The 72,089-nt window shown below is 34.0% G+C and overlaps 1 protein-coding gene across 1 annotated transcript; it reads left to right on the plus strand.

Moving 5' to 3' along the window:
* The first annotated feature begins 4,930 nt into the window (after positions 1-4,930).
* Positions 4,931-50,773, plus strand: kn (EBF transcription factor knot). Its single transcript, XM_090109347.1, has 14 exons — positions 4,931-5,058; positions 8,872-9,028; positions 10,904-10,967; positions 12,924-12,979; positions 17,727-17,800; positions 18,687-18,755; positions 38,051-38,132; positions 44,635-44,779; positions 46,227-46,384; positions 46,576-46,702; positions 47,090-47,181; positions 47,625-47,796; positions 48,859-48,987; positions 50,626-50,773. The coding sequence occupies exons 1-14, from the start codon at positions 4,931-4,933 to the stop codon at positions 50,727-50,729; spliced, it is 1,557 nt and encodes a 518-aa protein (XP_089965473.1). The 3' UTR covers positions 50,730-50,773.
* The last annotated feature ends 21,316 nt before the right edge of the window (positions 50,774-72,089 follow it).

The following is a 72,089-nucleotide window of genomic DNA, read 5'->3' on the forward strand; positions in this document are numbered from 1 at the left end:
AGGTTTATTTTATTGTAATTGATAGTAAGTACTAAGATAATTATCTGGGTATAGATTTATATTTAAGATTAATACCTATATTATAACAGAAAGATATTTCACGCAAAGGAAGGATATTAATAAGCCTGCTTCATTGTCCATTGAATTATAGTGCCACAAACTTATCTGACCCGGTGACAAAAACTGGAACTACGTGCCGCCATTTTGAAATGTCACATTTTCACAGACTTTTCATACGGAATATTTTGTTTTAATAAAAAGAAAGCGACATCAGTGACACTGTCACCGGGTCAGATAAGTTTGTGGCACTATACTTAATTAATGTTGAGTGTTGACGTTTTTACCTATATGAAATTAAATTCACAAAAATGTCAATATGCAGTCAGTTTTCAGGTATGGAGGTACAGATATCAGTTTTAAAAATTTGGAGAAAAACAAATATGATTTTGATTTTTTTTATCGTTGACATTGACAAGATGCCAGTTATTTTTATTGTTGTTTTATTGCTCTACCAAAATAAAACATAAACTTAAAATTAAATCATCGTTCTTATTTAACTATTTCTTCCCAATTTTAAGTTACCTACCTATTGTAGTACAAAATTAATGTTATCTAGGTATTTAGTACACAGTTTTCCGAAAACAATCATATTAATTATTCCTTAGTACCTAAGTGAGGACTAATGAATATTCAATGAGTCGGTTTCGTTTTATGGAAAGAAGTGCTCTATTTAAATAATTGGTAAAAAACCATGCATTTATACCTATTAGTTAATTAGCTGTAGGCACCTACAGGCTAATTATTATTTTTTTCTTTACATTGCAACATTGATGTGATATTATATCTACTCAGGTGGCAATACCTAGACACAAAATATGACTAGATATAGGAAAATGAAACAAATGCAACTAAGAAAACAGTTATGCACAGTCTATTTTTAAAGATAAATGCATGAAAAATGAATGCGTGCTAGATTCTTAAATTTAGGTAGGTAGGTACATAATTTATTTAAATTTAATGTCAATCTGAGTAAACGGCCCTGGCAGCTCATTTCAATGAAGACTAGCCAACTGCGCAGGAGATATTAATTGTAGAGCACAATCTACGTACATTTTACTAATGGACTGATAGATACAAAGTTATATTATCTTTTTTTATTTAACTAATTTATAGGTACTTAACTAAGAAATGATTGGAGATTACGTAAATTACTTACCTATACCTAACACTGTAGGTACAAATTTATAACTGAATTCTAAAATCAATATTTTTGTAGACTTTGTAATCATTAAAACTTAGCTACAGAAAATATTTCTATCTTGTAGGTAAACTCTATTGGTAATTTCGGAAAAATTAGGCTTTATCGGTCAAATTGTTCTTTTTCTAAACGAGTTTAGGTACCTACCTATGTATCTAATTGATAAGTAATATAAAACTGTGGGGGCGTAAATCAGCTTTCAAATCATAGGATCTAAACTTAGATGTACAATATTCTCGAACACAGCCCGTTGATTAGCTTCTAAAGTTTGATATTTACCATTCTTATCCATTCGATTTTAATACAACAAAGAAAAAGTTGACCACCACATGGAGACGAGGCATTCTTCCACCAAAGATTATATCCAACATCCCATGTACACTTCTACCAAATTCGCATTTATCGATCATACATCTTGAGTCAAAAAACAATATTTCACGTCTCTCGACGGTAGGCGTGGCGGAGAGGCGTGGCGGAGGCGGCCCTCAGAGACCTCCCAAAGCACTGGACTCATAGCTTGTTGACGGTTCGTTGTTTTTCTTTTTTCTTGTGTGATGATTTTTGTGTTATTAAATTTTGAATGTTTAATGGCTTGCTAATAATTAATGTAACAAGGAAAATGTTATTTGATATTTTTTATGTTTTTTATTATTAGTTTGATAAGGCAATCGCAAATGTAGCAACAGATATTCAATAAATAAATACCTAAATAATTTAGTTTTAAGTATTTTATCTACCTAGTCTAGGTTGATATAGGTACCTACCTACATAACTGAAATAATCTGCTTCTGTTTAATTATATAAAGTCATAATTGATAGTGTTAAAATTTAGCAAGTAGGTTATAATATAGTGGAGGTAGGTAAGAAGTACCTAGTAAGTAGTTACATTAAAAATAAATTAAACACCCTACTCCATGACGTAACGGTATTGCCATGACGCAACCTTGAAATTTTACTCTGAACGCGGTCAAAGTTTCACTTCAAAAAAAAATATTTTAAGTCGTTTTTCATTTACGAATACCTAATTCGACTTACCTACTGAGAATTAATAGGTTTCTTTGTTAATACCATGGTAAAAGTGACAGAAAAGTAGTAGGTACGTAGGTAGTAGTAGGTAGAGCGTGTTTTTCTAACTAATAATTATTAGTTAAAACACGCTCTCGAATATGTACCTACCCTCTTTGCAGTAGGTAGAGTTACAGTAGTAGGTAGGTAGGTTCATGTTGAATCCTTATTAAAAAATTCACATATATTTTGCATATCATAGACACATTTAAAATAATATCAGAAATATGAAAAATGGGTTAACAAAAGATAAGCTGATATATGAAAAATGGGTTAACAAAAGATAAGCTGATATATGAAAAATGGGTTAACAAAAGATAAGCTGATATATGAAAAATGGGTTAACAAAAGATGTTCTTAATACCTACAAGAGCTTCGGCGGCACCAAATTGAGTAAGCGTTAAATCAAACAAAGGGAGCAATTTAAACACGTACCTACCTAACTAACCAAATCTTCGCGAAACTTACGCCTTCAATAATTAATGTAGCGACAAAACCTCATCTCGCAAGTAGTTAAAGTCAATTCCCACTGAAATTTCATCATCGTCATTGTAACTCGGTTTAATAAGTAATACTTATGCTATGGGCCGTCCCCGAGCTGGCTCCAGCGAGACTCTGTTCGTCTCATCTCCCGCCATCCCTTACCCTCCCGTTCCAACTGCGGTCTCAACGGGAAACCTCCGCACCGACCCGCCATTACTTCACAATTCGATACTACAAGCGCACGTGTGCCGGTCAAAACACGTTTAAAAATCGGACGTTATTTTTTTTAATTTAATCTGTGGTTAAGAACGGTGTATTGTTCGAAATTTGACACATAAAACAGGCATGGATTCAGAATTAAGTGGCGCCACCTGCGTGAATGTCGTCGTCCCGCTCTCGAGGCGAGGGCGTGTCCCAAGGGCGCCTCCCACAGTCCGCGGGGACGGACGGGGGCTCCGAAGCCCGAGCACTCGGCGGCGCGCTCCCGCGACGCTTGTTAGTGTTCCGCAAATCCACAACGGGATCGCCCGTACAACCGGGACTCTATCCCATAACGATAACACAGAGCCGCCTATCGGATACTCGTAAAATTACTTTCGAGAATTAACTTTGAATTTTTTCTATTCTATTATTGGTTATTACAGATTAAGTTAAACGTTAGTGTTCTATTTGTGTAAAATGCAAAGGATATAAACTTTCGGGTTGGAAAAGTGCGCGCGGTTTCGAAGTTTGTCAGAGCGTAATTTGTTCGTAATTCGCGGGTGTCTGTGCGCTCTCGGGCGCCCGCGCGGGTGTCCGGTCGGTCGCGATTCGGTCGGACGAGCTAAACGCGGCGGCGGGCGGGTACACCGGCTCGCCGTGGCCGCCGCTCGAGCTGGACCCCGTGGGATGGGGCCGCAAGCTGTACCCCTCAGGAGCGCCAAGGTCGTCAGGTATGTACAGTTATTTTTTTTACTCTGAGGCTCGAAAGTTTTGACAGTTTTGAAATAATAGGTTGTTGTTTTTGCATGTTATCACAATAATTATAGAGTTCAGTTTCAGGGTCGTTAACTTTTTATAAAAATTAACAAAACGGTGGATTAACGAAATATTAAACTTTGTACTGCTTGCAAAAAATAATAGATTTTTATTTATGTTACTTGTTATGTTTATTGAAATATAGAGATGTAGAGTTTTAATAAAGGTTTGTTTTTGTATGATTTATTTGCCATATAATTGTAATAAAAATTAAAATAACACTTTTAAGCTTATCTGTAAATATGACAGATGAAAACAAATGTAATTTGTACCCATAAAATAATAATGTTGTAGTTTAGAAAAAAATGTGAAATAATAATTAATAACTTGGTTTTTTAGATAGTTACTTTTAATGCCAATTTTTTAGAAATTGTCACTCAATACTCTTAAAGTTAAGAATCATTTACTTAAAAACTACTTTATTTGATAGAAAAAGTTGTCATATATAGTAGCTAATTCATAAATAATGTTTATCTTCTGCCAAAGTTTAAGAATAGAAAAACCTTATGAATCTTTTTAACTATGTATTTTTATTTTACCAAGTGGACTCATAAATTTCAAGTCTCATTAGTCATACAAATTAATTTAAGTTTTAATTTTAAATCTTAATTTATTTGCCTTTTAACAATAATAATAATTATTATTTAAATTGCAATTTAATATTATAAATAAAACTTTCAACTTTTATTTCGATAAGATTATTAGACAAAACTATAAAATTCTAGAACTAGATGTTACTAAAAAATTGCCATTGCTTTCCTTACCGATCATAGCAATTTTAATTTAATACGGATGGTTCTAAATTCTAATAATTAAATTTTCATAATCGTATAGGTATTATAGGTAAACGTCTACTCTATGCGGTTCGTTCACGAAAAAAAATTTTTTAATTTTGCGATGATGAAAGACGAAAGCCAATGACAAAAAATAAATAATATTTTTATTTTTACTCTTATAACTAGCTTATAATGCTTTTTATGAATATATGAGAAATTTTAAATTTTTAAGATTACATTTAATAAAAAGAAAAATTAATTAAAAATCAAATTAAACCATAAATTGAATATAGAATGCAGATAAATAATTAAAATCTGTTTAGGCGGACTTATGTTCGGCCTGCACCACCAAGAGGCGGCGGGTGTCCACGCACAGCCCCGCGGGCCCGTCACATCGCTCAAGGAAGAACCGCTCACCCGTGCTTGGATGACACCGACCTCCTTAGTTGACAATACGAAGTAAGTTTTATTTTAAAAAATAACATTTATTGTTCATGGCCACTTATTTTTGCGTTTAAGAAAAATAAATGTTCCCTAATATCGCGCGTTCGATATTTAAATTTTTTATTCGCGGTCTTTCTACTCATAATATTGTGATGTTAGGAACATTGAAATTGTTATTTTATTTATGAAACTTGTTTATATTATGGTTATAAAATGTTCTGTAAGTGTTGTGTGTTAAATATTAATTAAAAAAAAGTGATTTAAAAATAAACTCGGAAACAATGTCCATAAATCAATAAGAATTAATTAAACGATCGCACTCGTATTTATCAAGCTACCATATCGCCAAAGCAGCGAAGTCCAATAATCCAATTCATTCGAATTTAATTTACAACGTGAAAACAAGATACCGAACCCTTATTTACAGAAGTAATAAGCCTATTAGTGGGTGGAAAGAGCAACCAAAATTCGATCACTTGTATTAGGAATTCCACAAAATGAGTCACAAGTGCACAATACTAAATCCACAGGATTATGAATATAGGGGCGAATACGAATTTGTTTTGGTTGTCGCTGCTCCATGTATGGACAACGGTGACTATTTTCATGTATGTATTTCTCTCCGTTCTTTTCTTTTTAAGTGAACGAATAAAATATAATAGATTTATCTACATTGTTTACAATTAAAAATATTTAAAATTAAATTTATATCAAGCTGAACACTTGGTCTATTGTTACCGATACAAAATACTCTTATAATAATAGTTTACATTTCCAAAATAATTAGGTACGTGAATGAAATAGTAATTTCTCTTATCATAACATACCGCGTAGATGTTAAACATATCGACTAAAGTTATATTATATGTACATATTACCTTTCCACTAAAAATTTCAACAGCAACTTTGGCCATAAGCGTTAAAAAATCGAAGCACAGATAATACAAGAGCAGCACGTACAAGTAAATTCTAAAAGCACGATGATTTATGACCATACGCACACAATACAATAACTAGTACACGATGCCCAATCAGGGGTGCGCAAATTTCGCCGGCCATAATGAAGCTACCGTAACAAGTGTATTCATGAACGAAAAGGGCGTGATAAATCATAACCGGGTTTACAGACTCCAGATAATGAACGGTCTATAAATTAACATTTCAATGGCTATATATAATTATCGCGAATGATATGAGGTGTGAAATGTTGTGTGGTACTTTTTTACTGTTTAAAATCGTCTTCTAGTTCTACGTGTATTCTACGGGTACAAACAGTCATGTCTGGTGTAAATGAAAATGTTTTGAGAGTCTAGTATTTTCTTAAATTCAAACAATAGGTAATTTAAAAACATTAAACACAAATTACATTTTAATTGTTCTTTGTAATAACGATATTTAGAAAATTCTATCTGTAGGTATTATTTTTGGTTATAATTTTTCTAAATGTTTGCTTTAGGTATAACATATTGTATTAACATTAAAAAATTAAAACACTATTTGATTTTAAGAATGCTGCCTATAGAGATGCTGCTTTAAATTTATACAAACTTGATAAAGACTATAATCACCTCACAGTAATTTAAACTCAAATCACCCGAATGATAAACGAAGTACGTAAAAGTAACCCCAAGTGTTCAGTAATGAAGTTGTGCAACAATATGCAGCATTTGGTTTATAATATGACGTATTGGTACCTACACTCGATTCCCGAATTAGTAAGTATTGTTTGCGGAGGGCTCCCGACATCTGTCGTGTTTTAGCTTACATCAAATGTTTATTTTACTCACTGACGCAACTCTTGAGTAAACAGTTTATAGTGGATGTTTGTTTTTACGAATTTTTGTATTGAAATTCATTCATTGTCTGTGAGGGTTTGCATTTTGGAATTGTAGAGAGGTTTTGGTTATGTGCTACGATGCACTACAAAATATTGAGTGGGGTGATGTTTAATTAAAAGGCAAACCCAATTACTTATTTTTATTTTAGGTATAGAATTTTAAATTAAAATGTGTATAAGAAATTATGTAGATATTATTGTTGCAGCAGGTACTATCTATTTAGATAGGTACATTTTAAGGGTATGGTTCCTAATAATAATTATATTTTTAAGGTACCTATTTGCATTCGCCGAACTTCCAAATTATTCGGGCGAAGAGAAAATTAATTAGAGTTAATAATTAATCAAATAATTTTCAACGGGTCATGATAAATAGCAGTAGATAGCCAACAGGCAGTGATGACAGCCTCATTTGTTTAGCGGATTCCAGTCATTAAGTCCCACCCCAAACCGATTAGATGGTTTTTGTCAAATTGCACTTGCATTACATTAATAAATAATGATGCACATCAATCCTATCATGCAACTCATTAATTATTAAAAAAAAACACGTTATGTGTCTATAACTATAGTAAAAAAGTATCTCTAACTATTCAAGTATCTATCTATGATAAAGTAAAACTAATAATGTGGCAATCTGTTCAAATAGTTACACAATCTCTGCGTATCAAATTTTCAAAACTCGAACGGCAGCTGAAAAATTGTTTCGGCGGCGAAAAAACAAAATCGCATCGAAGATTGACAAATCTACCGTGATCTGTAAGCGAAAAAAGCGCTACAACCTAATCGCGAGTACGCTGCCGAAACTGGTAGCGATAAATAAAACAATGGAGCGTCGCGTGCGAGGGTATAAAATGGCAATCGCGAAACCAATTTGTTTACGCAAATTCTGCAGCGGGGAGATGAATGGGCTACCATACCGTAATACGATCCTGGCGGGTAATGCTGTATTGATAGTGTTGTCACGTATACTATGCTATATCGATGATAAATTGGTCAATATTTACAAGTTTCATATTTAAATGCAATATATTTCATGTATGGGAGTTGTCTGAACATTTTGAAATACCTAAATAGAATGCACAACGGTGGTTTATATTATGTAGAGCTGGGTATGGACATATATATTATAAATATCTTTTAAATAATTTTAGAAAGAATAAACTTATTTCACGAAACACTACTTATTTTCTTTATATTCGTCTACCCAAAAAAAATGCATTCAACCGATCACACGTGTTAGTTTCGAAGTGTGTGGCTCTATTCATATTTCATCACTTTATTATAAATGTGGACTAGTCACATATCTTACAAATGTTATTAGAGATATTTCTAATGAATTTCATACCGAGTGAAGCTATTCAGAGGAATGTTGTGAAAAAAATTTAAGCCGAGCGTTTTAGGGTGGAATTGAATGTGAAAGAAAAAAACGAACGTTGTTGGCAATTTGCAAATAGTCATATCTTTCCGGCCGCAACATAGACCATAAATCATTTTTAAAGGGATTTTTAATCTGTTCTATTGTTTTCGTTTATGGCTCTTTGAATAAGACAGTAAAATGTTTAACTATTTGGATGTGCTTATTTGTGAATAACTGACTGGTAACAAGAATTTATGACATCTTAAATTTGGAGATTATTTTGTTGAGATATTATTCCGACGTGCGTCGTGAGATACCGATTAGTTAATAATTTATATTTTTTCTTACCGTAATCACGTTTTTCCTAAAATATTTAAATAATTGACCATTAATTATAAAGTTTCATTTAGTAATTTGAAGAATAATTATTTGATTAGTTGCAACTTCCAAACTCATATTATGGAAATTAAAGTGCAAGTTTAAACAACTCCCTATTGTTTTTATTTGACTTTAATGACGTACTATAAAATAATAGAAGACATTAATTAAAAGGGAATTAAATATTATTTTATATGTGTCCATTCTTTTTATTTGAGCGGTATTATAAATAATTTCTTTTTTGTCTAAACAGTAGCGTGGGTGTCGGTCGAGCGCACTTCGAGAAGCAGCCGCCCAGCAACTTGCGCAAGAGCAACTTTTTTCATTTCGTCGTAGCTTTGTACGATCGAGCGGGACAACCTATTGAAATTGAACGCACCGCTTTTATAGGATTTATTGAAAAGGATCAGGTAAGAAAGATTCAAATATGTATCTATTTTGAGTTACATGTGTTAAGACTTTTATGTAGGTAGGATAATATTTACATTCTATATGGTAAAAAACTTTATAAATGTATATGTAAGTAAGTATGCAGGTAGGTACTCTACATTTTTAACAGCTTTAAAATACTCTTTAATACGAATTAAAGGTACGTATTAACGTACGTATATAATTTAAAAATATATAAGTAGGCAACATATAGACAAAAAATTAAGTGTTATGCTTATAAAAATCTTCGCTATTTAAAACAAGACTTGTCGAGTATATTCTAATCCTAAGCTCAGCAAAAACAGTAGTTTGGTACTAGGCTCTTAACATTATTTATTTGAAATAACAAAAAATAAACTTGCCAGTGGATTCAGAAATGCGTTATAAAATTAATACCGATTTTAAATTAGTAAACAATCAAAATTCACATTCCAAAAAAATAGGTAGAGTCCATTGAGATAATATTAATAGGAGACGACACCGCCTACATCACTTATGTTCCACTCAACATACGTCATGTGACGTATGTTGAGCGGTATTTTTTAATGGTTTTAAAGTGAAACGCATCAAACATGCCTTCGTGTGTGTTACGATATTGCACAAATAATACAAATAATACGGAAAAGTGCAAAGGAATAACTTTCATCGTTAAGTACCTAACTAAATAATAATTTTTAAAACTTAGTTAGAGCAAAAAAATGGCGCACAGATTTTGTTCGTGGTGTCTCCTCCATACGTAGTAATATTATCTCAATGGTAGAGTCCCGTTTTCTGTCACAACCAAACAAAAAATGCGTTACGTAATATATCTCATACAATGTATTAATGATACGTTTATCAATAAATCCATTTGATAAGTATCGTGAATCAGCCCGGTCATCAATCAGGATCGCTGTACAATGGTGCACGGTGCATTTAAATAATTTAGCTGCGTTGGTGGTACAGAGATTATTCGTATTGGTGTAGATATTGTTTTAGTGTTTAACACTATGTGTTGTGTAAGCTTCTTGTTGTATTGGATAGATTTTCAAGTCACGGTCTAGAATGTTATTTTTTTAATTGTGCATTTTCAGTAACAATAAAAACTACTAATACGAGAAACAAATTAACATTTAAACATTTTAGGTTTATAAACTGTCGAATAAAATGTCTACTGAAAAATGGTGAGAATATACATTTTAGATTTATTTTCCTAGATTATAACAAATTTATAAGAATCAAATGAACTGGAAAGTGATTACAATTAATATTTTGTTCGATTTCATACATTGTAACAAAGTATCAAGTATCTATTGAATTGGAAAGTGATTACAATTAATATTTTGTTCCATTTCTTCCTATATGAATAACATTGTATAACAACTTACACGTATATCGAAAAATCCAAAAAAGAAACAGTTATAGAGTCTCAACAACATCCTAAGTAAAAGTCAGTAGGTATCGTATAAAATATGTGTACAATTTTGTAGGCCGCGCTCGGGTCGCGCATTCACACGTCTAGTTTGTTTGTCCAACGTTCATTATTTAGCAGCAAACATCGTGCAAGCCATGCTCACATCAATGACATCCTATTTCATGATTCAAGACGCTTTTTATTTTGCGTAGCATGTACAATTTCACGTTAAAAATGTGGCACACACGCCACGGTTTTTCGAAATACAAATATTCAATTTGATCGTCAGTTTTATTATTACTGGCCAGGAGTACCTAAAACTTACGTAGTGTTTATTTAGTAATCTGTGGTAAAATGTTTATTGTTTGTATTTAAAATTAAAAATAAAGGAACCAAATTAACTCCCATATTTGTAATGAACTAATGATATGCTAAGGTAAGTCAATAATTGCTTTTGTTGCAGGAAGCAGAAGGACAAAAAACAAATAATGGCATCCAATACAGACTTCAGTTACTTTATGCAAACGGTAAGTAATCAATAACAACTCTACAAACATTATTCTCACTTTAGTTTTTAACTGTATTGTTTAAAAATTTTCATGACCTTATATATTTTCACGTAGAAGGCCATTCAAACAATGCATACGAGCTACCTTACCTTAATTTCATCTATTATTATGAACCTTATTGCTTTGTAATAGGGTGAGTACATAGTGCTATCATCCCATATTCAATAGATGTCGGGGACAATGCATACGACAGACGCATTGTAAATATTTGTCGTCTTGGCCGTTAGACCGAGATAATGGAAAATTGGCACCGAATAGCTCTTAGACTATGGATGATGATTGTTTTGGCTCTTACACTATCTATGCATAAAGTGGCAGGGACATAGTACTATAATATATTATGTGTTGCGTAAATTTTATTGTAGGTAGATCGTAAAGGCCTTAAATGTACCTATATTTTATAACATTTAAATGGATGTTAGATGATATCCTATTTTATTCAGATAATATATTTTTAATTAATTTCGATGATTGATTCTTACATAATTTTGTAGTTTTAATTAATCGAATGAATCGTCGTCGAATTTTCCAACGTCATTTACAAAGAATATAAGTAAATGTTGTAGCTCTATCTATAGGCATTTTGTGTTTCAAATTTCCCTATTGCCTCGTACGAATTTGATAATCTCAATTAACTGAATCTAATCTTAACCAAAAATTGCGTTCCACATTTTCACAAATATTACCTACATAACAGGCCCCTTGCAATTACATACGAATTAAGTATATGAGGGTGCTTTTAATTTTCCAATGTTTTCTTGAAGATGTTATGAGAAGTAAAGTTGTATAGAAATTTCCTGAATGTGAATTCATTGCCAAAAAGTTATTCAAAAAACGAATGAGAGATACATCCGAAATTATTGATTAGTTATTAATTATTATATAGGTGCCTAAGCTTTTTGTGGCAGTTACGATGTTACTTATTTTCGTAGCACTTCCCACTTAATACTTGTAAGAGGAAAATCTATATTATGATATTAACAGAGTCCTCTAGTGGGTTATTAAGAATATTTCAATTAATTTTTTTTCCCGTAATTTTTCCGTTAATTTAATATGTGCAATGTATGATAGATAGAGATATTATTTTTTAGCAATTGTAGAGTTGTTTGAATTTTGACATCACAGTATATCAGCAAATAATTATAATAAGCTATATGATTCGATTTAAATTAGATAATATTTATAAGAAAACTTAAAAAAGGGAAAGGTAATTCGAGTGTTAACAAATTGTGCAATGTCTACGGTGTTCCCGTAGCTCGCTTGCTCTTTATTGCTACTATGTGTAAACGTTACTGTTTAGGCTGTGTACACATGATGTATAATGTATTTATCGGTGTTTTCGTAGTTTTTAGGAGTGATGGTATGTTGTTGTTAAACTTGAAATAATTTTATTTTAAATGTGTTTTGTTCTATTTCAAAAATGTAGAAGTCGCGTTTAATTAAATGTAAGTACCGGGTATAAAAAGGTTCCACTTTTCTTAATAGTAAATAACATATTATGTAGATACTTTTTCATAAATTATAGGTACCTTATTATTAAACCTTATTAACATTTCATGGATAGCATTTCATTTCTTAAAGCATGATGTAACAGAAATTTAGACGAGTTGTTTGTATTATTTCTTAAATGTAGCCTCTGTTCATGCTAAGTGCAAATGTAATAAAGTTGTTGAATGAGTAATAATAATTAAGCGGTGAACATAAATTGTATAAACTTATAAATGCATTCATTAATCCGAAGCTTGATATCTGGCTAATTTTTTTGTTCTAGGTATAAAAAAAAGTTTAAAATTTAGAACAAGTGTAAACTTGGCTTAAGAGTTCACAGAGTACAAATGACTTGTGAAAACATTTCTGTCTCAAATGATGATTTACGTAATGTCTACTGGCACTGTAGTGGCGCGTTTGTTCCAGGTATCAGACAAGAGCAGGATATATTCGTTCGACTAATAGACTCCGTTACGAAACAGGTGAGTTTTATTTTAATTTTAGTTTAAAATTGGACAATATTTCTGAAAATTGATAATGTATGTATTTGCATAATAAATATGTTTATCGATAGATATTTGTTATTACCCAATTTACTTTTTTGGTACCGAAAAACAAGATATATAGATTTTAAGATTCAGTAATTCAAAGCATATAAAAAGTAAAAACTCTACATCGACATCGACGGTTTACTTGAGGTTAGGAACATCGTCTCACATTATAATTGCACGATACATTTCAAAACACTAAAATATGCGACACCATAATTAAAGTACCGTGCACAAAAAAATATTCAAAGTGACCTCAATCTAAGGGTGCGTATACACGTGCGACTCACGCGACTGGCACGCGCGCGATCCCATCGCAGGCCGATTAGGGCCCATCCACACGCCCATCCGCCCTCTGGTCAACTTAAATTGCCTGTGTTACCATTATGCATTTGCAATTTGACAAGGTTTTGCTTGAATAATCGCAGTAGGTTATGATAATCGGAAAATAATATTTTGAGTTATCCTATAATGATAAGATAAGATTTGACAATATTACATTTTTGCCTTGTTTTTTAAATATTTGAAAATTTTAAGATAACGATATTTTGTTCCTGTAGCAGGAACAATAAAAAATTTAGGTCAGGAAGAAATCGTGTAGAGTTGAATTTATACCATAAACATTATTTATACTACTAAGTACTATGTATATAATATAAGATAAAACGCTTTTAATACTGGAAGCTCTAATCAAATAAGCATATTGAAAAAACAATTTCAATAACAAGCAAGTAAAAAACTATTCACAATAAAGCGAAAGATTGCAGCGAACAGCAGCAAACGGGATACAATTCGCGTAATTCTTAGTTAACAACGTTCGGCCTAAGTTAATTATGTTCATGGCATAAATCTTTCGTAATTGGCCTCTTGTTACACAACACTAAGAGGCTGGGACGTGTTGAAATTATATATGTGAAGTACACGGCGAAGTTTCATGATGGCTTCCTAAGCTAAAATTGTTATTTATGTAATAAACGCGAACGTGATAATTGCGAAACCCGTAAGACCCTTTCAGGCGTTTGTATCACTGATTGTATCGCTTTGTATATGTGAGTAAATATCAGCTAAACAAAGGAAATGGGGAAATAAAACTATTATGCTAGGTATGTGCTGCGAATATTCTTATGTAAGAGTGCTTTCAAAGATAGTGTGACGGTGATAATAATATACTAAAATATTGTTTGAATTTTTAACAATGGGATGTGGTTTTTTCGTTCCAAATCGTTAAATGTCAATATCTGAGGGCTTCTCATCGAATTTTTATATGCTTTGCATTAAAGTTAGCTTTCAAGATGAAAATAGCATCCAATAATTTTCTTACCATAACTAATAAATATTGTTGCTCTAAAAATATTGCTTCAAGACAATCTTTTAGTTATATAATTGACGACACGAGAGTGACACGCAAAACAGTCGTTCAACGAAAAATGTCCTCAAAGATGGCGTCCGGATAATAGCGAATTGCGGTTGATTTAATTGTATTAAAACGTTAGGCTGAGGGTACACTAGCAATCAGCTAATGTGGAAACCGTGCATGCGAACCCGGCACGCAACTATAGTACCAAAAAAATAGACGTCTAGACGTTAGATGTAAGGGTTAGTACTCTGTGGCATTAATTACTTGTATAGATGTAGATCTCTATCATTTACAGGCTTGTCCGACAGTTATATTTAATATTTCGTATATATATTAAAATGATTAACAGCCGTCCCATTCTTTTTCATAAATATTTTATCCACTCTTTTCGTGGCGTTGCAGTTTTTGAAATATAGTACCTACAAAACCCAAAAGAAAAGTTAAGCTATGTAAAAGTATTTAGAAAAGTTTTTCGTTTTATACATACGACAAAGATATTCGCAATTGTAGCACCTAAAAATAAATACCCGCCAAAATTCACATAAATTTTCTCTCTAATAGCTTGAACATACAGGCACAGCGGATTATTTATATTCTCACACTAAATCACTATCATATCAATATCTAACGCAACCCTCTGTTTGAATATAGTCTTAAGAACGCGAAATGAGATTCGTCCAAATCCCATAGAGTTAGGAAGTCCTGAATAGAGGTCGCGCGCTTAGCACGTGACCGCGTGATTGTGTTTACTTTACAATGTTCAAACAACATATTAATTTGGATCTTTTTGTTGGTGAAATGACTTTCGGAAGCCATTGTGATAATAGTCGATTATTGCAGAGTAAAGCTTGTAATACTTTTAGCCATACACGTTCAAATGTGTTCAAATATAAATTGAGTTTGTAGAGTGAATAGAGATTTCGATTAATGAAGATAAAGAGGCTGATTAGTTCAAGTTTCAGTATAGTCAGTCTCAATATTAAAACACCTTGTAAAAATACTATTTTCATTACGTTAATACTATGTATAAATAAAAAAATGGTGGAGTGCCTTATTTATGACCCATAAAAAATAGCCAGTAAAGCAAATATAGGTATATTTGCTTTACTGGCTATTTTTAGCCATAGACCGGTCAATTTATCTTAAAAACTAATGTGCAATATAAAAAGTCGGCCAGCAGCAACAAATTCCGAGTCTCGCAACGTTGTCGCTCATGTAAATCACAGCGAGCGTTGTTTGCAGCGCACTACGTCTTGTCGTTTTCTTTCTGAAGCCATTTTTATTTCCTCTTGTTTACTTCATACATTATACCAGTCTCAGTGATAACAATTTTTTGTTAGAAATAAATAAAAAATAATGACAAAATGTCGCGTCAAAAACATTTTAAATATACCTACGCATCCATCATTATTGATCATATTTTTTTTTGTATTGTTTGGATTTGTGTTGTTTTACTTAAATATACGTTGCAATTTAGAATTTAATTCTAAAACCTTATGAAAATCTGTTAACCGTCAAATTATAATCTTTATTCCCTTCTTGACTGATAACAGGAAAATAACTTTGCACAATGCAATTTCATAGCTTCGACCTATCCAGGAACCAATTTATTTAAAGTCAACACTAATTACACCAGTACTAAGCAAAAATATGTTTTTTTAAGTCCCCACAAATTCCCCAGAGATTGAATCCCATGCGGCGCTGATGGGCAATAGCTCCCGCCCCGGCCTCCGTGGGGAACATTCCAGTTCAGGGAACAAACTAGAAAAATGTCCACTATTATATTGTACCTAGTTACTTGGTAATAATGGCTCCCTTATGTTGCGTCTGCCTGGGTCGGTGGTGTATCTTTAGGGACGTGGCTGGGGTATTTATAGAGAAAATGATTGTCTATTTATAGGTTTTATTCTATTTAAAGGCAGGTACAACAATAGTTAAGAGGAAAAGGGTTTTAGCAATCAAACATTTAATATCATGTTTTTTATGGATGTAGCTCCCGCACACAAGACGAAAGCATTATACGAAGAAAATCATTCATGAATCGCAGTTGGCTTACAGCGAATGTAGTTTTGTATCGGTTTACACCTGATGCCCAGTTTTTATGCAATCACTACCGAACCCTCTAGCTATTTAGCTGCCCTTAAATACTTTCATATTACCCTTGAATACCTTACAAAACGCCCTATCTCCACAAATCCGACTAAATCCTACGCACAAAAGATGATAATGCCTCACTCTTTCATATTCAATTAAATATTTTGTTGGGGAAAATCTATCTTTCAAGCTTAAGAGATTTTGGAAGCTAATTTTATGTTTTGATTGTGTAACGGGTATTTGATATAACTTACATTACAAGGGCACTACCATATCCCCTTTTTGTAACTACTGTTTCATAAAACTTTGTCCTTAGTTTTCGTGGAAATAATTTTGATAAGATGTTGACCAGTAAGACTAATAAATTAAAACAGAACTAATTCAAATGAACATTAATTAAACTAAAGCAAAAGTCTTGAAACATAATTACAATACAAACTAAGATGTTTAAAGGTCTAATGCTTTGCTTCAACAAAGATTGCAGTTAGGGCTGAAATAGAAAATTTTGTGAACGGCAAAAATCGATGGTTTGAACATTTGGCAAAGCTTCCAATGTATGATCAGGATTAGCTCCCTCAGCCTAAGGGCCACCATAATTAGATATTAATAGATAAACGTACAGGCACGTGTGAGGGCGGCTAGTTATTGGAAGGGAGTTTTAAACAGTTAAAGAAATTATTTTAATGTGTTCTGTGATGATCGAATCTGCGGCGTATAAGTTTATCTTGCTCTTAAATTACTTAATTAAAATTAGTTTCATTACATAGTTTCCGTATCAAATCGACTTGTAGATGTTACATATTTCTATTAAAAACGAAACATCAGACGAAAGTAATATCGTAATCGCACCATTCACAGATGTATTAAGAGACAACTCTACAATTATGTGTTCTACGACTGATTCTCTATTCGATTTAATTGAAATATTTATATCATTCATTTTAAACTTAAAATTATTTTGAAAATTTGTAACAAAACGTTCTATCAATTCGGTTCACGATATGCAAATGACCTTTGACTTAGATAATGAAATGTGATTATGTATTAAAGGGTGCATAAATTAGCAAAAAGTAATAACTTGATGAAGACGAAAAATTATCTTATCTACGAGCCGATTTTTAATTAATTTAATATGCGTAATCTTGTCTCGCAGTCTAAATTATGATGCGTCATAACTTTAATTGTCTAGTTTTTATAGTTTGATAAAATTGTATTTATTTTTTGTTTTAGCCCATTGTATACGAAGGTCAGGACAAGAATCCAGAAATGTGCAGGGTTTTGTTAACACACGAAGTTATGTGCAGGTATGTGTATTTTTATTTGTCATGTGACTTTTGAATTGTTGTGCTTGTCACTTCAGAAAATTATTCTTAATGCGAAGTTTCTTGGAACTCTGTTCTTGTATTATTATTCTGATAATAATCTTACGTTAACTTCTCAAGTAGGTATACAATTGTTATATCTATGAATTCAGTCTCATATTTGTAAACATTCTGCTACAATAGTCAACTACAACTAAACATTTCATTTCACATGAACACGAATATCCTTATTAATTTAACAGCTTGTTTGGGGTGGTTTTTCCGCTCGTAACAGTAACGCGTCTCGCCGGTATATCCATGTATTGCGTGAAGATACTGAGCGTCTATGTGTGAGCAATTAAAATTTTATTCCACCTTAGACGCAATAGTGTCGTCTCGTGTGGCGCGATATGTGTGTCCCTGTCGCACGTCTTCAGGGGAGGAGTCTCTGGGGAGTCTGTCCTTTCAATGTCTTTGCCCTTTGCGTCAAGGAGCCACGGTAGGGCGCTGAACACGTTCGCTTTGTGTGGATAAGGCTTCCTGTTTCGTTTATTAATTTTTTAGTTTCTAGAAAATTGGGAGTAATTACTTATTGCGTTATTAGCGACAATTATTTTTAAGAGAAGATAGTGTTATAAAATATTTTATGTACTTGTATAAAATTAATTGAAAATAAAGATTTTTATTTCCCACACAAGTAACACACTCTTGAAGCAATAAACAGCTTTGTTTTTTTCCGAATTATAGATACGTATACTATCGGATAAGTATTTTAATAATCTATTTAAATGATTGAAGATTCTTTAATTCATTTAACTAATTGAAATAAAGCTGACTGAAATAATTGTAATATAAAAATCACCCTACTAATTGTTCTATTCTTTTTCAGTCGATGTTGTGACAAAAAAAGCTGCGGAAATAGGAACGAAACTCCATCAGATCCTGTCATCATAGATCGGTAAGTATGTCATTAAATCTGTACAGCAATTTAAAATGTGTTTTTCCATAATATTTCACATAAAAATTAAAACAAAATAAGTTTTTACAGTATTTAAGTAAAATATATGATCTGGGGGCACGGTAGTGCCCCCGCCAAGACGAGCCAAGCGAAACGCACGGGCACTACCTACCTTTTCTCGAAGCGCTTCGACGTTTTTTTGAACCCTCATAACTTGGGATTGGATTAATATGCTAGATCAACAAAATTTTCGGGATATATTGTCAATAGCGGACTTATTGAACATATTAAGTTTTAATTACATTAGCATTTATACTTCAGATTTTATTTATATCTAAAAAACGCTAATTTCGTCACTGACTCACTGATGATCATCAAAATTCTTAAGGTATTTCCTAATGTCCTAGAAAGCTGAAATTTTGTATGTAAGCTAGTATTAGCACACAAACAACAAAAAAATTATAAAACTTGTAACTTTCATCCCCCAACCCCTTAAACTAGGGGATGGGAGTTTGTATGAGACCTGTAATTTTAAATTAAATTTTGATGACGCTAGAGGTCTAATCTAATAATCTAAAACTTGGTTCCCCTAGATATATATATGTATAGGTACTCCTTGTTAAAAAAAAAATTTAAAAATTTTATCGACATAATATATTGAGACATATACTTCAGATCAGATCATATAAATATGAATGAATAGAAGTGTTGCGAACGTCTCCTGCCTCTTACGTCCACACAGTAACTAAAAATAAAAAAAAAATTGTTACAAACAACTTACAAAAAGAAATGAAATCCCACCAAAAACATTTTCATGTAAAATGTTGCCAAGGCGAGCCCATATGACTCGCACTGTCAAAAAGTTATCAGATCTCATGTAGAGCCAAGCTTCTAACACTACACGCCCTAACTCTACAAGGCCTAACTTCACAAACTCTACACCTTAGTCAAAATATGTGGCTTGGCCGTTCGTTACTACAAGAACTATTGTATAACACAAAAGTAATGAATAGTGAATTAATTTTTCACCTTACGCCGATGTGAATGTAGCGAAATGGCCAAGCCACATATTTTGACTAAGGTGTAGAGTTTGTGAAGTTAGGCCTTGTAGAGTTAGGGCGTGTAGTGTTAGAAGCTTGGCTCTACATGAGATCTGATAACTTTTTGACAGTGCGAGTCATATGGGCTCGCCTTGGCAACATTTTACATGAAAATGTTTTTGGTGGGATACATATTACTTCGCGCCGGTGAATCGCTTACTCTATAAGAAATCCTTATCGTATAATGTCTAAGAATTTACTGCCAAACATTTTTACGTGACATGTAGGTATTTAGTACTATAATTAACATCGAATATAATATGATGAATATTATATGGAGACATATCCATATTTTCCGCTTGGTATAAATTGACTTTACCTTTTAGTTACTTTTAATTATTCGATTCTCTATTTACGATGATTCATCAGCTCATATGACAGCGATCCAAAACTTCGTACAGCAAATGCATTTTCACGATTTCAAACTTTCGCCGCGGCTTTCTGTTAAAAGTTTAGAATGTTTCGTCAGACATTTTTCATTCTGCCTGTCTCATTGTTATTCAATTGAGACGTAGTACTAATTTTATCTTCCATTTAGGCAGTTATTTTTAAATTAATAATTTTTATTTATTTTTTTCCATTACTCTATAAGTAGGATATTCTCTATGACTATTACTCTATGAGTATTCAGTATACAAATTTCTACGGAATATTAACTTATTATAGAGAAATATAATCCATTCCTTGATTGTTATTTCAAATCATCTGCTACCCACAAAATGTGAACAAAAGTCGGTAGCACAAAATTGCCTAAGCTCGTCTCACGCTGCGTCATTCATTGATGTTAATTTAGAACGCAGGCTAATCAGGCTGTCAAATAGCATATAATATATCAATAGGAATAAAAAGGTGAGGGGAAATATCTAACGGTGCTTTTATTTGGAATATTTTTTTTTGGCAATTCATTGAAAATAGGCGTCTCCCGTTCCGCGTGTATTAGGCGCTGACTCCACGAGCGAGAGAATCGCGGCGATATTATCGTCGTGCCACGTATTTCTATATACTCTCTATGGAACCGTCTCCACACGGCGATATTATCGCCGCGATGCGACGAGTGGCAATGAGCGTGCGAAACGTCATTACAGCGACGAGCGCGCGGCGGGCCCGCTGTCAAACGCTGTGTCATTTCAGCGTTGCCTCTGGTCTTCTCGTAGTTCTCTTCAAGGAAACGTGACGATACCGTTACGAGTCGCCGCGGAAACGCTGCGATTCCGTTACGACTCGTGACGATACGCGGCGGAATTATCGCTCCTTCGTGGAGATTATACGACGATATAAGGGCGGACTCGTCGCGATTCTCTCGCTCGTGGAGTCAGCGCCTTAGGGTTGATGCGTTTGAAGTGGCTCAGTAATAATAAAATGTGATTTTATAAACCACTAACCCTTCATTAATGACTAATTAAAAAGGTGACGTAATTCACTGTTCGGTTAGTTAAAGCTAATTCATTGAAAATCATCAACTATTACCTACAGTAAACTCATATACCTACATACTTAGATAAGTGAACATCTTCTAACAGAATAATGATTTGTATCAGTATAGATTTGTTTCTATTTATCGGTTTTTATTTCAAATCTATCTGCCCATGGCATTCCGAACATTGTGTGAAACCAAAATTCAATGATGGCCTTTGTTAGAAAATTCTCCTTGACTTTTCCATCAAAGCATGGAAATCGTCGTATTTGGTAACTGCGAATGAGTTTCGGTTTTTGCTAAAATCTCCATGAATTTATGAATGTGTAAGTTTGTTTGCCACCAAAAAGCCACCAAGGTGAAAATGTTTTACAAAATGTGCTCTACGTAAATCGTACACTATGGGAAGATGAGCATGGCTATAAAACTAATTTTTTTATGTGTCAAAACAACCATGCAAAGCTTATAAAATACTTTTTGCACAGACATTATCTAAAGATACAATATAATCGTACAACATAGTACAAAAAAATAAAAACACAGCACTTATAAAAGCCACCGAACATGATACAGTAATTCATCAAGTCACCCCGCCCAATACTCGTTTAGTAATTCGATAATTGAAATTGTGCAAGTGCGTGCAAAACAGCGCCAAATTCATTAAACTCCTTTTGCACTTTTATTTTGTCCGTTTTCATCCATTGTCGCCCGAAATGATAGCTAACGTTGACGGTTTAATTATTTTATGTGAGCCATAATGGTTTATTTAGCAAATGGAAACGTCCCTGATGATTTATAGATGTAGGTTACATTCGTTTTGATGTTCTTAATTACTTCTTTTCGCCTAATTGTTACGTAATTATAATGTTATATTTTGACCATTATATTTGTAGTGTATGTTATAATTAAATTTTCATTCATTTTTGTCCCTACTAGTGTAAAAAATCCATTAATAAAATATGTAATTGGTCAAATTTAGGAAAACTTTCATTCTTCCTTAATCCTGCGTTTAACTTATTGGCAAAGTTTTTTTTAAATATCTATACAAGGCACATTTGTTCCTGTCTTGTACATATTTTTATTATCTAAAACGTACGGGGAAGACGTTTAAACCATTTATAATTCAGCAAATTGCATCGTTGCACGTAACTCGTGTATCGATAACGAATAACCGAGGCAACAGTGAAAGCAGGCAACAATCCAGAACCCTTGGAATCAGCAGCAATTTGTTAAGTGGATTTTTGCCCGAGACACGATCGCGCCTCGTCGCGCTTCTGTACACAATTTCATTATCTCGCCTACCCGCTGCCTGTACTATTAACTTATGTATATAGCTATAGTTTTTAATATCTTTTAATGATCTGCCCAAATCATTGTATATTGAGGCTATTTGGAATAGTTTAAATTTAGGATAAAATTGACCGTAAGTTGGGACTAAATAGGTATCAAATATAACGTACATAATAAATGACAATGTAATTTTCCTCACTCCTGTAAATTGTAATTCTGTAATAAAGTATTCCACATCATAACTAGATAGGTAGGTACAGGGAATCATGATGAACATGAAAACGTCTTTTTCAAAATTATATCCGTATGAATCATATTTTATTAATACACTAATGACGTTAAATCAATTCAATCTAACCAAGCCAACATAAATGATACACTCGAAATCAATTCGGAACACAACAACCCCACGCAATCACTTAAGAATTTTATGAACCGAAATGATTAAGATGTTTTGTCGTGCTTGAATTTAAAACGTTGGCCGAGGGTAACTTGTCTATTAAACTATTCGATGAACATATTGTGACTGGAATAGCTATTAACGGATTAATGTTGCCTTTCATAGTTTAAGGGTATGGAAATTGATTACACGGAAACATACGTTACGAAATAATTAATTGTTATTGAACAAGAGACTATATAAGAAATCTGTAATTGACTCTAGGCAAATAATAAAGGGAATAAATTGTATTGCTGGTATAAACAAATATATACTTACTATATATTAAATATGTTATGACACAATGGTTTATGAATACTAGATATTTATCATAAATGAGACTTCAAAAATATTATCTACTGATATTACAAGCTAAATTGAAGAACTTCAAGTCTGAATCTGTCCTCATTTACTTAAAATTATAAGCAAGTTATAATATAGCAAGAGCACTCTTTCTTCTTCTTTTATTACGTTTAACATTGTATCTGAGTTAAATCTTGCGTGAGAGGAGAAAAAATAAGTTCACATATGGCTTACGTCTACATTACAATGGATTCTTTACACCCTATTTCGGGTGCGACAAAATCGATTCCCAATTTGATATGACCCTCCCGTCTCTCTATTCGAAAAGCATATTTTATATTCGATCATTTTGCATCATTACGAAATAAAATTTTGTTTTATGATTATTAAAGTATTACGTATTGAGCGTACATTTTATTTCATGTAAGAAAAGTCTATTTATTCCAGTATTGAGGATTTTACTTGAGTATAATTTATAAGTAAAAGTCAACATCTATCAAGAAACTATTTCCTTATTTCTGATTTTATACGAATGTGTTATTTTTAATGTTTAAACCCAACTAGTATCATTAAGATCAAAGCACACATAAAATGTGCATTACAAAGCCACAATGCAAAATTCATTTGTGGTCCGAATCTCTAATTTTACATTTGGGAAATGTTACTCTATAAAAGCGGGTTTCTACAAACTGCACTTTTCCGGTAATTTTCGGTCTTTTGAACAGTGGTAGGAGCGAATCACGGCTATTATATTATCTCATTAGACACGCCGCGGCGCGGCGCCTCTTTTCTTTTCGCCAAATAAATTCGTTTTTGAGCGCCCGATTTCCTCTATTACATTACTTGAGATTTTAACTTGTAAAACAACTTTGGGTATTTCTTTTACCTTAATCTTTCATGCTTTTATTCCGAAACAATTTTACTGTTATTCCCACTTCATAAGTTATTTGTTAATTATGGACTTATAAATTTATATTACAAATAGTTGGCTAACAAAAGTTTATTGGTGCGCGACCACCAAACGGCGGATCCAAAGTTACGCTGTAGGAGTTTCTATAACTTCATAAGTCTTTATTAATAGCCTTGCAGTGTCTTCGCATGAAAATTTACCTCTCTGTGTGTACATTATAAAATAAACTTTAGTCTTGTAAGTTCATATGAAGTTAACTTAGGTACTTTATTGCGTTTTATAAATGATATTATTATATATCGCGTAGTTAATTATAAAATGTTTAATTCTGAAAACAAAGTTAATAACTTTAAACAGCCAAATACTGGTTTTTCTTCAATAAGCGGTTATTTGAAATTCTTAAATAAATAGGCAAAAGTCAAACAAAAAACTGCGATTTAACAAAAGAAATCGTCACACTTACAGCCTTATATATACAAAAAAGGAAACTGGTCCCAAAAGTGTACCCTGGGGGAGGCCGCGCTTCGCTACGGCCCGATACAAGCACGACGACCGGTGATTAGGCTTCTTATCCACAAGATAGCGACAAAACTGTGCAAGACTTAACAACTAGGAGCATTTTCTTATTCCCTCTAACCAAGCATTTTCTTACCGTCGACTTATCTAATGCCCTTACTCAGCTTAAATTCTCTATGTAATGTTGGCCTTTTGTAACTTACAGATTTTATTATTTTCTAGTGCCGAATATTTTTGAAGGACTTATTATTATTTCTGATTGTTATAAATTATCACTGACTCTATCTAACCACCAATAAAATAACCACCAACACTAGGGTCCAAATTATTTTTATATTAACCGTTTATGTAGCACGACTCATTAGGTTCGTTATTATCAAAAAATAAATCAAGGAAGCAAAGTAATGAGATGTCGCATTTGTGATTTATACCGACAGTCGCTAGTGCCCTCTGATTTTTCTACTCGATAAGTCCGGGTGACGATCGTAAATTGAAATATGATAGAGTCGCAGTAATAAGCTCGAGTAATCGCATCGACCCTTCAACTTTACCAGACGCTCGCGTGACATTGCAGAATGTCATATTAATTTAGCTTTATTTTTCCCTTTATTCTTCCTGCTCGGAATACATTTAATTAAAGCCGTTTAAAAGTGCCAGATTTCCTTACATTTATATGAACGCAAAATCGAGCTTTACCCTTAGCCATGTACAAGTCTTCTATCTCAATTTCGACCTCATTTTGGATTCCAATACGTGATTCGTCGGTTCGGAAATTATTCGGTGAAAATTCACCATCTCGTTAGAATGTGCGATCCGGTCGAGCAGGGCGAGCCAACCGCTTGATAAATTGTCTGGAATAATAATGATGAATTGCAACTAGTCGGATCCTGATGTTAGTTCTAATCTATGAGCGGTTTTACTGCGAACATTATTTTTTAATAAAAAATTCTACGAAAAACATGCTTCAATTAAACCTTCTATGTTTATGCTACTAAATATTGTAGGATCTAAAATTCATGTAGCTGAATAAATTAAACCTATCTAAAATATATATTAATAGCCTTATTCCGATAAAGTAAAATAAAAGCTTTACGGATGTAATCAATGTTATTAAGTTCCAATTTTGATATTGCTTCAAATTAATGATAAATCTATTAGGAAAAGGACGTCTCGGTTTCCATTTAATTAGTGGTAAGGTTTTATCGGTCCTTCGCTTTGTCTCCATTCGAATATTGCCAGAGCTTAAAAATATGAGACGTTATTATCGAGCGGAGTTAATATTACAACAATAAAAATTAAAAATAAATGTAAGTATCTATAAAGACAAAGCACACCCATTTCAAAGTAGTGAAATTAAGTAACGTTAATTGTTGCTTTTATGATGGCATTGCGTGAGTTAGGGTCAGATAGCAAACAAATTGTTACTGTGAACTTTGTCTTGGAATAATGCCCGTTTGGATAAGGTATTTATATAAGCTTCTTCGTGAATTTTTCAGTTTATACAAGACGTGTAATGTCTTGATAGTGGCAGTATTTAAACAATGAAATATAAACAGCTTTTTTGTACCTATTCCTTATTTAATAAAAATTTGCAAAGAAGGTTGTACGAATATCGAACATGGTCTATTTATTTTTTCTCACAGTTATTTTTGTAATAATATAAACATTCACACCAAAAGCAATAATAATCGATACCTATTAATTACATAAAATCTTTACAATAACTATCAAAGTTTTAGAGCTAATAGGATCATATTTTTTCATTATTTTTTTTATCATTTCGGAAATTCATAACAGCAAATCAAAAGTTCGTTTAAGTCTAATTAAATACGAGTGACTTATTCAATTAGTTATCATGATTTGAATGTAATTGTGACCTTCCATTTGATTAATGGCCTCTTCAATCTTCAATTTTGTGATATAATTGCAGATTATTGTTAATGGAATATATCTGTTTTTAATATCCATTAACAAAATGCCATTTGTAGATTTGATTTGTGTTTATTCGTAGATTTATTAATTGTTATCATAAAGTTTTCTATAAATAGTTAGTAGCTTCATAATACATATTATAAATTTTTCGAGAAAAATATATTTTTCTAAACTTTTTCTTAACAAAATTTATATCAAATTCCATCCGACGATAGTCAAGTAGCTTTAAATAATTTACAAACAAAGCTTATAAAGTTATAAGTTATAACACATCGGAAGTTTAAAGGCGAGTGTATCAGCGCTGTTAGCTTTTAGAGGCGTAAGCAAGACGTCAGCACGTTTAAGCGCCAATTAATTATTAAGGAACCCTGAGCTCCTTGCTTTGGCTCTTTGACGGGGACTGCACAACAATGTGGGTAGCTCCCTTGATTGCCTGCTTTGTAAATTGCATTATCGTGGTTTGCTCGTGTTTTGTTTACTTCAAGTGATAGTATTATGTTGATATGTTGATCGATATGTATGCGTACAGTTAAGTGGTAAATTCCTTTGTCACATATTATAATGGTTCAGTGAACGAAGACTATCCTTGTTTTAAATTGTTACATTCATGTTATTCTACTGCTGCCAAAGCTTTTTCTAAACTTAAACTATTTTGTTTATACTTTGGTCGTTATAAAAAGTATATACTATTATGTTTACTGGTATAATGATTAAGCTATTTAAAATGTGAAATTATTTTTATTCATTTATCGATTAATAAACTGTATTTAAAAAATACTTTCATAATGTTTCATAACAGAAGCAAGACGAATGAATTTATAAAGTACATTCTAAAATCCACACAATCCAACGAAAAACAAATGCAAGCTGAGTTTGTTGTATTGAATAGATTGGCCTTTTGAAAGGTAGCAGTATATTGTGCGTCTCCAAGAATGGAAAGTGCTTTTAAACTGTATTTCGGCAAACATATCGCAGGGGTCGCCTTTGATAGAGGCGCCTTTTTCAATTGTCACTTGTAAATCCAATTTTCGCCATATATCACTATCGGTAGGGAGAAAATAATAATAGACATGTTCCTGGAACGAATATTTATCACTTTATATGTGTAATGTCTATTAAAATTGTGTCTATAATTAAATGTGATAAGAATTAACTTAGTTGTGTTAATCCATGAAATTTTTATTGACAAGGAAATTTTAATAATCAAAATTCAATTCATTTTCAAAAGTATACAGTATCTTTTACATTAGTTACTTCACTGCCTTTAATTTTTAGCCTGTTTATCCTTCATATTTAATCTTGTTTACTTATAATAATTCAGTTATACAGTATCAGTGAAAAGAAAGTGAATTTAAATCTCCAAAAGAAATTCACTTATACTTTTACTAGGGGTCGGTTAAATTGCATTGAGCTACCCATTAACGCCTTGTCAGATTGGATTTCGATTTATGCGTTTGATAAATGAGATATAATGCATTTGTGTCGATAACGAAACAAGATCATGTGTTGTTATCTCGATACATTTGCAGGGATACTCTAAAGGCGAGAATTTACTGTGAAAATACACTTATATGGTAGGTTTGTTGTTGTGTTGTTGTCCTTTAAAATACTCTTTGGTTTCTGTTTTATTTGGTATTTTATGCTAAATGATTCAGGATTATAATCATTTCTTTAATACATTGTTATTTAAGTACTATGTTAACACATTAATATTTACATATGTTACACGATAATGATCTAATTTCCAAACCTCACAATATATTTGCTTACATTACCTACACTTTTAAGGAAAATAAATTGATATTTTGAAATTCACAATGTAGTTAAAATCTTTAAACACAATTATTTACGAAAAAAATCAAAGTAAAAAACCCAATAGTAAAATACAAGCGCTCTAGTTTGTATAAAGGGCCATTTGTTCTCAGCTCCCTACTATTTTTCCTGTTGTCACGGAAAGTTAATGAAAGAATTAGCTTTCATTACATCTGATACGATTCGTTAAAGGGATTCTCGAATGGATCCACGATCTTCGTGACCTTTACAGGGTGGGACGTGAGATAAGGCGATTATCTGTGATTAGTTTTTTATACGTACATAAAATTCCTTTAGTTTATTGGTCGGTGTTGTTTGCAAGTCTACCGTCTAGTCTCAAATGGAAACTTTGTACTGCATAAATATACAGAAAGCTTTTAGGCTATCTTAGTCATTTTGATCGTACGAAGCGTATCTAAATCTAAATACTTATAGTAACACATGTCTTTATTCCGAATGTAATATACATGTAGAAGTATAATATAAACCGTAACGTTAGCACGCAAGGGGAAGCCGCCGACTTCCAATTTTAATGCATTAATTAAGCCCTCCTGACTGATCCCCGAAAATCGTCTAGAATCTCGCTCCGTTTAAATTAGTGCAGAATTCATTGTCTTTTTTAATTCGTCTTCCAACTTCAAATAAGACTCTTTTTTTTATTTCGCCGCGCCACATAAAAGGGTAGACCAGGTTCCATCCCGTCCCGTCGTTCATTTCCAAACGCTAATTCCTCGCTCCGAGATACTGATTGGACGATATATTTAACAATGCTACAGTCACGCTCTGCGAAAAAATACATTCCGTGAACTTACTTTTTTCCCGCGCCACGATTTCTTATTTCCACTCCTTGGGAAATCAAAGGTTGTAAGATACGTGATGGGAAACAGGCGTTAATGACGCTAATTTCAATTAGGGGAAGGTCGTGTTTGGCTTACACATTGGTATCGTTTTGTTGTATGTTTTTCAAAGTATGCGAGAATATTACGGGTGCCTATGGAGGGTCTTAACGGGAGGTCGTTTGCTGTGCTGCCAGCCTTCCAAGATTAATGATGTTGCTCAAAGACACTTTGTAGAGACAGACGTGACAAAAAGCGTTAAAATTAAATGAAACCAGTAAATAAAATTGATGGAATAATTGTTTACTATTGTTTTAGACGATAGACATTAGAATTAATTATTTGTTACTTATTAGCACTTTTTCTATGCTCAGAAACTCTGTATGAATACTATGAAAATAATAATTACACATTTGACATGATACAGTTTAGTCAAAACGAGATAGTAAATTACAGAAGCCAAATGTGCGTAAAGGACAACGATATTGATATTGTAATACCTTTTTCGATGTAACATTTGCTTTCTTTGCAGCGTTTTTATCGCGGTCGTTATATTTTGATAGAGCAGTTTTGTAGGATCGCCGATATAACGTTTATCTTTTGGTTTAGCTTGTACCTTTAGAGGGTTTAGCAGATATTGAGCCCTTGTTTGTTTATTTTACAATTTACTTCTTAAAAAAATTTGAGGCGTATGTATGTAGAGACCCTAGTTCCAATGTTTAAATAAAAATAATGCATCAATTCTAAATAAAATTGTTCTATTACAGACTATTCTAGTACTAGTAGTTATTATTACTAGTACTAGTAGAGTATTAATTTTATTAAAATTGCATTTTTTTTTAAAAGAATCATAATTTAAATCAAGTGCAAATTTGAATACCTATCTATACCTATGCCTTGTTAACCTTTTTTAATTATAACACCTCAAAAACGTAGTTACATATCTATACTTAATATTATAAAGAGGAAAGGTTTGTATGTATGTATGTATGTATGGTTTTCACGCATAAACTACTGGACCGATTTTGATGAAATTTGGCACAGATAATCTTTAGACCCTGAGAAAGAACATAGGCTACCTTTTATTGCGAAATATGTACCACGGGCGAAGCCGGGGCGGACCGCTTGTTATATATAAATATAATACATACAAATACTTAATATAATGGTAAATACTACAAATAATAAATACCGTAGTTGTGCTCTTAGTAGACTTCATGAATAATTTTATTAAGTATCAATAACATGGACGCATCTAGGTATATTGCTCTCCTATTTTAAAAAAAGCCGATTTTCGCTGTATCATTTTCAACTATATATCAACAATGTTTCATGACATTCAACTCTAGAACAATGCACTTAATTCGATATCATAAAGCAGATTTATTATAACCTTTAGTACACAGACATGATCCATAGAGCATATGAAAACATATACGCGAATTTCCCAATAATAAATTATGGACCTTGTCCGCTTACCTCGGGTTAACCGGCTTTTATAAACTACCCGGGTAATTTATAACTATTACCCGGAAAACGATCAAGTGATATTACTTTATAGCATATTCAACGAGTAAATATGAGAGGGTGGCGTGCTTATGCTGATGTACAGTTATATAAAATGTCTGAAATATGATGCACAAAGTTTTATGCAAATACAATATATGGATGTGTTTAATCGATAGTGTTAGACTTAGTTTGTGATGGCTTTAGCTGTGCACGTGTTTATTAGAATTAAAATAAAGAATTTAGAATTAAAATTAAAGCTTAAAGTACCTAATGGATGCTGTCTGATAATACGATTGTATAAAGCTATTTTGCAAACATTCTTAATAACTTTAGTAACTAAATACCTTCTAAATACATTGATGAGAATGAAGAAATAAAATTTAATTTTAATTGACCTCGGATACTTATATATGTAATGTATTTAAATAGAAATGAAAATTCTAATTGCTATTGATCCAGATCCAGAAAACTTCCTGTTCATTGTAAAACATCGATTAAGTTTGTGACCGACGTATTAGCCTTTTAAACTTATTAATTAAGTCGGAATAAGTTAAACTTAAATTTGTAGGTATTTAAAAACTTATCAATCACCTTTTATAACATAACTTTTATTACACTTTCTTTCATAGCGTCGAAACGAAATACAAACACAACACAAAACGTTATCTCAACGCGAAAATTAATACGCGGACCTAAAACCGTTAATACTTAAACGCTTATCTCATTGTCGACAAAAACAAACTATCTTACATTGCTACTACGTACTTAATGTAATCGCGCTCGATATCCTTTGTTCACTTTCAGACTCATTAAAAAGGCGATGCAATTTAATGAGTTGATAGTGTGCGTTAACCCTCGCTACGTTTGCAAATACCGCGGTTCGTGCAGACGAAATAGAGTCGTATTCCTTTTGGTAAAAAGTGATATTAGTTTGAGGGTGTTCGGTGCCGTATTGGTATGTAGGGGTCGAAGATTAGTGGCACACGCCTACTAGTAGAGCGCTGAGCGGGTGATGGGGCCCCAGAGTGTAGTTACAATTAGAGCGGTGCCCACAATGAAGTGACGGGTAATGTTGCCCTTGTCTTTATATGTTGATTGTAGCCGAAAGAGCTCGATTTGTGGATAGTGTTTTCCGTGTGTGGGATTTGAATTTTCAATCGTTTCGTGTTTGCAGCAATTCTGTAGCTTCTAGCTGGCAATTTCCGTCTCTATAGATAGAAATTATATATGAATAAGAGCTTTTCCATGAAGAAGTTTAAAATATGTTTTTGTTTTTGAAACGCGAATACTTTGGTTTTAAACTTGTGAATTTTAAGGCGACAATGAAAGTTTGAACGTTGTATCCTTGTTGTATCAATAATTATTGTATTTGATCTCAGTTTCTAATTTGTAGATTTAATATCAAATGAAATTAAGTATGCATTAGACAAAATAAAATCTTCTAGTTCTTCATTCTCTTAAATTCCCAAATCAATAAGCTTGTATTAAATATTTCATTGTTAAGCAGAAAAAAATATCTGAAAGCATTGCGTTTACTGCTGAGAGGGCTCGAAAGAGGTTATATCACGTTGCCATGGCAACGGATGCTGCGTCGCTTACGATACCCTCGTTCCGCTTTACATTGGAAAAACTACTTCATTGCTCTATACGAATATATTATGTATTCACGTTAGAGAATCGTATAAATGTGAGTTTCGTTCAAAGGAGATTTATAGAAAATAACTTTACCTATAATATTATACTTTGAATTTTTTGTTTGTTTTTATATTAAGTATAAAATCACTGTTAGAAGTGAAGTGTATATTCTGTTCGAAATGATTTTACTACCTACAGTTGTAAAAAAAAATACGTTCATCAACAATCATTCATTTAACAATTTACTCCTGTAAGCTTAACGGTAGAGCGGGTCTGTTTAGTTTATAATAAATTCAAAATCAACCTAATATTATACGTGGCTAAATAACAAAAGGACACAAACTGTAAATTCTATAAAATTCCAAAGGCAGTTTATTATATTTTGTCACCTTTAAACAATTTCAAAGTAGCTCCTATGAGATACCAACAGAACATTGTACAGATATAGAGTTCTATTTCGTTTTTGAAGGGCCGTTAAAAATAATTGGTTTTCATGGAAAATTATATTTACAGTATTCTATTTGTGCAATGGCTGTTGATTGTTTACATCTATTTACTTCGTTAGGGGCCAGTTAACCCTTGAATTTGGTACATACTAAAATATTTACGCGCGCTATAGGCACTCGTGGAAAAACAAAGTCAAAAACTGGGCCCGTTATGGGCCTGTCGCATGTTACCACAGATTATTTAAGTCTATAGATACTCGTCTTTAAATTTCGCATTAAACTTCATTTTTACATTCATTAACCATAGCTATGGAGATAATGTTTTATAGAGATATAATTTTTTAGCTATATTTTTATTCAGAGTTTCCCTTCTCTTAAATCTAAATAAAATACTCCATTTACTGTTATGAATTGTCTGCTTTAATTTAAATTTAAATAAAATTTTTAAAACAACTGCTGATTTCATTCATAAAGAATATACAGCAATATTATGCACACAATCTTAACTGTTTTTTTATCAATCTTATCATAATATAGGACTGCTTTTCCTAATAGTGAATATTAGGTACCTCCAAGTGAGTTTAGAGCCTACTCGTGCAATCTTCCGCGTACTTAATCTTTGGCGTCCGCATGGCGTGTCGGCATTGAGTGGTGGCAGGGGCGTAGGGAGTCGATTCCTGCCCAGGGGACCGCCTCCCGAGGGAGTTCGGAGGGGGACGAAAGGTTAAAAGGGAAAAGTTGGTAGCGACCGCTTGTTGTCAGAGCGCGATCTTCCTGAACGTTCGATTGTTGGAAATGCGGTTCGCGATTTTATATCGGCGACTGTGCTCTGCAAGTGATAGCAAACACTATGTGACGGCGTTTTTAATTTTGTACTCTGTACTGGTTGTTTTTTTATTGGAATAAATATGGGCTTTTAATTGTATAGAATTCTTATTAATGTCCTAATGGTAAAATTCTAAGAATGACTCTACATTTCTTTTCTGAGACGTTTTCTATAAGAAATAACTTTTCTAATTACCAACCTATTATCTAAATACTCATGTTAAACGTCCTAGATATACCTATTACTTTTAAAAAGGCAGTTTTTCTTTTATAAACCAAGTAGTATACCTACATTAACTTTTTAACCCTTAAAGCTTTTCTGTCACTTTTTTAGTACATCTACTTATTGCCGTGCAAATCTTGAACGTTCCAAAAAATCTAGAAAATTGACTACGTCGGAGAAAATACGATAACAATCCTTTATTTTTCTCCTACATGCCAATTATAGAGAACATTTGATTCGTGTGCTAGATGACTGTTGAATTTAGGGATTCCCGGAATTAGTGATGGTTTGTGTTTCTGGTCAATAATAGCTTTAATGAAATAGTTTCCATGTTAGATTTCTATTGATTTAACTTTCAGGTGAGATAAACTGTTGTTTTTGCTCTAAATATTATGAAATAATCAAATAATTCTATGACAAAATATTCAAAATGTAGCTGGTCCGTTTTTTGGGACAGTGCCGTAGATACAGGTAACTAAGAACCCATTGGCATGTCCCAAGAAACGGACGTTGCCATAACTCGTACTTTAATAAAATATCACTTTTATGGGATTTTCTTACTTAAGAGTCTTTAATTATGTGTAGAATTATTTTTAATTATGTTCAAAATGACGAATATAATCTAAGATCAGTTAAATCTGTTGGGTCTACAATAGAACCGGGAGTTCCTCGACCTCCACATGCATTTCGTCTAAATGGCCAAATATCACTTCACATTTTAGAAAAACCATTATTATTTGTATTAAATGAAACCAAAGATTGCTTAACACGAAATAATAAATGTTATTTAACATTCCACACATCTAAATAGTGTGATTGAGCTCGAGAGGGCTCAATTATCATTTGTTAGGTATTTAATTAAAATTGAAGATTTTTTTGTTATAATAGATAGTGAAAATACTGTGTTACAATAAAACAATAAAATGCTACTTGAAATTGTTTTCAATTGTGTTATATTAAGTGAATTTTAAGTATATTTTTTCATTCTTATTTTATAAGCTGTATGACAGCGTTGTCCGTTTTTTGAGACAGCAATGAAGACGGGGTTCTTGGCAAAGGCCGTTTTAACGGACATCCTGAAAAACCTACTTACAGAAAATTTGTTTTATTTTTTTCTCTACTATAGTATTTTTTAATCAATAACTATCACTAAAATCAATTCAGGTCATATCTGGGTACATTATTTCAGGGCTTGCCGTGTTAAGGGTTAACCGCACTTAAGAAAGATATAAATAGCCTAAATAGGGTTCCAAGTTTATTTATTTTATAAACAAAAGTATGAGTGTAAACTAATTCGAAGATTTGACTAATTAATTAGATTTCCCCTTACTACCAGAAGCAAATTTAATATAATTCATAACAAAATTGTACTCAAAACATTCAAATAGGTAGGTACATCTTCATAAAATACGTATAAATTATGTGCAGATAGTTCCACTTGTATAAGTAACTCATAGTTATTTTTAAAGAGAACATCTTATGCAAATAAACAAAGTATCTCGGGAGGGCCGTGGGGTGGGAGGCGCTCAAGTGAGCCCCGCGCCTCCTCATCGCGACTTAATGCCGTAGTAGATTTTTTTCGTAGCGCAGTTCAAGAAATCAAGTGGAAAAAAAACTATTACGTATATACCTAAGTAAAAATGATATTTTCACTTCAAGTATTTAGAAGTGGATATGATTACTAGGTTGTAAAAAACCTCTATCATAAGGACAAAATTATATAAAATATAATGATATACATAAAAATTATTTCGTATATATTTGTTGACCATTTTTGAAGTAGTATAGTACAAAATTGGGTCAGCCGGTTTTCTAAGTCAATATTTCCTCACCCCGAAAGGAATCATAATACTTACCTACATTCCACTATATCAGTACTCAATATAGATATATTTAGTGAACTCTACAATTTATAGTATCAGTAGAAATGTTACATCAAATATACGGGAGAAAGTACGTTAAAATTATAGACACGGCTTTCAAGAAGTTACGTTCTAAGAATTCATAACAATTCATTGTTATAACATATAAACAGTTTCACTAATTGTACAACCGACTTTAACAATATATAGGTACAAAATTATAAGAAAGTCAAGGGTACTTAACACTAGCAAGTATTCGCATCATACCTATAGATAAGCTTTAACGGAAGGGCCTATATTATATACGGCAAGGGATGAAAAGCGGGGGTTAGTTTTTTACGACGAAAGTACCCACTTTCCTTTCTGTTCGTGATGCTATGGGTAAATATCTTCTATGTTATACTTGCCTACTTTATATGATGGGCTAGATTTTATAACGCTAATAATTCTCACAAATTTTTATTAAGTTTGGAATAATATCGATCAATTTGTAGTAATTAATTATGCACGAGACAAACGATTCTCGGAACTTGAACTTTAAACTGAATGATATTCTTGATGTTGGCTAACTTAGGTTAACATGTCAGGAGGGCTAAATAATTGTATTTTATAACATAGCTCTCAAGGCATATTATATATAAACTAAGTAAGTTGCGGTTTAAATCCTTATTTGTCTAAAAGTTTATTTGAGGCTGAAATATCTAAACAAATAAGTATTCAACCTTTATAATCAAATTAAGGAAAATACCTGACATTTTGATTTTATTAAGAAATCTGTATAACAAGAAACATCAATTAAACCATTTGTATCGTGTTATTACAGTGCATTAAAATAAACGAAATGCATCACAATAAAGTTTCTTTTAGTATCTAATTCAGAAGCAGATGTAAGGCGGTGTTCAGGTAGTCGTAAATTACGGGCAGCTTCATATAAATTAGCGCCTGTCGAGACTTCTCTAGCCGTATTGTGAAATGCACACGTTTCAACAACTTTACGCGATAACCTTTAATTCTATATCTTAGGTGCTTTTAAGTAATACGACTACGTGTTAATCTTTAACTTTATGTGGGTATTTAAGTTTAATATGAACCTGAAAATAACCAATTTTTAATAAAACAATTAATACTTCGTCATACTGTACAAATAGACAAGTTTTCAATATTAATAATAATCGAAAGCTATTTAATATCCTGAGCTCACACACCACATTATCTGTTACGTTATGAATCTGTCTTCAGTGTTACAAAATAAAATGTTCATTCATACCTCGGTTCTTGGTGTCGGTTGACAGCCGTAAACGCCTAACTCGCAATATTGTGACATAAGGTGTTTAACATAAATAATGCGGGAACAGATGTGCGACGCCGCGGGCTCTACAAATACGTTCGCGGTACACGGTTCATAACGCCAGATTTTTGGATTCTGTGGAGCTGTTAATACCACCCTGTTTTTCTTACTTAACTTATCAGTACTAATTAGGATGACTGTAATATTTCAATGAGTTTTTTACACGTCCTATATTAATTGAATGCAAAGTTTTTATTTTTGGTGCGTTTTAACAGCTCCATATATGTAATCGTCTGTTGGCACAACAATATTCGGCGCGGCGGCATTGCTGCTGCCGGAGGCTATGTAAAATATTTCTGCTAAAGCATTCATCGTGATCGCTCGCCTGATCGTACGCCGAACGTTACGCATCACCCAGTTTACGTTCCCACCGACCCTGTGTCTTCCACACAAAGTCCAAATTCAATTGGACGAACTTGATAAATAAATTGCAAAGATCAGCTTTTGTGTAATCCGATATCTAGTTATATTGAGTCGCCAATAGTTTTATTTTATTAAAGGCTAATAGGCTCTATAAAATGCGATATTCAATAATTAGTTTTTGAAGTGTGAAATATTATAAAAAAGGCAGTAAAAACCGCAGTTCATAAGTAAGGGCGGAAGACGCACATTTGTGAACATAAGAAACAAATTAATTTTATGTTAGAACTAAATGTGAGAATTCGATGTCAAGTGGAAACGGATGGCAACAAAAAGGCAACAAATTTGAAGATAATAAAAATCACATTTTACAACGTAATTAATAATTATGGCTTACATAATTTTATCTAATTTTTTATCTGTTAGAGCAATAGGTAGGTAATCGTCTGAAATAACGGCTTGTAAGAAGGATATCTTCATTACCGTCTCTAAGAGAATATCTATAGATATATATAGGCTTTTCTATTTGTTACAGATTTTTTCTGAAATTCTTCTTAAAATGCAACCAAAACTGCTTGAAAAATGCCGGCAACCCAAGAGATATGAGAAGATTTCAGGTATGTGTTGAAGTTTTTACTTAATTAATTATCCATTGAAGTTATACCTGTCTACAACTACTGTTAATTTTCAAATAAATGTATAGTCATTAAGATTTTAAAGTAATCGTTTTACAGATATTTATTGCATCAATTCTAAATGTTCCAATGTAAAAATATCATTCTGTAAATAGATATTAAGATCAGCACCTATTTTTTCTTTTCTACAAAGAAATTGGCGAACATTTACTAGACAAAAGCAAAAATTACCGCGTTCCTTACATCGGTCTATCTATCCCATACGTAATGGTACAAGCTACGAACTTTTAAAGTAAATAATGTGTTATTTATATCGATGTGTTTTGGTTAAAAATATAGCTCGTTTTGAATATACATATTTTAATAAAGAGCTGTGAATAAATAACGAAGAGAAAACAACTACAAAATTCAAGACAGCATAAAGGCCTATGATAAAACATGTGACTCTATCTTTTTGTGAAAGTATAACAGATTTTGTCTACTAAATTTTTTTGATATGAATGATGTGTATTCTATTCTCACTAACTTACACAAGAATATGACTAGAAATCTTAGTAAACTTTTTAAATAATGAGCTAGAAAATAAATGGGATATAATTTTTTTTTAACAGTTGTCCTTTTATACGAAATAAACTGCTTCAAAGAAAGCGCACCATATATGTTTGTTTTCAATAGTTTAGTGGAACATTACACCATTTATGTGAATTTTTAATTATTTAAGCAAATAAAATTATAGGCATCTTGTACCACACAGCCAGTATCGCCCTCAACTGAAGGAAGGGTTGTGTTCACGACTCTTGAATATTTGAAGCGGCTCCAATTTAGCGGAGGGCTGAAATTAAATTTATTTATACGAGTGTATCTATTTACTTATGTTGTGATTTTTCAACTTAATTATCGAGATGTTTAAGTTATGACGAGTTAATATTAACGTGTGCAAACATTGTCAAACTCATAATAATGGCTGTATTAGCTTGAAGCTATTAGGTTATACATAGACATACACCTTAAATATATGTATAGCATTTATTTTAAGGTGTATGTTAATTGAGGAAGTCACAAAACAGATAATTTTCATTGTAGCTTAAAATATGAAAAACATTAAGAAAATACAAGAACAATAACATTAAAACACACCAACGTTAATTCAAAAATGTCGTAACACAAATAAATTGTCGTTCTTGTTTAAAACTTTAGAGCCATATAAAGTAATTAACGTCAACCCTACAGCCGCGGTGGCGGTGCATTCCGTCTACTTATGAGTACAAATTTGCTTCCACAGTTGGCTAAGACATATTTGTCTTACGTGTCCTCTACGAACTTTGTACAAATATAGAACTTAATATAACTTACGTTTAGTGTTCATTTCAATACGGCGTGTGCGTAGCTATGTCTATATCGGGCTTTCCGTGTGTCATTGAATAATTCAGTGGTCGTTCCCCAACGTTTCAAGGGTAAGAATATATTCCTTTTATATATAATATATCTATTAATAGTTCCCAACTATATAAAAATTGACGGCCTTGTGTTAAGATAGAAGGAGGATATTATGAGATACCTACCTATTGTTCTTTTTTACATTCGACATTTTAAAGAATATTCAAGTCTTTAGAATACGTCTTGATTATAATAAAAATGCTAACAGACACGTATGAATTTATTTATATAACACGGAACACCTGAGATGAAGTTCAAGATCACAGAAAAGATAGAGTTACGAAAATAAAACACACACGTACTACGTAGCCACGCACACATACACGTAACTGAAAGGGAGAGTCCCCTGGGAGGTGGGGCCAATGTCTCTAGGAAATGGACGATTGCGTAGGTATGCAAGGAAGTGCATTTCGCATTTTATATGGCTTTCCTATCGCGGGTGGTCCGCCTTGAGACGGTCATATAGGCCAGTTATGTGATTAATATGCAATGTTACGTAATGGCGACTGTCTGGGAGTTGGGTGCATATTTGGTTTGATCGTTTTATTCCTTCGGTTATCACATAAATAGTGAGAGAAATAATTGTGATAAGATGTAGACTTATGTCTATCGATATTTTTGGATAGATGTTCAAGTATTATTTATACCAAGAGGTAGGTATATGAATAAGAAAGAAAGAAAGAAAGAAAGAAACATTTATTTGACTCCACAATATAAAATTTAAATTAATAATGAAAACACAGATAACAAGCAGTTTCAAACAAATAAAACTGTTAAATAAACGATAAACAAGTAAACAATTAAAATAACAATAGGTAACAAATTAACAAACTTATTAATACAATAAAATAAAAAAATAAAATAAAATAAATGTGAGAAAAAGTAAGTGGAGCCAAACCAGGTAGCCACTCAGTATATGTTGCGACACAGTTGCAACACTGATTTTCAGTGGCCCCTCTCTGTAGTGATTGGAGCGGCAGTACGTTCGCAAATATATATTTTAATTAGAACATGTAAATAAAAACACACGATATACATACACATAAATAAAATTCACATTTTTCAACAATAACAATACACAATAAAGTAATATCCAGATAAAATGATAATATACCTACATAATATAAAATACGCTAAGACCTAATGAGAAATACGCAACTAAGGTTGGATTTTGAACTCCTGTAACAGGTATTTTTTATATTTAATTTTAAAAGAGTTTAATGTGTTGGAGTTCAATATAGGTGGTGGAAGATTGTTCCAACACTTAGTTGCGGAGTATTTGAAACTTCCCCTGAAGGCAATTGTGAAACTCCTCGGCATGGCAAGTTTACGAAATGAGGAACGGGTGTCATAGGCGCTGCCCTCCCCCATCCAGGTTAGTTTATCGTATAGATATTTCGGGGCTTTCGTTATAACCACTCCAAAAAGGAGTGACGCGAGGTGCAACCGCCTACGATATTCCATTTTAAGACACCTAGCCTCTACCAGGTACGGAGTAATATGGGTCCTGGGAGGAATATCCCAACAAAAACGCGCACACGCGTTTTGAACACGCTGTATCGCATTCTTGCTACGGCATAATAACCTGGGACCATACATAACGTCGGCATAATTGAACTTGGAGAGTACCAGACTCTCACAGAGTCGGATTCGTACATCGACGTTTAGGTGTTGTCGAATGCGATACAGGAGCTTAAGTCGATAAAAACAATTAGCTATGGTTGTATTCACATATTTTTCGAAACGTAGGTTTTCATCGAAGATCACTCCTAAATTTCGAGCCTCATTTACGCGTTCTATAGAATTATTTTCAATGAAAATAATTGGGTTCTCACACTCAATCCTACGGACCATATTAGGAGTGCCTAAAATCATATATTTTGTTTTATCCTTATTTAGCACCAGTGAGTTCTCGCGAGACCAAGCTGATATACGATCTAGATCGCTGTTAAGTTTTGCGGTTGATGCAGCTGTCTGTGAGGGATCAAATGAAATATATAATTGAATGTCATCAGCATAGGCATGGTACTTACAGTGCTGTATACAATCAAAAATATCGGCACTGTAGAGAATAAACAACAATGGACCGAGTATAGATCCCTGGGGTACACCCCTGGTTACTGGTGTACACTGAGAAAATGAAACTGATCCGTCCTCCTTGTTCACGGCAACCGTTTGGCACCGTTTACCACTGAGGTAGCTACTGAACCACGCCACCGACTGCGAACTGAAACCATAAAATGTTAGCTTGGATAACAGCAATGGCACATTGAGAGTATCGAAAGCACGTGAGTAATCTAGCAACACCAACAACGTACCCTTGCCACTATCGTGCGCGCTCAAAATATTGTCCAGCACGTCAGTCAACGCCGTAGCCGTACTTCGGTTCTTACGAAAACCGGATTGTAATTCAGGCAATATATTATTACCCTCAAGATACGCCATCAATTGCTTATGCACAACTTTTTCAAGCACCTTTGACAGGCAGGGCAGAATGCTAATCGGGCGGAGGTCTTTATCAGCTAAAGGATTTTCTTTTTTGGGGATAGGTTTTACAAGTGCATGTTGCCATAATGCTGGAAAGGTGCTGGATGATATAGAACTGTTAACAATGTCCGTTAGCACCGTTAAGGTCATAGACGTTGTCAGATGGAACATGTCTAGTGATATATCATCAACACCAATGGCTTGTGATTTTAACTCTTGTAAAGCTTTTAAAACAGTGTCCTGAGACACTGGCTTTAGATTAAACGATGCGTTACTATGACGATGATGTTGATATCTCGCAAGTGTTTGGGGGAGAACATGATCGTGTCCAGGTATGTCAAGAAAATGAGCACTTAATTTGTTTGGGTCGCGGAGATGCGTTGGAAGGATAAGATCTGACCTCTGTTTGACATTAACCTGAGCCTTTATATGTTTCCATAACACTTGCGAGTTTTTAATATTAGCATTGATGAAAGTGTCAAAGTATACCGTTTTTTCGCGAAAGATAGCCGAGTTTACATACTTTTTTAGATCAGTGTAAAACGCTTTATGACAAGACTTTTTAGATCGTCGAAAAGCATCTTGAGCCACATCCCGGCGCCTCATCATCATTTTTATATTGTAGGTCAACCAAGGAGGATATTTATGTTTTATATAGATAGTCTTTTTGGGTGCATGGAGATCAAAAACATATGAAATAAGAGCAGTTAGAGCGGTCACTTTGTCATTGACATCATTCAAACCAGAAATAAACTCCCAATCTAAGGACCGTAGTGTTTTGTTGAAATCCTCCAAGTGAATATCCTTAATTGGCCTTGATGAGATCCACTTTGGTGTTGGCTTATCAATTTTGAAGTCAAAAGTGCATGAAACAAATGCGTGACCACTAAGATCCTTGATATAGTCTATTTCAGTATTCAATACAGTAGCATTAGTACACACCAAATCAAGTAACGTTTCACTCGTATTCGTAAAATGCGTAGGATTAGAGATAATCTGCTTTAAGTTGGTAGCAATTAAGAAATCATTTAATTTTTGGTAATTAATGTGATTTACATCTAAAAAATTTACATTGAAATCTCCGACAAGAATAATATTATCACTCCATATGAATGAACCCACAGATTCCATTAAAGCTGCCAAAAATAGATCTATCGACATCCATGGCGGTCGATATGCCGTGCCGATGACAACTGTTACACGACGCACCACTACCTTAACCCACATCTGCTCAACCTCATAATTACTAGGGTGAGACAATGTACGTGCATTAATGCCATTCCTAATATAATATCCTACACCTCCACCACGGGAACGCACACTCGAAGGGCGTGGTACATGCCGGAGACTATACCCGGGGACATGAGGTGCACGACCGCTTTCTCCTTCCCGGAGCCAAGTCTCGTTAATGGCCAGCAGGTCCACACCGTGTCGGTCCATCGCGACTAGAAACTCATCATGCCGAGTACCAAGGGATCCAGGATTTAGCAAACCAATTTTAAGTTTATTTTTAAGACCAAACATCATTTACAATATAATAGCACAAAATACAAATAATATATAGGTAGGAGTAGTTTAAAAAGATAATTTGAATACGCTGCTTTAAAAAGAAATAACATTAGAATTAATATTTTCAGTGGAACGACATGATAAGCTTGAAATATATAATATAATATAATATAATTACATGTAATATAGAATATAGAAAATAATATGAATAAAATACATTTTAATACATTTACATAGCAATAAAATTTGTAAATATTTTGAATTCGTCTACCGCCCAATATAATATATAACAATACGTGACACAATAACATAATAAAGAATAAAAAAGAAATAACTACTACTTCCACGTAATATCTACAACAATAACCGTGTCTTAAATATTTAACATTAAAGATTGTTATTATTTTGCCTACAACAAATAAGATTCTATTTATAACATACAATAGTAGACAGCACACAACTATTATGAAATGATTGTTGAAGTTATAAAGAATGATGTTTAAAATAGTAATTAATGAGTGAATAAGTTCATGATATTGATTACAGGCTAGTTCTAAACAACTTATTATTACAGTTAGCAACAAATTAATCTTTACCAAAAACACTATCTATATCCCCTATTGATTGTATATAACAAATTCTCGAATTAGAGTCTTTTCTAGCATATATTCGACCACCCCTAGTCCATATAAAACGCCAATCATGTCCCTTTTGTCGCGCTAAATAAAACAGGTTGCGATTCGTACGAGTTAGATGTTCATTTATATAAAACCGGTTTGTTGTTGTGAATAGAGTCTTGACTCTTGATAGTGAAGAACATTGAGGAGCATTATATTTATTCTTTTATGATTCGCACATCTATTATTCCTCTTATATAAATTAAAATAGTATTAATTGACATAAATGATTTTAACTTTTCTTACAAAACTATTCAATTGTCTCCTTTCCCAAATACGTTTAGGTACTTATATTTTTGAGTGCATCTAGTGTCGTTGTCTATACCAGTTATATATTATTGGTATTGCAAAATTTTACACAAATCGTCTTCCAGGTGGTGATATCAACCCAAGTAATGGTAGACGGACCGCTCCTGGCGATATCGGACAACATGTTCGTCCACAACAACAGCAAGCACGGCCGCCGCGCCAAGCGCCTCGATCCGACTGAAGGTACAGAGGCTGCCCTCGAACCTACTTGTACGTTTTGTTTTGTTTTTATTATTTTTTTTGGGTTATAATATTTTTCTTCTGGATTTTATTTAATTGAATATCTATTTATTGGTATAAAATATGAAATGTTCTGGAATACTTTTACTAACAATATTTTATGCGGGTTTGTCTGGTAGGAGAATTATAATTTTTTTTTCATCTTTTGCAAATGTCGTTGTTTTGTTTCACAAAAATTTCATTACTTTATCGTTTAGAAATAGGTATTCCTAAATTGTATATCTTTAATAATTTATTAAAATTTAACTCAGAAAAACTTATTAAACATACGAAAAATAATCCAACCGGTCTTATTTAAAGCTAAAAATGAACAGCCAATCGGTTATAAAATAATGTGTAAAGTCGTAAAAGCATTGAGGATGTCGTTTGTATGCGGAGAATCAGAGTAGACATTTCGCAAGGAACTTTGACCGAGCGGGGAGGCAGGCGTCGGAGCAACCATGAAGAGAATAGGGATAATTTCCTCATGAATTGTACGACGCAAAAAATTGGAATTGCTCTTTGGGATCGTAATCATTCGATAAAGCGAACGTTAAGGTCGCGGCTCAGTGGATTTCTTTGGATTGTTAATGGTGTCGTATTAGCTACGTTGTTAGAACATTGTCAGTTTGATTTGTTACTGTGTTTAACAGACGGTGATTTGCTTAACTTGAATGCCAAAGAAAATTAGGATAATCAAAAGTGGAAAGTATCAATGGCGACGTGAACAATTTTTTAATCAGACTTCTTTTAAGACCACACGAATTATATACCCGTTCATTAATTCCATTTCCAAGCTCAGCTTATTGAATATTTAAAATTAAAAATTCGTTCCCCAGAAAAATCTTTCATTACCTACTCAAATTAATAAAAACGAACCGCCGCCGCCGTAATCTCCTTTCGTCCCCTTAAATTCACTTTCTCTTGCCTTTATTACCGCGTCGTTTTGTTTGTAAGATTTCAGATTCTCCCCTGTGTTACGGTGCGTGTCCCCCTCACTACAATCTTATGTTCATTCTTACGTTTTGATAACGTCATAACTACCACTTAAACATGACGTTTTTTCAACTTTATAACGCTACCGTAAAATGTATTTTTACCTACAACAAATTAAATTTTCTGCCATGGTATCTTTTACGGCCTTCGATTGTCCTTTTCCTGAAACATTTCAAGACAAACATCCAAATAGGACGGAAAGAGTTTTAACAGTTTGGCGTTTATTCAAGTTTCAAGTTGTTCGCTGTTAAATTTCTCTCGCGTAGACTTTACGACAACAAAGACTCGAAGCATTTTAGTTTGTTACACATCATTTACAGCATAAACAACATTTACTTATCCTTTAGTTACCTTTATTTTTGATATTTAGTTTAAACGTTTATTTCTAGCTTTTCTGCTGATGTATTTTCTTTTTATTATAAAATGTTTTTTCTCCCACCAGCGGGACTATATCCACCGTTGCCCGTAGCAACGCCGTGCATCAAAGCAATATCACCTAGTGAAGGCTGGACGTCAGGGGGTTCGACGGTCATAATAGTGGGGGATAATTTTTTCGATGGCCTGCAAGTAGTCTTCGGAACTATGCTTGTTTGGAGTGAGGTAAGTTTTCATTCAATAATTCATGTAACATTTAATCTGAATTTGAACTCATCAGATATTTATTGTTTTGATTAGTGAATTCTTATAGTCAAATGATAATTCAAACAATATGAAATGTACTCTATATTCCATAGCTATATAAACAATGCAAAATTTCATTCAAGTATCCACATAAATGTTTTCATTAACAGTTAATAACGTCACACGCAATAAGAGTTCAAACGCCTCCGAGACACATACCGGGCGTCGTGGAAGTTACATTGTCGTACAAGAGTAAACAGTTCTGTAAAGGAGCGCCCGGAAGATTTGTTTATGTTTGTGAGTATTATTGCTTCAATGTCTTATATTGTGAAAATTACTTGTATGAATTAAATTGTGTTGTAAAATTCTTCTCTTACACAGCAATAGCAATAGTTGAGAGTAAAATTTCAAGGTCGCGTCATAGTAATACCGTCACGTTATGAAGTAAGGCGACGATTTTGGTATCTTTAAATCTTGCCAAAGAAGTTTCACTTCTGACACGCGTGCTCGACACACACGCTCTTTTTATAAAGTATATTTAGTATAACAAAACAATAATATCGATCTCGAGACGTAAAGTAATCCACAAATATATACGCAATTTCTTGTTCGTGATCCATCAATTAGGATTTCATTCGTTAGTGGGGCAGCTAATGATTGATTTTGTTTTTCTCTTTCGCATAGCAGCTCTCAACGAGCCTACGATAGATTACGGATTTCAGCGGCTTCAGAAACTTATACCGAGACATCCGGGCGATCCCGAGAAACTGCCTAAGGTAAGTTTTATATCAGGCCTCGTAAAAAAATACAAATAGAATCTTTTTACGTTCCCGTGATAAAAGTTATGACGAATGTATATGCGTTCTTATGAATAAATGTACAAGATCTATTTGTGTGTTTTTCTGATTGCAATTCGTTACATTTAAATTCAAATTAAATAATTATGAGAATCCCTTCAAATTTACATGAAATTTCAAATTCATAAACTTTTTAATATTTCGTTTTAAAGCATTAAATTATTATGTATATTAGAAAATAAAAAAAGCAAAGAAATTGATCATAAGGCGGGATTCAAACCCGGTCCTACTTTTCCGTGCTGTTCGGCACAATCAGCATAATCAGTTCAATTCATAAACTTTATGTAAGCTTATTAAAATTTAGTTTATCATATTACATTTAAATTTATTCCGCCAAGTCTAAATTAAACTAACTTTCCTAGGAAATAATACTAAAACGAGCGGCGGATTTAGCAGAAGCGTTATACTCAATGCCTCGTAACAACCAACTGGGTCTGGGAGCTCCTCGCTCACCGCCCGCCAGTATGCCTTTCAACTCTTACACAGGACAGCTTGCTGTTAGTGTACAGGACACCACTTCGCAGTGGACGGAAGGTGAGTTTTATTGTAAAATAAGATTTTTTAAGAAAAAATATGTTAATAACGTTAAAAAAAAATAGATGGAAATAGTTAAAATTGATATTACGTAAATCAAAAATGTATATGCTTTATTCTCTAATTTAATTTTACTGTTCATTTACATTATCTGCAATATTAATAAATTAATTAGAGCTGGTAATATTAAGTTTAGTTTCATAAAGTTTTTGATTATATATTAGTACCTACTCCTATAGCAAAAAAGCCAACTACTGAACCCTGCGGAACACCGACTACATTATTGAAAAAATTATCCCCAATTCAATCTAAATTAGTTTTAATTATTGTCGTTATACGCAATGATATTATATATAGAAACAAGAGGGTTATACGTCATTTCTTCACTACTACATTTGTCATCAAATATTTTAAAAAGTTCAAAAGTCCAAACACTGAAACTAATCGTGACAACCAAGTGATAATAAGAAGCTTTTTCATGATCAGTCTCTAACAATAACACAATTATTCCACAACGCAACCCACCTAGTAGTTGTTCAGGCTCTCATTAAAAACCACTAAACTCCCATAACCAAACTCCACGAAATCGGTATAATATTATAAGGCATTTGTATTTCAGAGAACAGCGTCTTCCCTAACACACTTTATATACCTACATGGGGCATTTCACGCGAAGCGGACACATATTTCGGGGTCAGGTTTCCGATTTCGGTTATATTTTAGTGTGTTACACCTGTATATATCCTTGGTGTGTATACGAAATATTTTTTCATTTAGAAGCTTAGTTTTCAAAATACAAGTCTTTGAAGATGTCAGCAAGCGCGAGGCATGCGTGACTTTGAATGTAATTATTAGTTCAAGAAAAGGATTTTTTTAATAAATTGATACAGGTGTAACATACTAAAATATAACCGAAATCGGAAACCTGACCCCGAAGTATGTGTCCGCTTCGCGTGAAATGCCCCAGATATAAGATCTATGTAACAATCCGTCCAGTCCTCCAAACCCGCTTGATCCGTGGACAAGCTAACAAGGCATAAATCTCCAGGCGTTTTGTTTTAGAAGAGTACGGGCGCAGCGGCGGCTCGGTGTCGCCGCGCTACTGCCCGGCCGCGAGCACGCCGCACGCCTCCTACCCGCACCCGCAGCACTACCCCGCGCCGCCCACCTCGCTCTTCAACACTACCACCAGTGAGTGTACCATATAAACGTTTAGAAGAGTACGGCCGCAGCGGCGGCTCGGTGTCGCCGCGCTACTGCCCGGCCGCGAGCACGCCGCACGCCTCCTACCCGCACCCGCAGCACTACCCCGCGCCGCCCACCTCGCTCTTCAACACTACCACCAGTGAGTGTACCATATAAACGTTTAGAAGAGTACGGCCGCAGCGGCGGCTCGGTGTCGCCGCGCTACTGCCCGGCCGCGAGCACGCCGCACGCCTCCTACCCGCACCCGCAGCACTACCCCGCGCCGCCCACCTCGCTCTTCAACACTACCACCAGTGAGTCAAATATTCTAACTAACATGTATTTCAACCCACACACATTTATAAAAAACGAAAGATCCCACATTGAGTCATAGATACAAAAAAATACATGCAAAGGCAAAAATTAAAGTTTTAGTGTCACGCGGACAGTCAGTTCGGACCGCCCAGCGTGTATGTGAACCGCGCTGACCGTCCGCGTCTATTGTTTTAATATCGTCCTGACTACCGCAGTTATTATATTCCACTATTCAGCTCCGTGTGGATGGCAGCTGTACTGTCCGCACATCCCACCCGTCCGCTTTAAATCCTTGTATCCACTTGAGCAGGCTCAGGCGAATGAGCGGCTCGGCCAAATGAGCCGCTCATTCGCCTGAGCATGCTCAAGTGAATACAAGGCTTAAGGCCTATTCAAACTAGAGCAGTAAATATCCGCCATCGCCGTGGGTACCGCTACCCATGGCGGTAACGGAAACCGCTCTAGTTTGAATAGGCCTTGACTCTAAAACGCTACCTAAGCTATACAGACCGTGCAAAGCGCTCCGTACTGACGGTCCGCGTGACACTAAAACCAGCAACTATTATTTAAGTAAAATTAATCATTGTAAATATAACCCACATTAAATAGGTATTATTTTAAGCTTCCAACATGCAATTTACATGCACGCTTCGCTTGCACCTTCACGCTTTATCTTAACGTATATTTTTCTCTCGTCCAGTGTCTCTGGGGCCCTACCATCCAGCGAATATGAATGTGTCCGACCATCAGCAATATAATGTTTATCAAAAAGATAGCGGCCATTACATTGAAAGAAATGATACTAAAAGCGAGTGTCCAAACACTCATACAAAATGCAACGGTGCTATGAAAGGGCAAACCGTTAAAGGGAAGAAAAGCGCTTTCGCGGTCGTACAAAGTCCACCTCGTTCCAATTTCCAACACAATTGGCAACATCTAGCTGTTCAGTGTTAGTACTTTTGCTTATTTTCATTTGCTTTGTTGCTTATTGCTTTATCTTTAAAAAAAATCTCGTAGAGTGATTAAAACGCGTTGCGTATGTTATTTAACAGTGTGAAGAAAATAAGATTTTTTGGACATTTCCTTTATAGTTTCATTCTTCCTCAATTTACGTTTACTTTTATAGAAAACAAATTTGCTCAAATTGATTTAAGTGCATGCAAAATTTGAAGTTTCTCTTTCAATCATTGTTTCGTTGGTAGTTATACCACAAAATGGTATAAATACCATTTTCCATTGACTTTAAGATTTCTAACAAGATCATCTTATATTATGTGTTGTTCTTGCAATATAATTTCTTTTATTCATAATAATATTTTTTGTCAACAGGAATGAGTGGTCTAGTATCATCTCCATTCAGTGTGAATCCATTCTCTCTACCAACTTGCAGCGCGCAACAATACGCACAAACAGCGCCTCTTGCTTCGAAGTAATGTTCTTTTTTATCATTTCCTTAATGTTATTTAGTCTTTTACAAGTTTTTGTATTTAAAGTATACATTGTATTTTTATGAGTAACTATTTTAAATATCATTGTCAGTGTTTAATCATTATTTTTTTGCACTTTATCAAATTCATTTAGTTCGTCTATTTGGTGAGAAATAATATTGTGATGTACTTAAACATCAGTTATTATTTTTGTTGTTAAATACCATGATAGTTTTAGCTTGATTTTAATTTATTTCATTCACTTTATATTAAATCGGTCATAAAACACTTTTGCTCAATTTATTTTCAAAATTAGGTTAGGTTACTATGTTATAAATACTCTTTTGTATATATTGTGTAATTATTGTGTAAATATTAGAGTTACATGTAAGTAATCAGCTCACGATAATGACTCAATTGTTAGTCCAAATGATATATAGATCTAATAATAATTTTCTTCATTATTAACACTTAATTTATTATTATTTACGACAGGAACAGCACATTTTTTCAAGTTATCTTTATTGTTTTATTTATTATTACTTAATTTAATTTTGTGTAAGATCAATTTCGTCTTTGTTAATTAGAGCAATGTCACATTTCTTTTGTAAAATCTGTGATATATTTATTGTAAGTATCAATGTATAAATGGAATCAAAAATATAATCACATCACTCTAGTTCTCATTGTTCTAAGTTTAATATTGTAAGTGTAAATATAACTCGAATATAAACCATATCTTGAAACAAAACATATCCTGTATTTAAGAGAAATCATTTCTATGGGGATATCTTATCAATATACAACGAAAGAGAAAATAAATTATTCGTTTAGAAATGTTACGAAATGTATACGAAATAAAATGACTCCTTTCGCCGAACTTCGAAATGTTCCGAACGATACTGAATTTAGTGGAAATCTCACAAATATGAAATTGTAGTGAAGTATTATATAATACCGTTGTATAACAAATAAGACTTGTAAATTGTAATCGTTCATAAAGAATATAAGTACAATATTAAATTGCATATTATACTGATACTTTCTTGTTTTATTTTATTTCTCGATATTTTATATTTTTAAGGGTATTTATACCCTTTAAAATTCATGATGGTCTGTTATAATACAGATAAACTAAAAATAAATTTAAAATAATATTTAAAAATTACAGTACCATATTATTGATAATTTATACCTTATTATTGATATTACTATATTTTCCTTAGAAAATTATCGATTATTATGTTGATAATATTGTCTATTCAGTATTGTTTTTAACCAGTTATACGGGCTATTACACACTGGACGGGTCGATCCATCATACTTCATTATGAACAAAACATCAACTCAAATAGTTTAAAGCATTGTGATTTCGCACATGCTACCGTTAGCACCCCACTTGTAATATTATACTAACAATTTTTGTCCTCGAAGGGTAATATTTTCTATTGTTATTCCTGACTAGATAATGCATGGGTTTATCGCAACTCCTAATTGTGTCAGTAAAGAATGGGGATTGTATTACTACGGAATTAACATTAAAATAGTGAATGGCTTTTCGGAGATGCTGTCTTTGTAAATATAAATTAATTATGAAAATTTTTAAGGGTGTTCCATCCATATGACCATTTAGAGGATTTTGTGTGTGTAATTTGATATTGCAATTAAAGTAATCTGCATTTTAATCTAGATTTATATTGGATGGAATGAGGTAACACGTATACTTACTAATTGTTAGCAAAAAGAAGAACGTTATTAGAGTTATTTAAAATTTAATGCGTCATACGTAGGAACTGTCTTACGAAGCTTTTTGTATTGCAACAAAACTTATGTGCAAGCTTTTGCGATTTCTCTATAATTTACTATCGAATTATTGTTAAATTTTCTTGGTGGTTTTCATAATAAACGCATCACAGTCCACAGACCTTGTGAATTTTACGTCATTGGAATAGGAATGATTTGAAATAAACTTCTTAACTAACAACTTAAAACTATAAAACATCAATAAACGTGCACACCAATCATATTAGCGGATTAGCTATCAAATAACACATACAAATGGTAACTCGATTACGGTACAATAAGCCGAATGCGTCCAGTCGCACGTGTGTCGCACGCGACTGTCATTGCGTTGAGTGACATAATCTGTGGAATTTGAAACGGCATTTGAGTGGGACAAATGTTTTTAAATATTATGGAAGGAGTGATGATAAATTGGAATTATTTTTCAAATTTTGTAGTAAGATGTATGTGTTGATCAGCTGATTTTACAAGTAGCTAGAATATCGGAGAAGAAGTCACAGAGAAGTCTTTAAATAATTTAACGCTGATGAAAATATCATCTGAGCTCTACATCTCAATTTTCTCAGAAATTGGTACTGAAATTTGTCTGTTTTTCAGACTTATAATGCATATTAATATTTGGATCGTCACATATAATTTCATCTCGGTTTAATTTACATAAAAAGTAATAGATAATATCAATATTTCTCACAAATCTTTTTTATTTTATTTTTTCATTCCCAAACCCTCCACCCATCTTCCAAATACTTGTTTTCGCAGGAATGTAACACGAATAAATAACTAAGTGAACAAATTGTATGCACCCGTCAATCTGTCGCGTGGCGGTCGCGCGACGTCGCATTACTAAATTAGCGTCCGGTGTGCACTTACCCTTAATCGTGTTTCGCAAACCGAATCATGTTACCGTTGATTGGAATCGGTTATGTTATTACAATAAGTTAAAAATAAAGGTATTTTTGTATACAGTGTTTTTTTCCTATGGCTAAATAGGCTTTATCAGCGATCAATATTTGCAGTAATTTTGCAGTAATTTTGCAGTACCTAATTTTGCAGTAATTTACGTAGTTATTCACGTCAGATATAAATTTTGTATCATTTATGAAATAAAGAATTTACGGCAGAATTAATTCTTGATCCTACAAATGTTAGGTACCTACTTTTACAGGTCTCGTAGCAGTCATTTATCCTGCCTGTGAATGGTTCTTGTAACACAGTTTTATTATTGTTTACAAAAATGGACAATATAGTTGAACAAAATGAAATAGGTAACTGTTATAGGAAACATGAAGTTCACGTAAACATCATAAATGAGATTTTAAGTACCTTTTATCTACGGACCATCGGTCTTTTTTCATTCAAAATGTCTAACATCTCTAATTAGTAAACATAAACTTATTTTGACGCATTATTTTAAAAAATTGCATCCAAATGATCAATGAAAACATTTAATTTCCCACTAAAAACTATTCGATTTAAACTGAGAGCGAACCGAAAAAATATAGTAAACGTAGAAACAAAATAAAACCCCATCACGACACGACAAATTGATGTCATCCATCCCTCTCTCGCTAACAGTCGCAACATATCACTCCGCGCACGTCCTCGGCATTTTTCCTTTATATATTATTAATACATAAGTACATCGATGCACCGTTTCCACCCGACGGCGGCGCATAAGTCTGTCCTTTTCTATATTGTAGGGTCTAGTTTTCCCAAGCGACCGAACCTCGAGGGTAAAGCTCCCTTGGGTCGGTATTGACTCTAGTATGGAAGGAAAGTTATCTGTACACCTATTGTGGACCACCCCACCCCCTGAAACCACCCTGAAGGACTTTCTTACGCGTTTTACGTTTTGTTTTATTATTGCGAGCGTACTTGGAGCCGCTGTTTATTCGGTTAGTTGGTGTTTTGATAGCGACACTTGTTGATTACGATCGGATTGTAACGTTTAATTGGATATAAAGTTCAATATAACTCGGTTTACGAGTGGTCATTCCATCCTTAGACAGATCTTCGATATACTTTTACAAAAGTATCCAAAATTCAAATATAACGCAAAGTCAATCGTATTTCTTTGCAATTTTTCAGGAAAAGTTTCTTACAGTTATTTGTTTCTATATCGGTAATCGTGGTGTTTCAATAATAGGTTTTTCTTTTTCCTACATCCTCTACTTATCGTTAACCCATTTCAAAAATATGTTTATATTATATTTTTATGCTCTAACCTTGAAATTTTTATAGCATTAAATATGTAAGATTCAATTTCCATACCTGAAATCATGTGACTACAACACGCAACCACTTAAGCAAGATGTTCTATTAATTTCCAAGAACTATATAGCTCTTGGAAATTTTTCTTTAGGTATAAGTAAAAATAAAGTTAAAATGAGACTTGAAAAAATACTGTTTGTTAAAGGAAATTTGAGAAAAGAAATCAATTAATTGATAAGGAAATATGTACTAAGTATTTATTGTTAGTTAAGGAAATGGTTACATTAAACCAAAATGGTTACATTTTACTTAATATTTTGATTAAGAAACTTCGTTAACATAACACCTATTAACCGACCTGTGTCTCACACACACATTATTATACGACCAAATACAATTGGCAACATTAACTCTGAATAGCTCGTAACAGTTGTTAAGTTATAAGCGATCTCACAGCAAGGCGTGTCAACGAGCAGGCGTTAAGCGAAATTGAGTGAGTGTCGAGTTAAAGTATTAAAAGTTTTCAGCTGAAGATCTTTGTCGAGAGAAACGACGCCGCAGATTTGCTAGTGATGTGTACAGTCGATAAACATTGTCGATGAGTTGGACTGGCTATTTTGTTGGATGTGGAGAATGTTTTCTTTTTAAACACAACACATTTAAATTTTAATCATGTTTACAGGGCTTACCTATTCAATTGATTTACCTTGATTAATAAGAAAGAATTAAAATAAACGTTAAAAAATTTCAATCTAACCTATCAACTATACGGAAAAATAAGTCTTCAATTTTTAGTGTGATAGAGGGCTTTTTTGTATTTGTAAATTGATTTGTAGATTTATATATACCTAAGTAGTAAACCATACACATTTTACCTATAAATTAGGAATAGCATGAGTAAAGTAGGTATACAAAAATGAAAATACTGTGAATCTAAATATCAAATACTTTAAATGGCAAAATTTCATCGACAATTATTAAGCCCAACCTGGTGGTATAATTTAATTATGTAATAGAATTACGAGGAAAAACTGAACTCCACGCGGGTCGCGACTTAATTGTGGCAGTTTGTTCAGCAACCTTATATTGGATCTACAAAGTGTTTGTAAACTGTCGAATTTTCTAGAAGCACCGAAAACTTTGGAAGAAATGTGGAAGTAACATTTAGATCTACTATCTAGGTCACAATAATAACTAAAAAGAATGACTTTTGTTTATTTTATGCCAATTACCTTTAAGATAAGAAGTACATTTATGACAGATTATAATAATAAGCAATTAATTAATTAATAATAGGTAATTAATAGATTCTTTCAATCAATGAAACATTTTAATGATATTATTAATATCAATATTCTCAGAAAATTGTAGACCTCAAGAAGTTTTGGCTTCTCAAAACTATCTAAACTATATTTTTGAAGATTTATGTTTGCATCCTATAAATAGATACACAGAAAGCTTTTGTACACACCTAACTTAAAAATAGTATAGTAATATTTGTGTTAAAAATAACAGAAACATAATTTCCATACAATAGTAGAGTGGCATAACGTGTAACCAATATAACTCCCGCAAACGAAGCAAACTATTTGAATATGCATAGACATTAATAAAACTGAATTTAAATTTACACCTGGGCTTGAACATTTTGCTAACTGACGCCTCGATGGGGCCAACTAGCAGAAGTTGGAAAGCAGGAGTGAGGTTTGAAAAATTTCGTATTCACGAAATAAGCATGCACAATGAGGTAGCCAGACTGATTGGGATTTTTTTAAGTTAAGAAAGGTTTGAAAAATAAAGGTATATGTGTGTAGGAAAATTTAGTAGATATGTTAAATGTGTGTGAATAGTCATAATTTATTAAAAGAGAACATTTTTTTTAATGTGTGATAAGCGAAAAGTATGTTTCTAAAAGTTAATTCATCATTCAGTATGTATTTTCTATAGTTTTTATAACTGGCTAATACAATAATGCCTAATCATATTTGAATCTTGCTAATTAATAAACAACCACTGCCGGCACGGCGTGGCATGGCAGGGCAGAGGATTTTATTACTAATGAAGTTATTTTGAATCTTATTTCAATCAGTTTAGAATTCAAGTTACTTTATTTCGATGCCACGATGCCGCGACGTATCGCAGGATGCTGCAGCATGACGCGGCACGCCGCAGGATGCGGCGGCATGACGTGTTTTGCTGTTTCATTCCAAGGAATGCCGCGGTGCGCCATTGCATCCCGCGAGGCGTATGCGTCACTTTGGGGTCGAGGAATTATGATTGCTAGCTAGTTGAAATAAGGTTGAAACTTATGCAGCATTAGTGGGGCTTTTAGCAGGATGCCACGGCATGCCACTGAATGCCGCGGGATCACGCAGCACGCCGCGGGATGCCACTGCACGCCGCGGGATGCCATTGCAAGCCGCAGGATGCACTGCCGTGCCATGCCGTGCCGTGCCGGCAGTGGGCGCCGGCCCTTACACATTCTACCGTTGAAGCCTCTACGCCTCTACTTATTATAAGAATTATATGAAAAACTACGCAGAGGTATGCGATGATTCACGTCTCCCGAGCATCTCTGCTACCTTCCAACCCAATGATTAGCGTATCTAAACATGTTGTCTCACAACAAAGCCGCATTTATCCATCACACGTACCCGTTAGCGGTTTTCGCGCGTCCCTTATCAAGATCACATCGAGTTTTATAGCTCTAATCGCGCTGAGCTAATAGCGCCCCGGTGGCCGATTTTCTATCCTGACCGATTATGGGATTTCGGCTAATTACCTATTACCGATATAACGTTACTTACGACGCAATTTTGCCGCGTAATGTGTGATCATTTTTACCGTTTTCAAGCCATCAATGGATTCGCTGTAAAATTTAAGGTACGTATAGCTACTACTTGAATTGAAGGTATACAATTCCAAAGGTTCAACTACCTATTTTTTATCCATTAAAATGTCAACTTAAAAGTTTTTAATTATTAAGTTTATTTTTTAAATAGATAGATACATCCTGGAATATGGGTACTCAAAAGCATAGAAAAAATCTTATCTTACCTCACAATTATATTAGATTGACTGGAATCAATCTAGTTACATAAAATAATCACCTTTAGGGAAGTAAGGTGTTAAGGTACCTACAACTCCTCCCTTTCTTGTGGAATTAAACAATGGGTTTAAAGTTGTATTAAAACAATTCATTTTTAAGTGAAACTTCTTTATCGGGGTTGGAAAAAAATTTTGTGTAACATTTTTTCGTTACGCGTGACATTTTTCCGTTACGCGCCATCTTTTTCTTATCCCTACCACGCGTGATTAGACGTATTTCTATAAAGTTGCTTATAGTAAATTATTTTTTGAAAAATAAGGTCATAAAGAAGTTTCACTTCTTACGTGTACACGCACACATTTTTTTTTATATTATGAAAAACCTAGGTACCTACTCACTTAGTTTTAGTCTCTATTTAATACCAAGATACCCTGTCTAGTATTTTAAAAAATAAAACAAAATATCACCAACATAATAATATTTAGGTACCTAATAGTCTTTTTTAAAATATAAAATGCCTACAGAAAGATAAGCCCTAAGAATAGGTAGCTTTCTACGCTCCGTTAAACCGCTCTTATAAAATTGGTAAGCTTCTTAGAAAGATCGATTTCATGCGGCATTATTTTAAAGACGTCTTTTGTATCAAAGAGACGCAAGAGCCAAGAACTGGTTTCATTTCATGGCACATAATAAATGCATTATTCTTGTAAACTTTAAATATTTAATTTAAGTAGTCATATTACCTAGTCTCTCCAACACTATTCCTATACCTGCCTATTATAAATTTAACTATTTATAAATATTTTTTGGAATGTTTATAAGTTAGTACTTACTTAGACTCTCCATAAAACGTATTGTTTCCGAACATAAAGAGAAGATTATCAATTAATTAAGAAGAATTTGGTAAGCTGACATAAATAAAAACGTAGAGTCAAGAAATAATTACAAAATGTTCCTAGTTGTAGATATGTATTTAATAAAACATAGGTTTTTGTTTACTTTATTTATATTTAAAATTTACATAAAGAAACTGTTTAACGTGCCAATAAATACCCAATCATTTTTAAATAAAATCACAAAACGCACAAGACAATTCTCGAAAAGTACAAACAGCTAAACTTATCCAATTCAAGAAGCAAAATAATGGAACAAGCAAAGTGCGTTCCAAAGGTTAAAAGTTGGTTACATCAAAGTTTCAGTAATTTAAAACTTTGAAATTCAGGACTTCTCTCCCACGGACTGCCGGCGCCATCTTGGCAAACTGAAATCTGCTGGTAGTTTACACAGCAACAACTAGATGGCGCTGTCCAATCTCTCGGGACCTCGACACGAACCTGTTTTCCGCGCGCACCGTCCTGAAATATAACAAACGACTTAAGAAAGAGAGAGATGAATTCTCAATGCTCTGTTTAGAGCGCCGTACTGGGACAAGCTCGCTACATTCCAGTGTTTCTTTTTGTCATGCAACTGGGCGTGTTCCCAGCAGCCAATGGGAAGATTTCTCTTCTGAACGACCACTCCCACCCACTTTTCAGTGCCTACTGGGATTTAGATGGAAAAAAGTGGCAATAGGTAATTTTGAATGTCGTTCGTAGGTGACGTAATTGCCGCTTATGTAGGGCGTTCGTTTGATAATAAAGTCATCCCCTGAGTGTTGTGACGCTGATTGAATGCGAAATTGGTTATCGGTAACGTAACAATATTGTTTATTGAACAATTGAATCCGAATGGCTACACATTCTTCTCTAGGTATCAATAATTAATACTTATGACTCACTATATTTTATAAAGAGGAAATGTTAATGCAGAAAGGTAAACAGGTAAGTTTACCTTGAAAAATACCGTGAAATATCATTAAAAGAGCATCGTGGTTTCTACTTTACTTTGTTCCGAAGGAATTCCGATAAGTAAGTACAGTAAGTAGGTAAAATAAGAATTTATATTGTATAGGTATGTCTGCTTATTTTAAAAACAGTTCATGAAATAATGTAAACTTAGGAACTTTGAAATCACTCGTATCTCCCATTGTCAAAGTCTGTTATTACATTATTTTTCGTAAATTATATTTAATTGATAATTATCCAAACAATGTATCTATATTTAATGCAAGAGTTAATTAATGGGTCGATCTTGATCATAATTATGCCGGCTCTACCAGTTAGGTATCTTTACCGACAACATAGCTTTATGTTAAGCGTAAGTTAATCGCAATGAACGATTTTAATTATTTCCTTTCTAAGTATTATGATTATACAGTTTGTATTATCTTTTAATATTTTATAATTTTGAGAACAAAATTACTACACAGTAACTTTATAATGGTAAGCAGGTATCGCCTTACGGGATTCATATCTTATCGTAAAGTATTATTTATTTCTTATACCTATAAAAAAAATGGAACCTGATTAATACGTAATCCTAAATCATCAATCCCGAACTCTACCTAATGAAAAAAAGAAGGTACGTACCAACCTCAACCTATTATAAATAAATTCAATATTATGAAGTAAATCTGCAGTTATCATTTATATTTATTAGATACTTACTAGCTTCCGCCCACGACTTTGTACGTGCATCCCCGTTTTTCTCCGTTCCCGCAAGAATTTCGGATTTTTCTTAGCGTAACCTAACCTTAGGCTAGGTAGAGACCTTTCTTAGCGGATGCCTACGTCCTAACATCTACCTGCATGCCAAATTTCAGCCCGTGCCCGATACGTCCAGTGGTTTGGGCTGTGCGTTGATAGATCACTATATCAGTCACCTTTGAGTTTTATATATATAGATTTTATTTAATATCTACATATCAGAAGAAGATTTTAAACACGTAGAAAAAAAATAAAACAAAAATGGTAAATTCTTGTCAATTTATTTCCTCCCTAAGAAGAAAAGCACCTACCTTTTATCTAAATTCTAAACTATCAGCATCTCAGCTCCGTCGTATGCAAAGATATTGATGGATAAGTGGCGTATCCCGGGGAATAGCCAGGTCTCAACACGGCTTAGCACTTTTAAGGATACCCACTGACTTTAAAATATCGTAGACGGTCGTTGTTATATTTTGGGTGTGCTGTTTTATGGGTAATGGTTATAATGTAGAATCTGATGAAGGTGGTTTATATGATCAGGGTCGGAATTTTTCTAAATTGAAAAAAATAGATTCTATTTTATTTTGAATATAAAATGTACTTTTCAGATACTTTATGGTACCGTACCATTTTATTTCATGTTTATAAATTGCCTTTTTTAATTCAATTTACAATAAATCTAGTCGGTAACAATAAGAAGTCATCAGATCAATGCGCCTAGAAATGGTTAATTAAAAAATAATTTCACCAATTTTTATTATTTATTACTTATACCTATGTAGAAGGAGGAATCCTAGGAAGCTTTATTTAGTATTTACATAAATCATACTCTAATCTTTGTTACTATATACGTTAGAATAAAATCTACCAAATAGCTGCCAGATTCGCGTAAAGCGACATACTGAAACGACAATTGTGTATATTACAACCATATTACATAACAATTTATTCTATTCAACGCGTTATTCTCCAATTATACCGATTTTTTCCGATTCACCCCTTTCATAGCATGTGTTAAAACAATTATCGGCACCGACCACTACAATGTAACAAGTGTGAAGATTTGACAAGCAATAAATTTAATTCAACTGCCTTTGTGTTTATTGACGTTTAATGTACGGTGAAATAAAGACGTTACCCTAACAGGGTTAGCGGCCATTGTTGGAAATATTGTTTGAAACCATTTAAATTGGTGAAGATTTTTAATGCGGTCCGGTCGTAAAGAGAGAATGGTTGGTGAAATGCGAGATTTTGGAACTATTTATTTACTCATGTGATTTTGGTTTGGGTGTATAATAGAACACATTATCTAAACTTACAGCTCAAGAGGCGAACTTCTGAAACTCAACTCTGCGCTCGCTTGCCGTTTCGTGCGCGGCCTGACCCGAGAGCAGAGGACGATCTGCCATGATGCGCCGGACACCGCGTCTGTCGCCTTCGAGGGTCTGCAGCTAGCTGTGAAGGAGTGCCAGCATCAGTTCCGCTGGCATAGGTGGAACTGTACAAGCCTGTTGACGAAAAGTTCCAACCCGCATGCTAGCGCGCTGATGAAACGAGGTGAGGTGCTTTTTGGTATTTTTCTTTAGTAAAGCTTTTAAACCGGCCCTAATGTCAACCTCACCTGCACGCGCTGATAGATAGCGGCGACAACCAGAGGAGTCGTGGTGCTCCCTGCTAGATAACGAACGAGGCTCTGGCGACCGAGCTGTGGCGGGATAACCACTCACCTTCTTGGGCAACCGAGAAGAAGAGGCTCCAGCGGCCTTGAGGTTTAAATAACCTCTAAAATGTCTGGCGCAGAAGGCAAGGGGAAACCACTGCGGCTACATTCCCAAGAAAGTCACATGAGAGTACAAATAAATGAGACACGATCGCCTTGCGAACCGATTAGCGACCGGCGCTGCGCTGCGTCCGGGGTGCGCGGTGTGAAGTTGGCTACCGGCCATGGCGGGGTAGGAGACCAGGCCCCCCATGGAAATTCTGCTACTGGAAACTCTATCAAGCTACGACACCTCCAAACGATAGGAACTTGGAATGTGCGTGGTTTAAATCAAGCAGGAAAACTCACCATACTGGAACGAGAAGTGGTAAGAGCTGGTATAAACATCTGTGGTATAAGCGAAACACATTGGAAAGGCAGCGGACACTTATTAACAGACCACCACGTCGTTTACTTCTCTGGCAACGACGTTAGCAGCAGCAACGGTGTAGCATTTTTACTACCTGTTCACCGGAAAAATTGCGTGATGGGATACGAACCAGTAAGCGATCGGATTATCAGCATTAAGATAAAAGCCTCGCCGATGAATCTTAACATTGTCCAAGTTTATGCCCCAACCTCCACCGCAAGTGACGACGCAATCGAGAAGTTTTACTCTGAACTAGAACGTACAATAGCGAAGGTACCAAACAGAGAGCTATTAGTCATCCTAGGAGACTTGAACGCTAAGATCGGGGAAAACGCTCATCAGCTGGGCAAATGCGCGGGGAAATTTGGACTCGGTAAGCGGAACGAACGAGGCGAACGCTTACTGCAATTTGCTTCCGAAAACGACCTGCTGATTGTTAATAGCCTCTTCCAACACCACCCTCGAAGGCTGTACACTTGGGTATCACCCGATGGAAAGACTCGCAACCAAATAGATTACATAATGACTCGTTCGCGATGGAGATCATGTGTAACAAATGCCCATACGTTACCTGGAGCTGACTGCGGGTCTGATCACCAGCTTTTGATCTCTAAACTAAAGCTCAAGCTGACAGCAGCCCGATACGTCAAAAAGTCGAGGAAGCTAGAGGTGAAAGATGGTCAGAAATTTCGTTCGATTGTCGAACAGAACTGGTCACAGTGGTCGGAAGCAGATCTGATTAACGAAGCACCTGATTCACTTTGGGATCGAGCGAAGACACTCATCACCACAGCCGTGATGGAAACTGCACAACCAACCACAACCCACAAAAGACAGCACTGGATGACTGACGAAACCTTCAAACTCGTTGAAGAACGCCGGAATATGAAAGCAGCGGGAGCCAATGTAAAGGAACTCAATAAGATCTCGGCACGAATACAATGTCAATGCAGACAAGATCATAATGCCTACCTACGCAATATGTGTAAGGAAGTTGAAGCTCATGCAGATAGATATGAGTCAAGGGATCTGCATCACAAGATTCGTCTCATTACTAAAACGCTGCCGTCAAAAACCTGGGCCATAGAAGATCAGAATGGCCAAGTGGTCACTGAACTTGACAAAATATCGGAAGTTTGGAGAAACTATTGTCAGTCCTTGTTTGAAGACCCTCAGTCGCAAAATTTTACATCTACAGAGCCTGCGAGTGATATGCTGGAGCCGGATATTCTTGAGTCAGAAGTGAGAGCCGCTATTCAACATCTTAAGAATGGGAAAGCCACAGGAAAAGATGCGATCCCTATTGAAACAATTAGGGCATTAGGAGAGCGGGGCGTTCATATCTTCCACATCATCTGCAACAAGATATGGCTCACAGGCAAATGGCCCTCTGAATGGGCTCATACAGTTTTCACTCCTCTTCATAAAAAAGGTTCCACTAAGAAGTGTAGCAATTTTCGACTTATAGCTCTAATTACACATGCCAGCAAAATTATGCTACACATCATCAACGAACGACTAAAAGCTTATTTGTCCAGAGAAATTGCGCCTGAACAAGCCGGTTTTGTGAAAGGAAAAGGAACCCGTGAACAAATTCTCATCGTTCGTCAGATCATTGAGAAAGCTCGAGAATTCAACAAGCCTACATATACAGGGTGTCTCAGCGCCGATTTTAAACTTTGAAAATTTGTATAAAAAAAAGAAATTGTATTCATAATATTTTTACTGTAGTAAATTAAAGTGTATTAGTGCGGATTTTATGTACAGAATATTACACCGTCAAGATGTCTTCCATCATGGTGAATGCACTCTTCAAATCGGACACGCAAATTTGCCGAGACGCGCCGAAGGATGTCCGCTGAAATGGCTCTCACTTCTGTCGTTATTTTAGTCTTCAACTGCTCCAAATTTGTAAGAGGGGTATCAAAAACTCTTGCTTTGAGACAACCCCATAAAAAAAAGTCAGCGGGGGTTAAATCGGGAGATCTGGGTGGCCACAATATGTCTCCAGAGCGGCTTATGAATTTTCCCGGAAATGACGTATTTAGTGCGTCCCTAGCAGTGTTGGCTGTGGCCCCATCTTGCTGAAACCATACATCAGACTTGTCAATATCCTCTTCTTGCAGCTGAGGTACAAAAAAGTTACCGATGGAGGCTTAAAGAGGCAGCATGTTGTCTAAGTGAGCGTCTTGGATGTTCCGTGACCGCAGCGGCGACGCGGTCGATGTGTTCAATCGATCGCACAGGTCTATTTCGTGGTCCAATTGAATGATTTAGTAAACATCCTGTCGCTCTAAACTTCTCTCCTCACGACTTAATTAATTGAGTACTCGGGGCATCACTCAAACGGTGGATTTCATAGCGACTACAAATTTACACCGTTTTTCACTTAACGAAAACGTATTGCATAAGTACGCTTCTACTGCGTACGCACGGTGCGTACCAGACCACTGCGCCATGGCCACAAAAAAATCCGCACTCGTCACCTATCGAACGCTACCCCTCCCCTCCAGCTAACCCCGCAGGTTGCCGAGAAATTCGTGTTTAAAGTTTAAAATCGGCGCTGAGACACCCTGTATATGCTTTGTGGATTTCTCCAAAGCGTTTGACTCGGTGCTATGGCCAACGTTGTGGAAAACATTACTGGACATGGGCACACCACAACACCTTGTGCACCTGCTCAGGCAGCTCTACGAAGGGGGCACAGCTTCAGTGCGGACAGATGACCTCCTCTCAGATAGCTTCCATCCAAGTGCGGGCGTCCGACAGGGATGCATTATATCACCTTTACTTTTTAACGTCTACACCGAACTTGTAATGCGAATCACTCTCGAGGACTGGGACGATGGTGTTGTGATTGGTGGACACAGAATTGCAAACTTGCGGTACGCAGATGACACTACCTTATTTTCAAGTAACGCAGACCGTATGAAGGAATTGCTTCTCAAAATGGAGCGCGTATGCCGTACGTTTGGGTTAAAGATAAATCGTTCTAAGACCAAAATTATGATTGTAGACCGCGCCAACGACAATTCGCCCGAAGTGACACAGATTGCGAACTGCAACGTGGTTTCGACCTATGTATACCTTGGTGCTTTGATCTCAAATAACGGCGGCTGCGTAGATGAAGTAAAAAGACGTATGGCCATAACCAGAACTGCGATGGAGAAGTTGAGAAAAGTGTGGAGGAATCGTAATATCACCAAAGCCACAAAAGTCAAGCTCGTACAAACACTCGTATTCCCCATTTTTCTTTACGCGGCAGAAACGTGGACAGTGCGCGAGTTGGAAAAAGGGAAGATAAATGCTCTAGAAATGTGGTGCTGGAGGAAGATGCTAGGGATATCGTGGACAGAGTTTCGCACCAACGAGTCCATACTCCAAGAGCTCGGCATCAAACAGCGTTTATCGACCGTAGTACAGTCGCGCATACTGCAATACTTTGGACACGTGTCTAGGCGAGATAACAACTCCATTGAGCGGCTAGTAGTACAAGGAAAGGTGGAAGGAATCAGATCGCGCGGCAGGTCACCAATGCGCTGGACCGACCAAGTGAAATCTGCTGTAGGAATTCGCGTATCAGACTGCGCCAGACAGTCTAGTAACAGGAAGAGATGGCGGGAGATCGTGCGGAAAGCTGTGTCCGCCTCTACCACCCATGTGGACGTCTCAACGTGACCACGACCACTCTGCCAAGAGTGAATCGACAAAGAAGAAGAAGAAGAAGAAGTATAATAGAAAAGAAATGTTATTACGGATTAACACGATTTTTTATGTTTCATAATTGTTGATTTACAAAGGAATAAGAATGTACAGTATGTACATTGTACAATGTAGGTAGGTACATCCGTTATATTTTAAGAATATTTTAAAACTAAATTACTTGTTACAATGAATCAAATACTTAGTTACCTACTAGGTAGATACTTAATAATAATATACCTACCTCAACAAAATTATATACATATATGTATAAGAAATCGACAAACTCTTCGTAAGTTTTAATTAAATTGATAAAGGAGAATGGGCAAATTGGGCCTGAAACTTGGGCTAAGACCAATACACACGAAATATTGTTTTTGTGATAGATCATTACACATACCTTACGAAAAAAATAAAATAAAAAAATAAATCGACCGGGTTCTTGTACAGTCAAGGCGAAAAGTTTTATTTATTTTGCGCACAATAACGGTGTTTTTAATTCGAGTGAAGTAAATATAAACCTTAATGTCACTGGAGTCATGGAGTGACTGAGTTTAACCACAAAAAACGTCTAACTACGTTGAATTATAATAAACACGGTATAGGTACCTGTTACAAAACATAATATTAGTGTATTTCGGTTATTAGAAGGCTTTAGATTAGTACGTCTTTGTAAGTGAAAGTGAATAGGAGTAACATAAAGATATCGTCATTGTCTTACAACAGTTATTAATTGCAAAAAATATTATACACAAAGTAATAAAAGTTGATGTGACTGTACATAAACCCGTTTGATTATCTTTTTATATATATTTTTCCCGTAATGTATGTGTTATGATCTATTATAAAATCAATATCTCATGTGTATTGGTCCAACTCAAGTGTTCAGGCCCAACTTCCATAGTAAAATGCCCATTTTCCTTTACTATGTTTTTTAAATCTACATGTTAGGCACCTACTTAGTTACTTATAATTTAAAAATATTTAAAGACTAATTTTCTTGTTACAATTATACAAATTACAAATACTATATATTACTTCAACAAATTATAAATAAATCGACAAACTCTTCGTAGACTCTAATCAAATTCATACATTTACCCTACAGCCTCACGTGTTCCAATCTGATTATTCTGATAAATAAACCCGTCGCAATGTAAAATCTTGTTTATAAGTGAATGGATAAGGGGAAAGGTGGCGAAAATCATTAATATCGTGAAAGCTGTAACGGGCCGCGACAGGTGAGCGCGAGCGTGGATAAATTGAAATACTTTCTAACACATGCTGAACGGAATTTGTAGGGAATGTTTTAAATAATCTTGTTTTTATTGATGGGAATTACGCTCATGTTGTTTCAATGCTAGAGCGTAGGTACTGCACGATTATATCTTCTTATTAATCACAGTTTTCAGTTTTTAGGTGCATCAACTAGAGCAGGTATCTTAATTATAACATGACAAATTATAATCGGCCTCGGGTTTGTGTAGCCTATGAAAATTAAAATATTATAATTTTAAACGTGTTTTTCTCGCGGTATAAATAAATTAACAAATGTACATACCCACTTACAAAAAAAGTCTTGGTCGAAATGAATACCTTCAAAGTATCAACCTTCAAATACCTTCTTTATAATTTGCTATTGATTTATACAAAAACAAAAATTTCTTCTAATAAAATTACACATAAACAACCATACATAGATACAGAAAAAGTACATCGTTTTAGCACATTTAAGCCTCAAAGTACCATCAAATAGTCTTCCTCTCCACATCATTACAACCGGATGGTGTTTCGATAAACATGCCATTACGAATACAATTATAAATTGAAATCGTATTGTGTGACAATGCATCATGGTGTCGAACGTCATTGTACCAGATGTATTGCATTACAAGTTCATTTTATAGAAATTGTGAACGACTGCCGTGTGATTGGTGAGAATAGCGTGGATGCGAATTAACATTATGATAATGTTTGTAGTATGAAATGTAAGTGGTAATATACGATACTTTTAAGATGAGATTAATCATATTTTTATGTTAAACTCTCTAAGCCGAGAGCTTTTGTTATGTAAATACGCTCTATCAACATGATATATTCCTTACTTTAGAATTTTCTCATTATTATGAAAACTCTACTACCAAAACCTTGTAAATAAGGAAATTAATAGTAATTACTTAATTATTCTTCTAAAAAATATTTTTCCTTACTATTTATGAAACATTAAAACTTAAACACCAGTTAGCAATATTAATTCACGTAAATAGTCATATCCACATATCCCAACGTCCCCCTAAGCAAAGGGCGCACACGCACGCTACCGAATTGTGTAAAGTACGAAATAATTTCACGGATCACATGCTACGTGCCGGATAATGACCCGAGAATCTCCCGGGCGATCTGGAACCGGGCAAAATAAACATTTCCTTAATAAGGGAATGAATAAGTTTCTAAGAAACGGGGTGAGCCGAATTGCTTTTTAAAAATTTAAGTTAAATGTTGAGGGTTAAAGATGAATGTGCTCGGTGCTTTATTTGTTTAAATCGTGGTAAGTAAAACTTTTCGTTTCTTTTTCTGTTTAATTTCTTTTTTAATTGCTACTATTTGTCACTTAGTGCAAATTATGATACAATACAATAAACCCAAACCACGAAAGATTGTAAGAATTTATTAATGTATTCTTTTGATACTTGAAAGTGATGCAGCTTAAATATGTACCAACAGATAGGTAAGCTACATATCTACTTGCTTTTGCCCGCGCTTCAGCAACTTCATTAATGTTCATCATAATTAGTAATTACTATCAAGGGTTTAATTATTTAAAGTTATAATGGTCAAAACAAGCAGATGTTGTTACGAATAACATAATTAAATTCTAAATATTTTCATATGAAGATATTTACACATTTGAGGTTTAAAATTTACCTTTTATTTGTAATAAATAAAATTAAAGATCCATTCAAATGTCATTTTACCATAATGTTTATTTTTCAACGATAGGCAAGACACCACACTAGGCAAGTTACAACGCGAACAGTCAGAAGATATAGGATAACATAGTATTATATGATTTAATTTTTCAATTTTCATCACACAATCGTGAACCTTATATCTAATCAATTTATAACAAAACAAAAACTAATAAACTTGAATCCACAACACATACGAGAACAAACAATTAGATCCCTCAGCAATCGCTTGGACGTATTGTGTTTACAAAACCACTGAACATTCTTAATTATTTGCTCGGCTTAGGTAAACATGCACCCTACACCAACCATCATAAGTTGACCTATAGATATTATACCCCTGAATAAAAGTTAAAAATGAATTGTCCCAGGAAAGGTCACAATAAAATGGCCGGTCGTAACTATTGTTTGGCCACACACGCAGGGTCTGTCTCAATTAAAAATATTGCTAACAAGACAAACAGTTGTCGCTTCGAATTTCGGTTTTTAATTGGCTGTTTGGATAGAGATATAAATCTTTATAGATCAACAGTATGGTGACAATTTTCACGTAGGCTTATTGATCGTTGATGCATTTATAGAATGGTTAAGTAAAATGTTTAATCCATACTAATATTATAAATGCGAAAGTAACTCTGTCTGTCTGTCTGTTACTCAATCACGCCTTAACTACTGAACCAATTTGCATGAAATTTGGTATAGAGATATTTTGATATCCGAGAAAGGACATAGGCTATTTTTATCCCGGGAAATAGGATAGGGTTTTTCTTTGACTGCGCGGGCAAAGCTGCGGGTGGAAAGCTAGTTCATTATAAATATCAATAGGTACCTACGAATTATATAACTCTGTTTTTCTGTGTTCAAAGTTTTGGAGCTTAGTCATAGAATTACTTAGAAGAAATAGAAGGTATGTAGACAGGTTCAATACGCTTTTTATATTTTTGTTAGTAGGTACGTGTAGTAGATGTACTATTACTGGGCTCTATTTCTCCGATGTGTTATTCTCTGATATATATACTTTATAAAAACATAAAAAAAACTTGAAACACCCAACCCAATTAATTAATCTATGATTTATCTCAGGTAATCTAAACCTTTCTGCCAACGAATTTAAAATAAAAAGTTATTTAGTTTTCCTGAAAGATCTATAATAATAAATTGAACATAACTAAGTACACCAAACATATTTTTTACTAAAACATTAACATTAGTAACTAGCCTCCACATATAATTAATTATCTCCATCACAATATAGTAAATAAATATTAAATTTGAATACAATTGCAACCCACTTCAATTTTAAAGGGTCAGTTCGGAGGGTCTTTCTCGGTTTATCAGGACAGTCGCAGGTCGTATAGGATTATCTATGTTACCATCTTGTGGCTGGACACCGCCTGTCTTGGGTCCAAGGGAATGAGGAGGGTCACTCGTTAATGAGAGGAATTGATTTGAAAATTAACCTTTGCAATGTGACCGCTTGGGAGTTTATAATCCGGGATATGATTTATAGTTATATGGTGGTTTTGAGTTGGTAGCAATTATTATTAGGTTCGTAATTAATTACGGGTTTAAAAAGTGCAATTTACATGCCTACATTTGTCATTGTGCGATATCAGATATCATTCGATATATTATGATGGTCTGTTTAAACAAAGTTCTAATTAATTCGCAAAATGTGTTAACTGAAAAATAAGTTCATAATTTCTTACCTCATATTTAGAATTCGAATCAAGAACCGCACCGTCATTCCAAAGTTTACAATTTCCCCGATCAGCGAGCAATCGCAAAAATACCGGTACCTCGTACCTACAACACATTGTTTTCACCCGCCACGTCACCCGTGACGCGAATGCATAATCAATCAGTAATCCAGAAGCGTTGTGACGCGCAAATCTCGTGGGATTTGAATTTTACAAAGATTCCAATCTTTATATTTCTTCATGACGGTGGGCGGTTTAAAGCGACTGCGGTAAGGGAAGCGACAAAGGAATACGCAGTGAATGAAGTGTAATTTTAAAAGCTTTTACCAATGTTTATCGGAATTTGCCCACGCTCTTAGGGGACTCCGATGATTATTGATGTTTTGACAGCTGTAATATTTTTAAATAATTACGCTTTTATAATGTTAATGCATTGTTTTGGTAGGTATTTTTCTTTGTGTATCAAAAATTATTATTAAATATATATTATTATTGTTTTATATAATTGAATGCTAAGAAATCAATCTAATGAACATGTTACAATCTGATATCTTGATAAAACTTTACATAGCTTGTGCAGGGTGGATGATAGGTAGGTGTTATAATTATATTTTTCATGTTTGTGTCTCACATTACAGAATTATTTATAAGTTATCAATCAATAGTGGTAGTAATATTAGTCAAGTATATGTACAACAAGAAATGTTCTATGTAAAAAATGTTTTATAAAATAAAAGGTGATGATTTTAGTTAAAAACAGCTTTTTCTACGATGTTACATAAACTGTATCGATATATGAAACGCTATTACGATGTAATCCAGCACGGCTTGATTGGTTGAATTTCCCCAGAGCTCTGCGATACAACTCTTTAATTCTTTCTTCTACGCGTGTGCGAAGTTTGTGAAAGGGTTCTTTTAATAAGTAATCAAAAGTATATGAGGAAATTAAATGAATTGTTCTAATATTGATCATAATTAAATACATTTTCAGCAGAACATTTTTTGTTTTATTTATGTAGTTACTCACAACTTTTTAGTTACTTAATTTCATCTTTACTTATATTGATTTATGTATAGGATATCTTGAACGATTACTCGAAAACAAACTATAAAACTAAAACATTATATTTAAACAGAAGCTTCGCTTACTTGAGTATTGACATATTAAAAGCTGTAAATGTACATAGTAAAATTAAATTATACATACAAATTTTCAAG

Source organism: Colias eurytheme, chromosome 14, assembly GCF_061535395.1.
Source record: "Colias eurytheme isolate Ceu_HAF_F1 chromosome 14, ilColEury1 Martin Lab GWU primary, whole genome shotgun sequence".
Classification (NCBI taxonomy): Eukaryota; Metazoa; Arthropoda; class Insecta; order Lepidoptera; family Pieridae; genus Colias; species Colias eurytheme.

Bases quoted from the DNA above. Each gene is read 5' to 3' on its own strand.
- kn (XM_090109347.1), top strand. From the start codon at position 4,931: ATGTTCGGCCTGCACCACCAAGAGGCGGCGGGTGTCCACGCACAGCCC. The intron at 12,980-17,726 runs GTGAGTTTTATT...TTTTTGTTTTAG, and splicing joins TAGACTCCGTTACGAAACAG to CCCATTGTATACGAAGGTCA. The intron at 46,385-46,575 runs GTAAGTTTTCAT...TTTCATTAACAG, and splicing joins CTATGCTTGTTTGGAGTGAG to TTAATAACGTCACACGCAAT.